At 43.9% G+C, this 72089-nt stretch overlaps 2 gene segments (V, D, J or C); both read left to right on the top strand.

Moving 5' to 3' along the window:
- Window positions 1-6522: 6522 nt before the first annotated feature.
- LOC124503330 (immunoglobulin kappa variable 6D-21-like) lies at window positions 6523-7146 on the top strand. The segment is given in 2 exon segments: window positions 6523-6608; window positions 6805-7146. Coding segments are annotated over 2 exon segments (372 nt in total).
- Window positions 7147-30193: 23047 nt separating this feature from the next.
- Window positions 30194-71032, top strand: LOC124503329 (Ig kappa chain V-III region MOPC 321-like). The segment is given in 4 exon segments: window positions 30194-30299; window positions 30655-30964; window positions 66271-66308; window positions 70502-71032. Coding segments are annotated over 4 exon segments (729 nt in total).
- Window positions 71033-72089: the final 1057 nt, after the last annotated feature.

Raw genomic sequence — 72089 nt, 5'->3', positions numbered from 1 at the left:
AGAGCACCAGGAAGAGGAGCAGTTGGGCTGTGGCGTCATCTTGCTGTTGGTCACCCGTCTGATGCACCCAGGCCCCATCCCCAGGAAACCCTATTAATAGAGCTCAGAGCATCCAGCCTAGGGCGTCAGGAGCCTATGCAAAGCATCAGAGAGTATGAAAGGGTCTGCTCGGTGACTTGTGAAGCACAGAATGGAAAGAAAGAGACAAAATACCACGACCGGAGGGAATGTGACCGTCTGCCACAAGAGGTCCAGAAATCACCTCAAACTATGATTCGCAGTGGTATCCAGCCAAATCCCCAAATGTAAATGCTTGTCAGCACCAACTGTTCTATTTCAAATCAGCTGAAGTCAGCCTAAAAACATAAATCACTCTTTGTAGTAAAATGTATGTTTATGAGTATACAATTTTCACAACCTAATGGAAACAATGTAAATACGATGTCAGGACATGGAATATACTCATGCTGTTGGATACGATGAAGATACAGCACACACGATACAGCACACACATTTATGTCTCTATCTCTGGCTCTCTTCCGAATTTTAAATACGTATTTGAAGTTGCTTTTGGACAACTCAAAGGCGCCTCGGTTCATCCAAAGCAGACCTCTTACGGGTCCCTCTGCACAAACACCATCCCAGAAACTGTGTCACCACATACTTATGAATCACCCCTGTCGCTGCTCCGCAGGTCAACCAGTGTCTGAAACAACATCTCAGATCCTCCCCACCCTCCATTCACTGACTGACCTATGGGGTCATCGCTCCTCTGGGGGCGGTAGGTGAAATAGCTTCAGCTCCCAGTTCTGTGGGGCAGTTTTCATTTATTCAGACTCCAAATCAACAATACTTCCAGAATTACATGAGGAACAGCATCAGGAACTCTCCTGGGCATAGAGCAGTTAAAACAAATCAAACAGAACCTCCGACCTCCTAGCTCTCTCCTTTCAGTGGGAGGGACAGATAACAAAGAAACAGATATCATGTCTGCTGCTGCCTCTCCTACCCTATGAGGTCCCTGCCCTGGAGCAGTGTCATCACTCAGGGTGAATGGGGCAGTGGATGTCCAAGTCCATTTGGTGTAACCTCATCCTTCAGCATGAACAGAGTCAGAAGAAGAGAGGACGCGTCTGTGCAAGCTAACACTTTTGTTCTGGAAAAATAAAGTCAACTGTAGTCTCACATATTGTCACGTATCTAAATCATCTCTTGATCACGGACAGTAGTCTTTCAATTCACCACTTCCCTACAGCCTGAAACTACCCCGGACACAGGCCAATGACAAAAATCAATACCTTAACACTGTATATAAAAATGAACTAGACCCAGTTTCATCAGAGCACTTGGTATGGTTAATACTCATTTCTAGCGAAGAGAACCACCTTTCATTTTCTCTTTTTCCATTTTTTCTTGAAACATGAACTTTATCTGCATAGAAGAGGTAAGCATTGATTCTTAATTTGCCTCAGATTATAGTGACTTCCCCTTTGAAGCGCTCACTGTTTCTTCCTATAATCCTTAACTCAGAGCACTGGGTACAGATGGAAGAGTGGACATTTGTATTCTTTCCTCCAAACCATCTAGCTTCTCTGCTCAAGACTCTCTGTTACTCTTTGGTAAACTTGGTTTGGGTAATGCTGATTCCAACCTAATTCCAAGGATGAAATGCAGGACAGTAGATTTTTCTTTCAGCAAGTTCTCCTCCTTGACTGCAGTGGTCTGTAGAAATCTGTCAAGAATGGTCATTACTGAAGCTTGACCATCTGGAGAGAATCTCAGAATTCCCGATAGGATGTGAGGAATGAATACTGTATGTACAAGGAGCATACAACACCAGAATCCGTTGGCATCCATGCTAAAGCTTCCCTTAGTATGGAACTAGCACCATGGCAGTGAACGTGGAATGGTAGGAGGGAACTGGTAGTGACATAAATAAGTGACAGGATCAAACCTTTCCTGAAGCCTTCCACTCTGGACTTTTCATTAGCTTAAGTGCCCAGATTCCCTTTACTATTTAATACAGTGCAATTTGAGGTTCCTGCTAATTGCAACTGAAAATTTGCCAAAAGATTTTGTACTCGGGACCAACCTAATAAGGTAATGAAATTGGAAATATCTCCATTTTATTTTTTGGCCCGCAAAGTGTCACCACAGAAAATACGAAAGAAGCATTGTTTCCAATGGTCTGTTCCTAACCCGGAAAACCATGAAAAATGCAAGCCAATATGGTGATATCAGGCTTTTCCAGGGAAAAGATCATTATTTTCTTTAGATTGTCAAAACTTGTTTTTTAAGCCATTAAAAATCCCTTACTTAAAGTATAAATTCAGTTATTTTTATCGTAGTTACAATCCTGAAAGACAGCATGATCTCCTTCAGGAATGAGCACAGCACACGGGAAGGATCGGACCATATACACACGTGCGCTCACCTGCACACACACATATCTACACGTTGTCATAAAATAATCATAGCCAACTTGATAGCAGGTATGGTTTATCCATTTGCACTAGCTGTATATGTCCACATGCATTCCATGAACTATTCCTCATCATAAATTATACCATCTTTAAATCAGTAATCAAAAACCTCCAAGCAAACAAAAGTCCAGGACCAGACAGATTCACTGGTAAATTCTACCAAACATTCAAAGATTTAAGATCTGTTCTTCGTAAGGCGCCTGGGTGGCTCAGTCAGTTAAGTGCCTGAATTTGGTTCAGGTCATGACCTCATGGTTTGTGAGTTCGAGCCCCGTGTCAGGCTCTGTGCTGAGAGCCTGGTGCCTGCTTCAGATTCTGTGTCTCCCTCTCTCACTCTCTGCCCCTCCTCTGCTCATGCTCTGTGTCTATATCTCTCTCAAAAATAAACATTTAATAAAATTTATCTATTCTCAAAATTCCAAAAAGTTGAAGAGGAAAAATGCTTCAAATTTGTTTTATGAAGCCAGCATCTCCCTGATACCAAAACCAGACAAGGATACCGCAAGAAAAAAAAAAATTACATGCCAATATCCTGGACGAACATAGATATAAAAAGTCTCAACAAAATAATAGCAAACCAGATTCAACAATACATTAAAATGATCATACACCACGATCAGGTAGGACTATTCCAGGGATGCAAGGATGGCTCACCAGCCATCAATCAATCAATCAATATGTTGTATCACATTAACAAAATTAAGAGTAAAAACATAGGATTGTCCCAATAGATGCAAAAAGAGCATTTGATAAAATTCAGTAGCCACTGATCAAAAAGACAAGAAATCACAAGCGTTAGAAAGGGAGGTGAGAATGTAAATTGGTGGGAATGTAAATGGGTGCAGCCACTATGGAAAACAGTATGGAGTTTCCTCAAAAACTTAAAAACAGAACTACCATATGACCCACCTATTCCATTTCTGGGTATTTATGTGAAGAAAACAAAAACAGTAATTCAAAAAGATATATGCATCACCGTGTCCGTTGCCACCTTATTTAAAATAGCCATGCTATGGAAACAACCTAAGCGTCCATCGATGGATAAATGGATAAAGGAGATGTGATACACACACATACACACACAATGAAATACTACTCAGCCACGAAAGGGAAGGAAATCTTGCCATTTGTGACAATGTGGATGAAACTTGATGGTAATATGCCAAGCGAACTAAGCAAGACAAAGACATTCCTGTATAATAATCACTTATTGATGTGGAATCTAAAAAAGCCAAGTACGTAGAGACAGAGAGTAGATTTGTGGTGGCCAGGGGCTGGCTGGTGAGATAAATGGGGAAGTTTAAGTGCTGATCAAAAAGTACAAACTTCCATATATAAAATAAATAATTTCTGAGGATCTAATGTACAGCATGGTGACTGTAGTTAATAGTATTGTATTGCACTTGAAGGTTACAAGAGGCTAACTGAACATGTTCTCACCACATGCACACACACACACACACACACAAAATTAAAAGGAAAATTATGTGAGGAGATGGTCGCATTAACTATCCTTATTGTGATAATCATTTCACAATGTAAACGTATATCAAATTATCACATTTGGTAAAACTTAAACTTACACAATGTATGTCAATTAAATCCAGAAAAAAAAAATGCCGCATCATTTCCTCCTGGCCTCTATGGTTTCTGAATTGAATTACTGTCATTCAACTGGTTTTCTCCTATGGCTAAGCGCGATCTCACTCCTTCCGACTTTCAGATTTTTTTCTTTTCCTTTGGTGCTCAGAAATTAAAATGTGATGTGTCTTCACATAGATTTCTTCGGGTTTATCTTGCCGAGGGCTCGCCAAATGTGGAAACCTTTCAGCGATTTTTGGTCAAAATATTTTTCATCTCCATCCTCTCTCCCCCCTCCTTCTGGGTGGGATTCCAGTGGCACAAATGTTAGATCTTCCGTTTGGTCCCGTATATCCCAGAGACTCTGTTCTTGTCTTGTCTCTTCTTTTCTTTTTGGCTTAGTTTCTCCTTTTCGTTTAGACCGGGTAGTTTCTTGTCTCTGATCTTTCCTCCTTTATCATTCCAGCCTTCTCCTTCCAGGCCCTTACTGGCCACCACCCAGTAGTGCGTGCACGTCCTTGAGGCCACTTCTCCAGCCCCATCACGTCGACGACTCTTCACACTCTTTGAGTATCTACTACGTCAGCATCTTACTTCACACTCTGTGGTTACGGCTCCAGTATGGGAACTGTCCGATTTTACATACACCAACGTATGATGCCAACCCGGACGGAGCCTGGAGTTCTTTCTCTGGCGTCAGCCGGTTGGGAAGCCCTATGTCTTTGACCAGATATTTTAAGAAACAAAGACAGGAAGGTTATTATAATGTAAGTAGTTTTTACTATACGCACAGAAACGGAACACATAGCAGGGTCCCAAGGCGACACGGCAGCACGGAGGTGAGAGGGGTGGGCAGAGAGAGGAACCGTAGGCCGTGTACTTTACTGTGTATTTCGTGAGAAGAAATAGGGACGCAAAGTAAGCAAGCCACTTAGGCCTAAGATTGGACAGTTTGAAAGTTGCAGCAGGCTGCACACCGCAGGAGTGTCCCCTGCAGCCGGGTACCTGGGGCGATTAGGGCAGGGGACACTTCACAGACCACAGGTCTGACTGAAAGGAGCCACGGAGGGATGTGGAGATTGTCCGGCCTGCGTATCAAAGGTGTGCGCTTGGGCAAGACTTTTACTGTTTGGGGGAATGCGCTAAGCTGGGGAGAGGCAGTTCCTTCATGGCCGAGGCACCAAGAATGCAGAAATACGAACATACATTTGATATAAACCTCCGTGAGGCTAAAACCATGAGCTGAGGCAGAGGTGTTGGGGCAAGAGTGGCAAGTACTGTAGAGAGCTGAGACTCCTGTCCTGTGAGTTGAGTGTGTCCACTGAACCGGCTTGGGTCCAAAACTAAAGACAGTGCTGTCGCCTTCCTGGGACTGACTGCTGCTGAGCTCCACCCAATCTTACCATTTGGGGTCTCTGACATTTCCAGTTTATGCTGGGCAGCTGAGACACACGGTCACTTGATGAACCACGGACATGTCCACCGGGGCCCGTGCCATTCTGGGAACCGCTTTGTGAACAGTGAAGAGTTGATTTTGCGAAGGGCCAAGTCCTGCTGTAGAACCCTTGACGTCTATGCTACGACTCTTTGTCTGGGCCGGCCAGAGCGTCCACATGGTGTCCTCATCTAACACAGATGCACGTGCCACCAGGCGATGGGCCCAAATGCTAGAGCCACCTGCATCGTTACCTAAACCTGACAGAGGTTCCCTCCCGGCTCTGCGCCCACTCTAACCTGGTGACCTCAAAGTTGGCTGACACGCGGAACGTTGTAGTTTCTCCAATGTGTTGCTTCAACACTCCAGAGATGCCTACAAAATATTGTGCTTCCTTCTCAGTGGCCGGAGGTACAAGATGCGATTTCTATTCCTTTACCTTGAAGAGGATGTGCCTGCCACGCTCAGACGTCTGGACCCCTGACACAGCCACCAGCGAGGCGGGCCCAGGGGTTTTTGTAGGATCTGCACCCCACTGTCGGAGCACATGTGTTTTTGCAGGATATCTACGTCCTCGCCGTTTCTTGGCCATCGGGTCTAATGACCATGATGTTATCAAAAGAGTGCGGTACGGTGGGACGCTTCACGTTGTGTTCACACAGCGCACTGTGACAGAGAGCAGAGAGTTCACATAGCCCCGGGCCAGGACTCAGGATGTGACCTGCTGCTCACCGCGGATGCATGGAGACTCCAACAGAGGACTGCGTTAGATGAGGTGTCATTACCCTGCTGGGGGATCTTGCATTTGGTCCAGCATGGGGTAAGCTCTTTCAAAACCCCCACAGGCCAGAAGAGGGAGCCTTGACCCAGCCAGAGAAGGGCAAGGGCTTCTGTGGACCCAACATAACTTTTGAGCCTTTGAACAATACAAAAGGCCCATAATTTGCATATACTCTTCCCCTTAGATCTGAAGTGTTTCTTCCTCTCGGCAGCTTATAAGAGAGAGAGTCTCTCTCTGGGTAAATGGCCCGAGCAAAGTAGACCCAGCGAAAACAGCAAGATGGTGTCTCCATCACAGCTTCTTGGGCTTCTGCTCCTCTGGGTTCCAGGTGAGAATATTCAGACCGAGGTAAAAGTGGGGGGATTATTTTCAATCACCGATTTTCTTTCTTCCTGAGACTCTTTCGACAACGAATGTGGCGTACTAAGTCTGAAAATTTTTAAAATAAATAGTATTCTTTCTCCTCCCTAACTAGAGAATGTGGGCTTCTAGGCTCTGCTAATGGTTTTCATGTGTGGTTTCAGCCTCCAGTGGTGAGGTTGTGCTGACCCAGTCCCCAGCCTTCCTGTCCAGGACTCTAAAAGAAAAAGCCACCATCACCTGCCGAGCCAATCAGGGCATCAGCACCAACTTGCACTGGTATCAGCAGAAACCAAATCAGGCTCCGAAGCTCCTTGTGAAGTATGCTTCCCAGTCCGTCTCGGGAGCGCCGTCGCGGTTCAGCGGCAGTGGGTCTGGGACAGATTTCACCCTCACCATCAGCAGCCTGGAGCCTGAAGATGCTGCCACTTACTATTGCCAGCAAAGTAACAATTTCCCTCGCACAGTGTTACAGACCAGACCATAAACCACCAGGGACGCAGATGTGAGAGGCCGGGCTGCCCCCGCCATTCCTCCTGTGCCTGTATCTGCTCAGAGAGTCTGTCAGACGCAGCCCCGCTCTGGGGGGGTCACTGGGAGGCTGGGGAGAAGGGCAGGGAGGCGCCTCGGGCCCCTGACTGCCCTTCCCCCTCCTCAGTCCAGCGGCACAGACACGACAATGTCTCTCCCGATGTAATCCAGACAGAGATGTGGGCAATGGCATCCATCAGGGTTCACGCAGCAAAAGAGAAGCCACTCTAGATATTCCAAGCAGGAATTGCTTAATATAGGGAAGTAATATCTAAACTTCACTCTCTCAAAGGCCTGGGTATATAATAATAAGGGAAGCAGATACTAAAAATAGGTGATTCCTCCGTGGTCCCCCATAAGCCAGAGAACATATGCCACTGCCTTATACACTGTATGAGGTGTAAGAGGCTGCCTAACTACGTGGTCCTCAGGACTGTCTAGGAAGGCCAGGGATGGGGGTGCTGATGCTGTAGTCTCTGCAGCACCCCCCAGGTGATTCTCCGACCCTCCCTTGTCCTCGCCTCTGCCTGCAGGTGCTGATGGACGGTCCTGAATCCTCCTCTGCTGACGTCCATCTAAGGTAGGGCCTCTCCGCGAGCAGCCCCGTAGGAAACCACGGAGGGAAGGGGCTGGCTCTGGGAAACGTGCTTCCGGAAGTGATGGCGGTGATGGGGGGTGGGGGGAGGGGTGGGGGGTGACAGCAGACAGCCTGGATGGCCGCCATTGTCACATCTCTCAGCATTCTCCCAGTCAGGGGAAGGCCCCAGATACATTGGGACATGCTTCTCGCTACCATCAGCAGGTGTGAATTCATAACAAGAAAACTTTGTCAAGCGGCCCAGAAAACAGAGAAAAGAGGAAATCGCATCACATGGTATAAGAATAATTTGACACACCGTGAAAGACTTTTTTGATTAAAAAGCAAACTAAATGTGGATGAAGCATTGTGTTTCCTTAATACGAAAATATCTCCTTGCTCAAAATTTTCCAGAAGCCAGAGCATCATGGACACCCCTGGAAGCCGTTACAGATGCAAACTAGCAGGCTCTGGCTGACGCTACTTACACGGAGCTTCATCTATCAAGATACAGGAGACGTGTATAAGGTGTAAGATGCCCCGCTTTAGAGCACATTTACTTCCGCTAAGCAGTCTTTTCTATTTTCATTTATGAAGTTTCTGTTTAAAACCACATGTTAGGGGCGCCTGGGTGGCTCAGAAGGTTGGGCGTCCGACTTCGGCTCGGGTCATGATCTCACCGTCCGTGAGTTCGAGCCCTGCGTCAGGCTCTGTGCTGACAGCTCAGAGCCTGGAGTCTGTTTCAGATTCTGTGTCTCCCTCTCTCTCTGACCTTCCCCCGTTCATGCTCTGTCTCTCTCTGTCTCAAAAATGAATAAACGTTAAAAAAATTTTTTTTTAAAAAACCACATGTTAACAACATATCCGATTTTATTTTCTAATTCACACAAAATTAAATCTCACACCTGTTTTTATTTTATTTTTTTAATGCTTATTTATTTTTGAGAGAGAGCAAGTATGCATAAGCAGGGGAAGGGGAGAGAGAAAGAGGGAGAGAGAGAATCTTAAGCTGGCTCCCTGCTTATTGCGGGGACCCACGTGGGACTCAATCTCACGACTGAAAGATCACGATCTGAGCTGATACCAAGAGTCGGAAGCTTGACCTACTGAGCCACCCAGGTGTCCCATAAGCTTCTATTTAGATCGTAAGCACTGAAACATATAATTATTTGGAAATAGCATGACCGTATGACTTAAAAATTAAATAGCATAACGTGTTTTAACTACTTAAAGAATTATGAAGACTTAAGAATAAATCAAAATTATATGCGATTGTGTTGGCCATGATTGGACTTAAATTTGCTGGGCTTGGGATTCTGTGCCTTCCTACAACTTGCCATGAGAATGATGTACCATGGGTAATCACCACACCCTCCGTCTTGGCCAGATCAAACACAATCTATAGGCTGAAGAAAAATTCGTCTGCCTGCAGAAGAACCACACACTGAGCCCTGTGTCCATCATCCAAACCACTGTTAACATGAACATCCATGACTGTAGAAACAAATGCTTAGTATTATAAGCCATTGAGTTTTTGGCTGATTTGTTAAAATCCTGTGTAAAATCCGACTAATACAATTTTTACGCATCTTTGCATGGAGATCAACAGGTTTTATTGAAACCAATGGCATAAAAATGAATACTTGTGAAACCCTTCATAAGAAGATATAAAAACATAAGGAAATATTTATAAAATTAAATATTTGAATTAAAAGGGTAAAATCTATCCCTTGGTAGAAACATCTAACTAAGGTTACATAGAGTAATAATAATGACAATTTTTATAGATCATTCAGACTTAAGTGATTAAGTCTAAATTTTATAAATAAAATTACATATGCAAACACGTGTCCATATGCATGTATGTGTAATTGTATATAATATACACACATGGGGGTACATATTTTTGATGTGTGTATACAGTTATCTTAGGAATCAAATGGGTTAATATGACTCCAGTAACTCCCCATCAAAAATTGGTGTCCAGGACTAGGTATAGTACCTAACCTGACTTAAACGAAATTTTGTGATCTTTGTTTCTAAATAATACACCAGTTGGCATACTTACCTGAATATATGTTTTCTAACTCTGTGGAGATCCGAGAGGTATGAATGGAGGCATTTTTTTCCTACTGTGAGAAAGTAAACATCACAGCCTATGAAAGTCCCATGGTCTCTATGTCCTCATTCATGCTATGAGTTCCAGGTACGAGATATTAACAAATCATTTTTTTCATTATGGCGAAATCTATTAATGCCCTCATGACATAGGTCACAGCTCCTGTAATTCACAGAGAGAATAACAATAAGCGACTGACTCTTGATTTTGGCTGAGGTCATGATCTCACCATTTGTGAGATCGAGCCCTGCGTCGGGGCTCTGCGCTGGTGACATGAAGACTGCTGGGATTCTCTCTCTCCCTCTCTCTCTCTCTCTCTCTCTGCCCCTCCCTCGTTTGCTCACCAGCTCCCTCTCTCTCCCAAAATAAATAAATAAACACAAAGAAAAGCATGAAATGGACACCTAAATTATGATCCTTGCAAATTTCCTTCTCCTCTCTGTACTTAATCCTATCAATAGTTTTGAAACCTGTGACCATTTCAATGCAGCCCAAATTATCAATCTTTTATGTGTGGTGCTCTTCAAGGTTTATCTGAAAAGCCGTTTCATACACCAAATTGATGAATACATTACTACTTATTTTTATATGAAGCTTTATTACTGTACTTTAGATTTATAATCTGGCTGGATTGTTTGATATGGTATAAAGTAGGGGGTCAGATTTCATTTTTCTTTCGGTATGAATACCCACTTGAGCCATCACACTACGTGAGGAAGAATGTTCTTTTGCCAGTTGCCTGAGGAGCCACGTTGATCGCAAATTAAGTATCTCAAGAGATATAAATCTGTGGACTATGTTTTATTCCCCTGGTCTCTTTGAATATCTTTGTGACAAGTATAGAGTCCTCATTACTGAGTCTTTAAATCAGTCTTAATAGTCACTAGAGTATTCTCCCCACATTCTTTCTTCCTCTTCAAAATTGCCTGGATTCTTTTTAGTTCTCTGAATTCCCTATACATTTTAGAATTTGCTTTACAGAATACATAATAACTGGGTTTTTATCGGGAATACATTGAAGCCACAGATCACTTTGTTGAGATAGATATACTGGGTCCTGAGATGCATGAATGTGTTTTATCTCTCTGTTCATTTAGGTCTCCTTTACTCTTTCTTAGCAAAGTTTTATTACCCTCAGGTCTGTATGGTGCCTGGTCCCTGGCACGTAAGAATGCATTTCCTCTCAATTGTACATTCAGCTTACAGTTTATTTCTAATTGCCAACATAATCAATTATCCTTGAAAACTTTTGCTTTGAATGTCCGTCTCCGTTACGAAAATTCAGTTTTCCATTTGGACAGGAACCTTGCAGCCTTGATAATCGCTGTGGCCTCAGGCCGTAAGAAAGTGTCTCCTTGTGAATATTAGGTGGTAGGTCGATATGTATTCTTCTAGTCTATGATTGACCGAATCACTAGACTTATTCAGGAAGCTCATTATGCTTTACTATCTTTCCTCTGTGACAGTAGTGTGAGGTCTTTGGATAAAGAAGGACTATAACCTCATTGATAAGGAAGGAATTCATCCCCCGATGCAAGACCAAGGAGGTCCCGCAGGAGAATGGCAGTCATACCTAGGAAGCTGGGACCCATGCATTATGCAGGAAACTGCTGTGCCCCGAAGCACTGCAGACTTTTGTTTATGAAGGTCACACTGTGGGATCCTGGCCACTCGTGACTGTCATAGGTAGCAGCATCAGCTGTCCCCACACTGCTGAGAGTGAGAGTAAAGGAGCTACTACCACTCAAGGGTGTTGGGACACCTGAGGCCCCCGTGGAAGTGTCATATAGCAGGACCTGAGGAATCCTGCCTCGTTTCTATGGGTACCAAGCAACCTTGCTTTTGTAATTGGGATGTGTAATTGGGCGGCTGGAGAATGCCTCATACTATTGCCTATTTTTAAAGCTGCAATTTCTAAGACATCCACAACTCAACACAAATACAGACCCTGACTTGGTCCATATGAATACGCGCATATATTTGAATTCTCAAAGGACACACTTTTAGCCGAAGGATCCGTTTCCGTGGAGAAAAATTCTCTCAGGCACATATCTAATGTGATGAGACCCTCCGGGACTCCCAATCCCGGCTCCCGTGGCGAGGATACTCAGAGTAACATTTCCGCTGTCCTCTTCCTCTTCTCAGCGGGGACACAGAGCAGCAGGAAATACAAGAGCAGGGACAGAGATGCCATCTGGCTCTGAGATCTGACGGACTCCGGCTGTCTCCTCCCTCGGGGATCCATTAATAGCAGCTCAGCAAGATGAGAACTCAGGGTGACTGTGCAGATAGACTCAGAGCAGAAACCGCAGTCACTACGCAGAGATGCTCTTTTCCCATTCTTACACGTCAGCCATAGTATTGGAGGTGGTTGAAAACACATGTAGTGGTGCCCTGTGCAGGGACTACCGAGGCCAACCTGAGCGGGACACGGACACGATGCCTCCCCTGCACTATTCGTGCTGCACACGAAGCCACAGCTGTCCTAGGGGCCAGAGGGGGAAAACCCTAGAGGTGTGAGGGCACAGTGAACAAGGAACATCCCTAAAGAGGCGTCAGAACACAAGATTCACGCAGCATCTCGTGCCTTGTGCCTCATTTGAAAGAAATGAGAGTGTAAAGCGTGAGTGAAGGAGTGTGAATCTCATCGTTTGAACCTGAACACAGCCCACTTCTTTCTTCTGGCACCTGTCATGTAGGGCGTTCGGAACAAGCCGTGTTTCCCCGAGGCACGCCTCGCTTCCACTCCTGAAGGCCACTTTGTGGTCCCAGATGCTTTCTCCCTCAAAGGTTACCTCAGTTATGATTTTTCCTGTTGAACTACATGTTCTAATGATTTTCTTTACAGAACACTTTCTCATTCCCTTATTCCCTTTTTTGTCAACAAATGGCCTATGCCTTGCATCAGAAATGTGAATCACGAGGGGCGCCTGGGTGGCTCAGTCAGTTAAGCAGTCCACTCGGCTCAGGTCATGATCTCACAGTTTGCGAGTTCGAGCCCCGCATCGGGCTCTGTGCTGACAGCTCAGAGCCTGGAGCCTGCTTCGGATTCTGTGTCTCCTCCTGTCTCTGCCCCTCCCATGCTCATGCTCTGTCTCGTCTGTGTCTCTCAATAATAAACATTTTTTTAAAAATTAAAAAAAAAAGAAATGTAAATCATGACACTCTTTAAATAGAATTCCAAATAAAACAAAGAAACTTAGATATTTTGCAACTCTGTTGATTACAGGTTTGTCATCAATATGAGGAAATTCAGGTTGGCCTTTTGAAACCATCGATATACTAACCACTGTTAGCTGTTTGGAAATTCCTGCAATCTCTGCCTCAGTTAGAAACCACTGCATGAATTTCTGGAACAGCAGAGAAACCTGGATCTAGGCATTTCTCATAAGGAATCGTGGGTCACTATGGGATTAGCTGGGTTTTCTCATGAGGGTTAAAAAAACTCTACTGGCGACAATTTTCCAGCTTTAAGTGTTGGGCGTCCTGGTTCCACCACTGGATTCAGAGTTTCGTAGGTGTATGTAACCTGTGACCAGAATATTTACCCGTGAGTTTATCCTCTAGTGGGTGACAATTTGCAATTACTTAGAAAGGTTGAACAGTTTCAATCATTGATCCCAACAATCTACTCAATAGACCTAAAGTTGGGGAAGCTCCCTCTGCTGGATGGCTTGATCTCAGTTCTCATGCAGGAAAGCTCACCTTTTATCAGAAAGACCTTGCATTTGGGCTCAGTCAGGACACAGGCTTCTGTGTGTCTCTCATCCTGGCCAAAGCAGAATGAGTTTGAGCCATTCAGGCTGATAAAATTTATAGGTCAAAGTCTACAGGATGTATACCAGCCTCACACACTCACCCCTCGCACTCTGGCTCCCGGATAATGGACTCACACACTTTCACTAAAAAGACCTCTTCCCACGTAACACAAATCACACCTTGGCTTCCAGTTTCACGGATCCCAATGAACAGCCTGTGAGACAGAAGCAAGACTGCGATAAAAGTCACCTGCCTGAGTCCTTGGTCTCAGTAGATGGTCATCAAGATTAGAGATGCCTGGAGTCCTGCTCCCTACTTGGATCTCATGGAAGTTCTTACACCGCTCACGAATGTTTATTATTTGAGTGTAATGTGCAGCAACCCGCTTTGATGGCATCCATTTTATTGTCCAGGGTACAACAGAGTTTGTAAACACGCAGGAGAGAAGGGTTCTTTTTTGGAATTAGGAGCCCTCTTCTTCAGTCTACAGGTAGTGTAGGAAAATTACAAAGCCTTTTCCTGATCAAGAAAGAATTTTTAAAAGATCATATATTTCCTGGATGTGTTCAGGCAAGAAAATTAGAGATAAGCCACAACACAGGAGACTTTTAAACTTTTCATGTTAAGTTTCATAGGCAATAGTAATACTCTTTGAAAAATCAAGCATTCTTGGGGCGCCTGGGTGGCTCAGTCGGTTAAGCATCCGACTTCAGCTCAGGTCATGATCTCACAGTCTGTGAGCTCGAGCCCCACGTCGGGCTCTGTGCTGACAGCTTGGAGCCTGGAGCCTGCTTCAGATTCTGTGTCTCCCTCTCTCTGACCCTCCCCCATTCATGCTCTGTCTTTCTCTGTCTCAAAAATAAATAAACATTAAAAAAAAAGAAAAATCAAGCATTCTGAAGAATACTTTGTAAAAATAACATTTCCAAATGGATACATAGTAAAAGAAACTCGACAGATGAATAATTCTCAGCCATATTTCCACACTTGGAGGTTTCACACACAATAATGTGGAGTGTGATTTTTCTCTCGGTATAGTTGACACACTGTTCTATAATGTGACTCGTAATCTAACATCTGTACTGGCTAGTTCTTCCAACTCAGCTAGGATGTCTAAGATGGTCTTGTATCTTTCCTCTCTGTTTTTGGCCTTGTTTTTTTTCCATTTTCAACTGCATAACTTTCTGAACGAATTCACTATCAGGATTCTTTAGGAGTTCTAGAACTGCCAAGAATAAAATTCAGCGTGCCTTGGCTAGGGCTGTAAATAAGATCAAGGAAGGAAACACACAAAAGGGTAAAAAAAATGTCAACCAGCAAAATATGGAACATGGGATATTATACTCTTATTTCTATCACAATATGTCATCAGCAACCAACTCCCTCCACAGAGTTTACTTTTTTTGTGTGTGGAGAGAAGAGAGAGAGGCAGAGAGAGAGAGAGAGAGAGAGAGAGAGAGAAATGACAAAGCACACTCAACAAGGGGAGAGCAGGAGGACAGAGAATCCTAAGCAGGCTTCACACTCAGCACGGAACTAGACATGGGACTCAATCCCATGACCCTGGGATCATGACTTGAGCCCAATTCAAGACTCCAACACTTAATGGACTGAGCCACCCATGTGTCCCAGGGTTCACTCTCCATATCACTTTTACACAATATCTCTCAAACCTTGTTACAAAATCTTTTTCCTGGAGGATTTCTGGAAGATATTCACACTGACCTTATTTCTGTAATCATGCCTACAATTGTATGTATTTGTGTTTTTTTCAGTTCAGTATGACTTTAAGTTTAAATTACCTGTGATCTAATAAAACAACAAATCTATTCTTCCTGTAAGTTCCAGCATTTTGGTCATAGGACAGTGACTCTCATTGTGAGGTCACTTGAAGCTGACACAATTGTCATGATTCAATATGACATACGTCAGGCTGACACAGGAAGAATCATCAGGTCGTGTCCCTATTTAATGAAGGATGGTTGGTAAACCGATGCCCCCCAGCAGCTCTGAACATGCACCCGATTCCACAGTGACTGTCCTTAAATGAGGATCCAGGAAATGTCAGTCATAGATACAGGTGACACCCGGACATCAAATAGTTATCCCAGGCTTTGCTATTCTCACATACACAATCTCTTTTTGAACTCATTGACTCACGGTTTTTGCTGCCTAACATACCAGTGTGAGACTTAGCTTCTCAGACAGCGCTAACAAGAAACCAGAGCCTCTGACAGAAACTGCTAATGTGTGATGAGAAGCCTCCATATAGGAAGGGATTTTCTAAGCATAAAATGAAGAAAATGATACATTACAAAACAAAACATTGTTCATTCTGTCCAATCTACTTAGATTTTGCTTCCCTTAAGAAATCTCTTTGAGGGGCGCCTGGGTGGCTCAGTCGGTTAAGCGTCCGACTTCGGCTCAGGTCATCATCTCGCAGTTCATGGGCTCAATCCCCATGTCAGGCTCTGTGCTGACAGCTCAGAGCCTGGAGCCTGTTTCAGATTCTGTGTCTCCCTCTCTCTCTGACCCTCTCCCATTCATGCTCTGTCTCTCTCTGTCTCAAAAATAAATAAATGTTAAAAAACATTTTTTTAAATAAAAGAAATCTCTTTGATTTGGGGTTTGTGTGTTTCTGTGTGTGTATCCATATCTCACATATACCATATGGTGTGTGTGTTGTCAGTCTGTCTATCTATCTATCTACCTACCTACCTACCTACCTACCGAAATATCTAGGGGGAAAGAGAGAAGAATGACAGGATACACACCATGTTGTAACAAATGGTTATCACAAATTGCATACTCACTGCCTGAAGCATAAAATTTGTTCTCCTTTCCTATTCTCCAAAGCAGGGCTATTAGTTCCCTACCTGTGAGTGAGAGATTCTTTTCAGTCAAGGTCTTTTTACTTTCATCTTCTCAAAAGGTCCCAGGGTGAGTTTAAATCATTATTTAATCATGATTAAATTATCTTAAACCATCAACCTGGAAACAGCAGATACCAGAGGCTCTAGAACTCTCTCCAGCTCATCCTGTGGTTTGGAGATACTCTGCCAATCAGCTGGATTGGGGTGACACTGTTTTGTCCCGGACATTAGCTGAGAGGAATCCAAGCAGGACGGCCATTCGCCTGCCAGCAACTGCCTCTGGACACTCAAGTCTACATCTTCAGGGTATCTGGAGCTTTCTCAGAACCGTGGGGCTATGGGCACCGTGTCCTCCCAGAGATCCTGACCTTCACAGTTAGAGCCTTCTGCCCGCTCAGGCAGTAAGGAATTTGTCTGTTGGTTTTCCTCCCAACACAGAAGACATTCGAAGTTATTTTGCTCACCGGAGAGGCACCTGTGCCCCCTGCCTTTGGCTCTTTCCACTCTGCCACACCCACCAGGGAATTTGCATCTTGTCCCCTGGGGAGGACCTTCCCTCTGACATAAAGGCCAGCTCTGACCTTCTCTTTACCTGTTAGGACTCACCAGTTCAGCTTCTCAAAATGAGGTTCCCTGCTCAGCTGCTGGGGCTGCTGATGCTCTGGATTCCAGGTGAGGGCAGAGGGGGGATGAGAAAGGACAGCGGGGTGTGGAGGGAGAGCTCTGGGGGCGCTACTGCTCCCCACGTGTGTTCTGCCCACGGGTGGGACTGCCCTCCGGCAGGGGAATTTAATTTGGGGGCCTGGGAAATCAAGAAGAAACTGAAAGGAACAAAGAACAGTGCTTTAGTGAGATGCTGGAAAGGAAGAGGCCACTTTGTGCCTGCAATTCTTTGGAAACTGGATACATTTAGAGGATGAATCAAATCACAAAATACGATTTAGCCTTAAATACAAAAACATTTTAAATCATAAAAGTGGCTTCTAAGGTTTCTGCATAACGTTGTGCTTCTCTCTCATTATTTTAGGGTCCAGTGGGGATGTCGTGATGACGCAGACCCCTCTGTCCCTGCCCGTCACCCCTGGAGAGCCGGCCTCAATCTCCTGCAGGGCCAGTCAGAGCCTCCTGCACAGTAATGGAAACACCTATTTAAGTTGGTACCTGCAGAAGCCAGGCCAGTCTCCACGGCGCTTGATCTATAAGGTTTCCAACCGGGACTCTGGGGTCCCAGACAGGTTCAGTGGCAGCGGGTCAGGGACAGATTTCACCCTGAGAATCAGCAGGGTGGAGGCTGACGACTTTGGAGTTTATTACTGCTACCAAGGTACACATGCTCCTCGCACAGTGGTTCAGCCCCGAACACAAACCTTCTGTCTGGCGCGTCACCTCCCTCCACATGTGTGGCCTGAGTGGGGAACAGACACAGCAGAGGCTCTCAGTGGCCCTACGAGGCAGATGCTGAAGAAGTCAGGGCATAATGTGCAGCTGCGGGCTCTGGACCATGCCGTGGCCCCTCAGCTGCGACAGCCCAGCGCGGCATGACCCGCACGGGAACGGAGGTGATCACAGTGCCCTCTGAGCAGTAAGACGAAAGGGAGAGCAGACCTGCACCCCGTCCAGACGCTCCCCGCTGTGTGCCTGCGTCAAGTACATTTCGTCACTGAAGGGTCAGCAATGGAGGCATATTGGTGACAACGCAAGGTGAATACATTTTGGAGCTAACAAATTTTGCTGTTTTTCAATACGGTAATATTTGGTACCGTGTAGAAATTATTTTTTGTTTTTGTACTTTCTGAACTTCTGCATTACCAGTTACACTAATCCCTCTTGTACAATATTCTCCAGATGGCATTACATACGCCCTACCCCCACAGCAAATATGATTGAGAAGAATTCTTAAAAGTGTCTGGGGTTCAAGCACCAAATAGACTTTTGTAAATTCACAGCACATATGAGCTTCTAATCCTGTAAAGAAGATGTGGTCTACATATACAATGGAATTTTACTCAGCCATTGAAGAGAAGGAAATATTGCCATTTGCAACAACACGGGTGAACCGTGATGGTATTGTGTAGGTGAAATAAGTCAGACGCAGAAAGACCAAGACCATATGATGAGGATTTCATTTATGTATGGAACCTGAAACACAAAACAAACAACAAACAACAAAAGCATAAACAGACACGTGAATGCAGAGAACAAACTGATGGTCACCAGACAGGAGGTGGCCAAAGGGGATGGAAAAAACAGGCGAAGAGGAATGAGAGGGACAGGTTCCCAGTTATGGAACGAATAAGTCACTGTGATGAAAGCATAGGGAATACAGTCAGTGCTCTTGTCATGGTGTCTGTGGGGACAGACGGGAGCTACTCTTGTGGTGACCACAGCGTAGCGTACAGACTTGTCTAGTCTCTATGTCGTACACCGGAAACCAATGTAGCATTGTGTATCTCCATACTTGAATAAAACAACAACAACAACAACACGCACATGCACGCACGCCTGTGCGCACACACAGAAGAACCTATTCTAAAAGAGTGTATTTGTCTCAATGACCTTTCTCTGAGAGAAAAAGGGAGTTCTTGGAATTCCAAAGTAAGTTCTGAGAAAACAAAACAAGCGGGAAGATGTAGAGCAGAGAATGTCCCTCGTATACCACAGGAAGTGTACAGAATGATACGAACTTTGTTTCCCAAAAGGGACCATTTTAAGATCACCTAGCCTAAATATTATTTTGGAGGTGACAAATTTGGTACGATATTGCCAAAAAAGATTTCGTGCAATAGATAAATACATTAGTTTTCCAGAACATGGTCTTACCCAAAAATGAACCCGTATTGTATGTTCCATTGAAAAAAATATATAAATTATATGCTTTGAGTAGATCTCAATTAAAACAGTGCTCAAAAATTCTATCTCACCTAAGTTGGGCTCCTGTCAATTTCCTGTCATAGCACGGTGCACTAGAAGTAAAAGAACGATTAAATCACCACAATAATATGATCCTGATTCTGGGTGAGTAAATAAAGCTTCTCTATTGCCTATAACTGCCTATTCCAAGATACTGGACTCCATGGCCTATGTAATTAACACTCAGGGATTCGCACAGACTCCCTGCCTCCACACATGCACAGCCCCACCACCATCAATATCCCTTTCCAGAGTGACACATTCGTTACTGTCAATGAAGCTACACTGACACATCATTATCACCTCAAATGTACAGTTCCCATTAGAGTTCACTCTTGATGTTGACAATTCGAAGGGTTTGGACAAATGTACCATGTTGTGTATCCAATACAGTATCACACAGAATAATCTCACTGCCCTAAAACTCCGCTGTACTCTGCTTATTCACCCCTCTCTCCCCTCTAAGCTTTGGCAACCGCTGAACTTTTTACTGTTTCCATGGACAGCAGATTATGCCTTTTCAGCTGAATCACGTTTCATTGCTTAACGCACCATAGTTTATTTATCCATTCACCTTTGGAAAGACACCTTGGTTGCATACGAGTTTTGGAATTATGACCGAATCTCCTATATACATCGGTGTACGGGTTTTTCTGTGGCCATAAGTGTTCAGCTCCTTTGGGTAAATACCAAAAAATTTGACTGCCGAATTGTTTGGTAAGAGTACGTTTACTTCTGTAAGAACCTGCCAAACTGTGTTCCAAAATGGCTCTTCCATTTGTGCATTTCCACCAGCAATGAACGCTAGTCTGCTTCTCCTCATCCTCACCAGCATTTGGAGCTGTCTGTGTTCTAGATTTTGGATATTTAAATAGGCGTATAGTCTTGTTGGGATGAGCACTGGGTATTGTGTGTAAGTGATGAATCGCAAGAATCTCCTCCTGAAGCCAAGACTCCATTGTATGTTAGCTAACTTGACAATAAATTATTTAAAATATATATGCAAACAAAAATAAATGGGTGCATAGTAGCGTCTCTAATTACATTTCCTAATGACACATAATGTTGGTTATCTTTCCGATTTCGGTTTGATATCTGTATATCTTTTTGCGTGAGGTATGTGTTCAGACCTTTTCCCCCTTTTTGAATTGGATTGTTTCTTTTTGTTGTTTTAAGTATTCTTTGTAAATTGAGATAACAATCCTTTGCCAGATGTGTTTTTGCAAGTATATTCTCCCAGTCTGTGACTTGTTTCCTTATACTCTGGAGAATGCCTTTTACAGAGTAATTTTTCTTATTGCAACTGGACCTTGTTATTTCATACATTGATAAAGCATATATCACTATATTGCTAATTTTTGAAACATTTTGATATCAGTATTTAAATATAATTAGTTTCCTTGTAATCTTATGCGTTTTTTTTTTCGTTTTGGTTTGTTTTTGCTTTTAAAAGCATTTCTGTGAAGGGCACCGATGTGACTAGGTTGGTTAAGGATGCAACTCTTGATTTCAGCTCAGGTCATGATCGTGTGGTCTGTGAGATCGGTTCCAAATTGGGCTCTGTGCTAATGGGGGTGGAGCCTACTTGGGATTCTCTATCTTGCTGTTTCTCTCTCTGCCCCCCCTCACCTTTGTCTCTCTCTCTCTCTGTCTCAAAATACATAAGCATTTTTTTTTTAACCTTTTGTGTGTGTGTGAGTAGGCATCATAGATTAAATCTGACTACACAGAGGGAGATCTCACTTCGTATGTGACTAAATAGTGAAGAGAAGACACTCTCCCAAAAAGGTTGGGACACATGAAAAACAGAAGGTTGCTGGCTGGATCACCTGACAGAAGTCACTTCTATAAAACCCTAGTGTGTTGCAGATTGCTGCCTCTTCTCCTTGGCTATTGTCAGTAAACACAGCAATTCATTGAAATGCCATTTCCTTAGAGGTTATTTATTTACTTATTTTTAACGTTTATTCATTTATTTATTTTGAGAGCGACAGAGACAGTGTGAGTGGGGAAGGAACAGAGACAGAGAGGGAGAGAGAGAGAGAGAGAGAGAGAGAGAGAGAGAGAGAGAGAATCCCAAGAGGCTCTGTGCTGGTAGTTCAGACGTGACGTGGGGCTCGAACTCACAAAACCCTGAGATCATGACCTGAGCCGAAACCGAGGCTGAGGCCTGATCGACTGAGCCACCCAAGAGCCCCAAGGTTATTTATTTTTGATGGAGGTGATCAACTAAGTCTTTCATTTGCCAACACATTGAATAGTTGAGTTCTTCTCCATTTCTCTCAACCTATCTGGGTACATTGTATCATTACCTTCCCCCAAGCACCACCCAGAATGGAGCCTAAGTTTGCTCATAGCTTGTGATTCATGAGTCTTTTATCCAACTTACTTGCTGGAACAGGAGTGGAAGGGAGAGCTGGGCTGCGGACCCTTGAAGGTGCTCCAGTTTGTCTCCATTTGACTCCATTCCATCTGGAATTCCCTTAATGATCAGTCACCTACATTACCTAGTAAAGATTACAAACTCTTTCCGCCAATCACCTCTCTGTCCCTTCCACCTCTGTTTGTTTTCCTGCTCCCTCCAGCTTCAGGTGGGGATGCTCCAACATTTCACACGGGAAAAAAATATCTGGGGTTCAGAGAATGCCTTGCCATGGGTCATTAGGTAAAAGCAACGGAAACTGGAGTAAAAGGACAAAATCTTCTAAATGATTGTTGTTGTTTTCAGTTGAACCCCATAAAAGCAGAAACCCGTGTAAAGTTTCCCTGCTCTCCCACCAAAGAGAACATACAAATAACTTTTGATCCTCCCTTTTCTCTCTCTTAATTGGACTTCATAAGCAGAAGTTTTAGAGGGAAAGGGGACTTGGAGTTCTCTTCCAAGCAGAACTCATTCCTTTCCTAACGAGAACCTTTTTTGTTTACTTAGCATACTTTCTTTTAGATACAATACCTGTATTCCATATTTCATTTTTTTAATACACAAATACATCTGTGCTACCAAAAAGCGCTCCAAGTGAGGAAAGGACCTCAGGCAGCGCTGTCCCTCCAGGCAGTGCACAAGGAAGGAGGGCTAAAGAACCACAGTCCAGATCTCTGCTCTGGTGCCCTGGAGACTGTGGTAGAGCAGCCAGGCGAGGCCACCCGACCTCTGAAATGACGGTGACCTTACAGAATTCCTGACTTATGCCTGAGAGATAATGGAACATACGTGTATTTGTCTCTGTGCCCCATCCCTGGCACAGAGGTCCTAACCCCCTTCTAATTTCCTAAGTGATAAGGGCACTAGGAGCAGGTCTTATTCTGGGAAGATGACCCTGAGTGGGCTCCTAGATGGGTGCTGCTCATCAGAAACACCGAGCCATGATTAGAAGCATGGAATTTACAGCACCCTCCCCCATCCTCCAGAGAGAAGAGAGGGGCTGGACACAGAGATAATAACGGATCCTGTCAATGTGAGCAAAGCCTCCATAAAATCCCAACAGTGCGGGGCTCCAAGAGCTCCCAGGTTGGTGACCGCGTCCACCCTGGAGGGTGATGTACCCAAACCATGGGGACAGAAGCTGCTGCCCGCAGGACCTGCCTAGAGCTCACCTGTGTGTCTCTCCATCTAGCTGTTCATCTGTAACCTTTCTCATATCCTTTACTAAACTTGGAAACATAGGTAGGTGTTCTCTGAGTTCCGTGAGCTGCTCTAGCAAATTAATCACCTCAGGGAGAGATGGTGCAACCGCCCCCGCCCCCATCCACGGCTGGTGAGCGGCAGGAGTTTCTTCTTCACCTACTGGTAGACGCTGAGACTCCTTATGGGCTGGTCCTTCTCAAGCTGGGTCTCCAACCCGCCTTGAGGAGCCACAGGCAGCTGCTGTAGCGGGTGAAGTGCGGACACACAAGCCGCCCAAGAGCAGACCCGGACCCAGGAGGCTGTGCTCCTTGCGAGACTTCATCATGTACGTGCTTGGTGTCGTCTACACAGCAGGTCACACACAGCCACCTGGCTTTTATGGACTGGAGCGTCTCCACCACCGGGTGGTTATCGGTGCCCTGTGTCTGTGAGTTGTGACACCTTCCCCACAATGTGCAGGGGGCACTCTGCCTCCTCCCTAAATATTCACATAGGATGGACCTGGAACCAAATTTGAGGTCTTCCCTGAAACCAAGTTGAAAGTCATTTTTCTTTCCCATCACAAAGTTCAAAACTTGCCCTAATATATAAACGAAATGCTAGAGTGACGGCAAAAATAATATTATAAACTCTTCTTGCCTTCCATAAAAAGCAAAAATAAAAGTGAAAATGAGGCAACCTGAGAGGAAATTAGGAACCAATATTAAAGGGCCTGCTTCTCTGACAAGTGGATCAAAGAGGCATAAAAAAGGTACAGGATGAAGAGGAAGAGGTGATACCACAGACAAGGGTCTGGCCCATGGGTTCCAATTCGCGTCAACTCTGGAGAGCCGTCATAGCTCTGCACCTGCCTGTGGAGACGGCTTCGGCTTTTGTCCGCCTGCATCACAGCCCAACTTCCTCCTCTCCCCAGTCCTCCTTCCTCCCTCCGGAGATGTTCATCCCAAGAATATTCCCCAATCAGCGTCCCATGTGCTAAATTCGATGTGAGTCTGCTGTCCAGGGAATAATGCCCGTGACCAAGGACGTCAGAGAGTGACACAGGCCAGATTGTCATAATGACCTTCATACACAAAAGGTGTTCATTTTCCAAAATGAGCAGGGGCAGAATATGGCAGAAATAGGGATCTGTGGCAATAGACAATTGATCCCATATCGGAGGATATTAAATCAATGTGCAGACACTTAGAGAATTTTGTCTCTCTCACTGGAAAACTCTAGGTCAGGTGGGCTGAAGCCTAAAAAGTCACTGCTTCTGACTCAGGTCCTCGACCTCAGCCAGTTCAACGTCTCAAGCTCACCGATTGAGGGCAAGGCCAGGTCTTGGAAGAAGGACCCTGAAGTGTTGCCAGAGATATATTGAGCAAGTTTTGCTTCCTTATTTTCTCTAAGGAACTATGAGCTCAGGGCTGAGCTCAGAATGTTCTTTCTCTGCACTGATGAGGAAGCTCTCTGCTCGGAGGAGACAAGGGGGAAGGCCATGCTCCAGTGGGTGGAGAAGGAAACATTTCTCTGTGCTTAGTGTTTAGTGTTTAGTGTTTGAGAAATTAGAAGGGACAAAACTGACGGTTCTAATGTAAATAGTTGTCTTAATGGTGCCAGAATTTTCTTCTGGAGTGTTGCATTGACAGGATATGCTACTGCTGTGGAAATCTGCACTCAAATCATACCTCTCTTATTGACAGAATAGACAGTTTCAATAAATCACATAAAGATCAAACAGATTAGTGTCCTCTACAAGTATTCTTTCCTCTCTCTCGCTCATACTCTCTCAGTTGAATCAAACTTTCCTGGAGACAAAAAGCGAGCATACAAATAAAAAACAATCTATCTATCTCACATTCAAACAGTGGAAGATGGCACCAAAACAGACACATAGACCAATGGAATAGAATAGAAACCCCAGAACTAGACCCACAAATGTATGGCCAACCAATCTTTGACAAAGCAGGAAAGAAGACAGTCTTTTCCAATGGAAAAAAGACAGTCTCTTTCACAAATGGTGCTGGGAGAACTGGACAGCAACGTGCAGAAGGTTGAAACTAGACCACTTTCTCACACCGTTCACAAAAATAAACTCAAAATGGATAAAGGACCTGAATGTGAGACAGGAAACCATCCAAACCCTAGAGGAGAAAGCAGGAAAAGACCTCTCTGACCTCAGTCGTAGCAATCTCTTACTTGACACATCCCCAAAGGCAAGGGAATTAAAAGCAAAAATGAACTACTGGGACCTCACGAAGATAAAAAGCTACTGCACAGCAAAGGAAACAACCAACAAAACTAAAAGGCAACCAATGGAATGGGAAAAGATATTTGCAAATGACATATCGGACAAAGGGCTAGTATCCAAAATCTAGAAAGAGCTCACCAAACTCCACACCCGAAAAACAAAGAATCCAGTGAAGAAATGGGCAGAAGACATAAATAGACACTTCTCTAAAGAAGACATCCAGATGGCCAACAGGCACATGAAAAGATGCTCAACGTCGCTCCTCATCAGGGAAATACAAATCAAAACCACACTCAGATATCACCTCACGCCAGTCAGAGTGGCCAAAATGAGCAAATCAGGAGACTATAGATTCTGGAGAGGATGTGGAGAAACGGGAACCCTCTTGCACTGTTGGTGGGAATGCAAATTGGTGCAGCCACTCTGGAAAACAGTGTGGAGGTTCCTCAAAAAATTAAAATAGACCTACCCTATGACCCAGCAGTAGCACTGCTAGGAATTTACCCAAGGGATACAGGAGTACTGATGCATAGGGGCACTTGTACCCTAATGTTTACAGCCAACAATAGCCAAATTATGGAAAGAGCCTAAATGTCCATCAACTGATGAATGGATACAGAAATTGTGGTTTATATACACAATGCGATACTACGTGGCAATGAGAAAGAATGAAATATGGCCCTTTGTAGCAACGAGGATGGAACTGGAGAGTGTGATGCTAAGTGAAATAAGCCATACAGAGAAAGACAGATACCATATGGTTTCACTCTTATGTGGATCCTGAGAAACTTAACAGGAACCCATGGGGGAGGGGAAGAAAAAAAAAAAAGAGGTAATAGTGGGAGAGAGCCAAAGCATAAGAGACTGTTAAAAACTGAGAACAAACTGAGGGTTGATGGGGGTGGGAGGGAGGGGAGGGTGGGTGATCGGTATTGAGGAGGGCACCTTTTGGGATGAGCACTCGGTGTTGGATGGAAACCAATTTGACAATAAATTTTATATGTTGAAAAAAAAAAAACCAGTGGAAGAATATTTTTTAAATGACAAGAAAGTTGTGGGATTTCATCAGACTTCTCAGAGCAGAAGTTCCAGCCCTCACGGGAGAGGCTTTGGGGTCCAGAATAAAAATTCCTACAGAGAGTAAAGAGTTCATAAAAGTAGAGAGATGACGAGGTGGCATGTGGCCAAAGGAAACTTCTGTCTCACTTTTCCCTATTAGACTGTGGTGATTTGGGCCTCCCCAGGGAGTAGCATCCTTATAAGAATAACCTTCACAGGCGACGTAAGACATTGCAACCATTTCTCCACAGGACTCAGATGAATCTCAGGTATCTCGACAACATGTATTTCCTTATTTATTTATTCCACGGAAAGAGAAAAAAAAGAAATTACCATATTGGGAAGTAATTCAGATTACGCAGGCAGAGCCAGGGATGTGAAGGTTCTAGGTCACTGAAGCTCATAAGTGACCTGCTTCACATGGCCGAGACGTCACGTATAAAGTCAGAAGATCGACGCATTCGTAGGTGTATGTGAGCTGCCTGTGACCAGAATATTTATCCGTGAGTTTGTCCTCTGGTGGGTGACAATTTGCAGTTACTTAGAAAAGGTGACCAGTTTCACGCACGTCCCAGGAACCTACTCAACAGGCCTGAAACTGCAGAGGCTCCCTCTGCTGGATGGCTTGCATCAGTTCTCAGGCAAGAAAGCTCCCCTTTTATCAGAAAGAACTTGCACTGGAACTCAGAACACAGGCTTCTGTCTCTCATCTTAGCCAAGGCAGGAGGGGTTTGAGCTGTTCGGGTAGATAAAATGTATAGATCCAAGTCGACAGGACGTACAACAGCATCACACTCCCCACCCCGCACACTCTGGCCCCGGGATAATGAACGCACATGGTTACACCCACAAGACATCTTCCCGAGGTACACAAATCCCACCCCGGCTTCCAGTGTCACGGGTCCCAGTGAACACCCTGAGGCACAGAAACAAAACTGCAGTGAAAGCCACCTGGGTAAGTCCTTGCTCGTTTGGTGGACGGTGGCCAAGACTGAGACGCCTGGAGCCCTGTTCCCTACCCGGACCCCACGGAGATTCTTCTTACACCACTTACAAATGCTTCTTCTTTGCACGAATGTGCGGTGACAAGCTTTGATGGGGTCCGTTTTATTGCCCAGGGTACGACGTAGTTTATAAACACACGGGACAGAAAGATTCTTCGTTGGAATTAGGAGCCCTCTTCCCTCAGTCTACAGGTAGTATAGGAAAATTTCAAAGCCTTTCCCTGATCAAGAAAGAATTTTTATCAGATTTCACATTTCCTGGGTATTTTCAGGCAAGACATTTTGAGATAACCAAAACCAAACGGGAAAGGAAACCTTTAAAGTTTTCATGTTCAGTTTTGTAGGAAATAGTGATACTCTTTGAAATTCAAGCATTCTAAAGACTACTTTGTAAAACAAACATTTTCAAAACTGAAACACACAAAAAAGAAACATGATACGTGAATAAGTTTCAGCGATTTTCCACACTTTGAGGTTTCATATATGATAATGTGTAATGTGATTCTTTTTTTTTTGTATATTGACAGTGTTATATAATGTGATTCATAATCTAACACCCATAATGAGTAGTTCTTCAAACTCATCTTAAGGTTTATAATCTTGTGTTGTAATTTTCCTTTTTTTTTTGTCTTTATTCTTTTCATTTTCAATTGCTTAGCTTTCTAATTCATTCACTAGCAGGATTGATTAAGAGGGCTGGAATTGTCAAGAAGAAAATTCAGGATTGCATTGGGTACCACTGTAAAGATCAATGAAGAAAACACACAAAAGGGTAAATAAAATGTCAACTAGTATAATATGGGACACGGTCTATTATACTCTTACTTCTATCACAATATGTCATCAGCAACTGGGTCCCTCCACAGAGTTCAGGCTTTCCTTTTTTTTTTTTTTTTTTTTTTGAGAGAGAGAGAGAGAGAGAGCACACGCGAGTGGAGGAGAGGCATAAGGAGAGATAGGAAATCCCAAGCAGGATCCACACTCAGTGCAGAGCCCGCCGCAGGACTCAAGCCCACAACCCTGGGATCATGACCTGAGCCAAAGTCAAGACTCCAGCACTTAACTGACTGCATCACCCAAGGGCCCCAGGGTTCACTCTGAATATCACTGTTACACAGTATCTCTTCAAACCTTGATTTGAAAATCTTATTCCTGGAGGATTTCTAGAAGGTATTCACACTGACCTACGTTGTGTAATCATGTCCACAATTGTACGTATTCAGCTTTTTTTTTTTCAGTTCAGTATGATTTGGGGTTAATTTGCCTGAGATCTAATAAAACCACAAACTCTCTACTTTCAGTTTCTCCAGGATTTTGTTTATAGGACAGTGACTTTTGTTGTCAGATCATTTGAGGCTGACACAGTTCTCACAAACGAGTCAATATGCCATACGTCAGGCTGACACAGTTAGAATCATCAGATCATGTCCCTATTTAACGAAGGATGGTTGGTAAACTGATGCCCCCCAGTGGCTCTGAACCGTGCCCGATTCCACTGTGACTGTCCTGAAATGAAGATTCAAGAAAATGTCAGTCATGGATACACGTTATACCCAGACATTAAATAATTATCCCACGTTTTGCTATTCTCACATACAGAATCTCTTTTTGAACTCATTGACTCATGGTTGTTGCTGCCTGACATAAACCAGTGCGAGACTTAGCTTCTCAGACAGCACTAACAAGAGACCAGAGCCTCTGACAGCAACTGGTTATACATGATGAGAAAGTCTCTGTATAGGAAGGGATTTTATAAGCATCAAAACGAAAATGAAGGGGTGCCTGGGTGGCTCAGTTGGTTAAGCGTCTGACTTCAGCTCAGGTCATGATCTTGCCATTCCCAAGTTCGAACCCCACGTCGGGCTCTGTGCTGAGAGCTCACAGCCTGGAGTCTGCTTCGGATTCCGTATCTCTTTCTCTCTCACTCTCTCTCTCTCTCTCTCTCTCTCTCAAAAGTAGATACATATTTTTAAAAAAGAAAATGACAATAAAGTAAAATATTTCAAAACGAAACATTGTTCACGCTGTCCAATCTACTTAGAAAGTGCTTACCTTAAGAAATCTCTTTGATTTGGGGTGTATATATTTCATATATACCATATGGTTTGTGTGTTATCTGTCTATACTATCTGTCTACTTAAATATCTAGGGGGAGACAGAGAAGTATGAAAGGATACACGCCACATAGTAACAAATGGTTACCACAAATTGCATACTCACTGCCTGAAGTATAAAATTCTTTCTCCTTTCCTAGTCTCCTAGGTAGGGCTATTAGTTTTCGACCTGTGAGTGAGAGATTCTTTTCTATATGTCAAGTTCTTTTTACTTTCGTCTTCTCATACAGTATAATTCCCGAGGTCCCAGGGTGAGTTAATTCATTATTTAATCATGATTAAATTATCTTAAACCATCAACCTGGAAACAGCAGATACCAGAGGCTCTAGAACTCTCTCCAGCTCATCCTGTGGTTTGGAGATACTCTGCCAATCAGCTGGATTGGGGTGACACTGTTTTGTCCCGGACATTAGCTGAGAGGAATCCAAGCAGGACGGCCATTCGCCTGCCAGCAACTGCCTCTGGACACTCAAGTCTACATCTTCAGGGTATCTGGAGCTTTCTCAGAACCGTGGGGCTATGGGCACCGTGTCCTCCCAGAGATCCTGACCTTCACAGTTAGAGCCTTCTGCCCGCTCAGGCAGTAAGGAATTTGTCTGTTGGTTTTCCTCCCAACACAGAAGACATCTGAAGTTATTTTGCTCACCGGAGAGGCACCTGTGCCCCCTGCCTTTGGCTCTTTCCACTCTGCCACACCCACCAGGGAATTTGCATCTTGTCCCCTGGGGAGGACCTTCCCTCTGACATAAAGGCCAGCTCTGACCTTCTCTTTACCTGTTAGGACTCACCAGTTCAGCTTCTCAAAATGAGGTTCCCTGCTCAGCTGCTGGGGCTGCTGATGCTCTGGATTCCAGGTGAGGGCAGAGGGGGGATGAGAAAGGACAGCGGGGTGTGGAGGGAGAGCTCTGGGGGCGCTACTGCTCCCCACGTGTGTTCTGCCCACGGGTGGGACTGCCCTCTGGCAGGGGAATTTAATTTGGGGGCCTGGGAAATCAAGAAGAAACTGAAAGGAACAAAGAACAGTGCTTTAGTGAGATGCTGGAAAGGAAGAGGCCACTTTGTGCCTGCAATTCTTTGGAAACTGGATACATTTAGAGGATGAATCAAATCACAAAATACGATTTAGCCTTAAATACAAAAACATGTTAAATCATAAAAGTGGCTTCTAAGGTTTCTGCATAACGTTGTGCTTCTCTCTCATTATTTTAGGGTCCAGTGGGGATGTCGTGATGACGCAGACCCCTCTGTCCCTGCCCGTCACCCCTGGAGAGCCGGCCTCAATCTCCTGCAGGGCCAGTCAGAGCCTCCTGCACAGTAATGGAAACACCTATTTAAGTTGGTACCTGCAGAAGCCAGGCCAGTCTCCACGGCTCCTGATCTATAGGGTTTCCAACCGGGCCTCTGGGGTCCCAGACAGGTTCAGTGGCAGCGGGTCAGGGACAGATTTCACCCTGAGAATCAGCAGGGTGGAGGCTGACGACTTTGGAGTTTATTACTGCTACCAAAGTACACATGCTCCTCGCACAGTGGTTCAGCCCCGAACACAAACCTTCTGTCTGGCGCGTCACCTCCCTCCACATGTGTGGCCTGAGTGGGAGGCAGACACAGCAGAGGCTCTCAGTGGCCCTACGAGGCAGATGCTGAAGAAGTCAGGGCATAATGTGCAGCTGCGGGCTCTGGACCATGCCGTGGCCCCTCAGCTGCGACAGCCCAGCGCGGTATGACCCGCACGGGAACGGAGGTGATCACAGAGCCCTCTGAGCAGTAAGACGAAAGGGAGAACAGACCTGCACCCCGTCCAGACGCTCCCCGCTGTGTGCCTGGGTCAAGTACATTTCGTCACTGAAGGGTCAGCAATGGAGGCATATTGGTGACAACGCAAGTTGAATACATTTTGGAGATAATAAATTTTGCCATATTTGGATATATTAGGATACAATAATATTCGGTATTGTTCAGCATTATTATTTTTATTTTCCCACTTTCTGAACTTCTACTTTACAAGTTACACTAACCCCTCTTTTACTGTGTTCTTTAGACAACATTACATACACACCATCCCCACAGCAAACGTGGCTGAGAATGATTAATAAAAGGATTTGAGGGGCACCTGCGTGGCTCAGTCGGTTAAGCCTCCGACTTCAGCTCAGGTCACGATCTCACGGTCCGTGAGTTCGAGCCCCATGTCGGGCTCTGGGCTGATGGCTCAGAGCCTGGAGCCTGCTTCCGATTCTGTGTCTCCCTCTCTCTCTCTGACCCTCCCCCATTCATGCTCTGTCTCTGTCTCAAAAATAAATAAACGTTAAAAAAAAATTAAAAAAAAAAAAAGGATTTGATGTTCAAGCATCAAAATAGACTTTTGTAAACTCCTAGCACATATACGCCCCTAATCCGATAAACAAGATGCGGTCTGTGTATACAATGGGATTTTACTAAGCAACAAAGAATGGAATCTTGCCGTCTGTGACAGCATGGATGGACCACGAGGGTTTTATGCGATGTGAAATAAGCCAGACAGAGACTAACAAACACCATGGGATTTCATTTATATGTGACATCTAAAAAACAAAGCCCACAAACCAACCAAACAAAAGCGGAACCGACCCATGAATACAGAGAACAATCTGGTCGTTGCCACAGGGGAAGGAGACAGGAGGGAAGGGCAAAATGGCCAAATGGGAGTGGAAGGTACAGGCTTCCAATCATGGGATGAATAAGTTTCACAGAGAATATAGTCATTGATATCGTAATAGCAGTGTAGGGAAACAGACGGTAGCTACACTCGGGGTGAGCTTAGCGTTGCATATGGACTTGTCACATCTCTATGTTGTACACCAGAAACCACTAGAACATTGAGTATCAACTATACTGCAGTAAAACAACAACTACACACACACACACACACACACACACACACACACACACGCATGGGCTCACACACAAAAGAACCTAATCCTAGAAGTTTTTATTTGTGTCTCAATTCCCTTTTTCCGAGAGAAAAATGGAGTTCTTGGAATTTCAGAGTGGGTTCTGAGCATTCAAATAACCTAAAAGAGGCAGAGCAGAGAATGTACTTCATATAGCACAGGAAGGATGCAAAATGATACAAAATTTTTTTCCCAAAAGGTAACATTTTAAGACCATTTAGCCTAAATATTATTTTTGAAGCAACAAATTTGGTACTATAATGCCAACAAAGGTTTCATGCAATAGACAATGGCATTAGTTTTATAGGACATGGTCTTATCTGAAAATGAATCTGAATTGTATATTCCGTTGAAAATGTATAGATCAGGACGCCTGGGTGGCACATTCGGTTAACCATCTGACTGTTGGTTGGGGCTCAGGTCATGACCTCAGGGTTCAGGAGATTGAGCCCTGCATCAGGCTCTGTGCTGACCTTTGGAGACTGCTTGGGAATCTCCCTCTCTCCCTCTCTCTCTGTCCCTCCCCTGCTCTCTCTCTCTCTCAAAATAAATAAACATTAAAAATTTTTTTAATTAAACTCAGATTTACACAAAACTATTTGTGTGAAGAGCTAAATCATTTTTAAACATGGTTCTATAAGCATCATCAGGTCTAGATATATTAAAATTTATATTTCAAAATGATTCATCAGAAATGTATTGTAATGTTGTCATAAACTATAAAGTATTCCTCAAAGTTCAAGTGACAGTTGCAACAGCAAAAAATATTCCCTATCAGAATTAAAAATGATCAAAAGACAATTGTGGTCTTGTATTTGCCAAGAAAGACTCATGTCATTTTCAATCATATATGGAAATTGAATTTGCTAAAAGTACAAATTTTGATGCCATAATAAATGAAATTGCAGAAAAACAATCCAGAAAAATCTTATAACCAGTCAAGATGTCACATTAATCAAGTATTATCACCTATTATATGTACATATTTGTTGTATTTATAAAATTATAACACACAAATATTATTTTTGCAAGTTTATCTGTAAACTTACTGCAGGTTTATTGCAATATTTGCAAGTTTATTCCCAGTATTATTTTGCAAGTTGTAACACACAAATATTATTTTTGCTAATATTTATTTGTCTTTGTTTGCTGCAGTCCTGTATGTCCTCGCTGGCCACCAGAGCCAGGAGATCAAGGGGCACATCCCCTGGATGACAGCTGTATAAACAGAGGCGCCAGACAAGTGCAGAGGCTCTTTCCAGGGAGACCCCAGGCACCTGGAGCTGGGCAGAGAGAGAATGGGGAGACAGTGCAAACAAGGGTTTCCCTGATTTCCAGCGAGGAATGCAGTCAGCCCCTAGATGTGTTCTATATTAGAAAGCCTAACCTTCGGGCAGCAGCTTTGAAGATACGAAAACAGGCTTCTCTGAGGGTAAAGCTGGCAGGTGGGCGTTTCTGTCCGCTCCCTCTGTGCTGAGCCCTGAGATCGGTTTCTTTGTTTACTGTTGTCTTGTGGGTCTTCTGCAAGCCCCGCTGGCTTCCAGATCACAGTGTTTTTGGTGGTGTGTGGGGGAAGGGGGTTTCCTCAGGTAGAAGTCTTACAAATTGGGGACCTAGACGTTGGGTCCAAACTCTTCACTCTTCAGGGAAAAGCAGGGAGTTACAAGTCCCCTCCCGATCGTATGTTATTGTATTGAGGGTGGAGTTTATGGCAAGAATGTGTCCCAGCTTTGTGCACCTGTTTCAATCTGGGTGTTTCCTGCTTAACCCCATGTGTAGGAGTCCCTCCGCTCGTTTCTGGATTTCTTGCAGTGGGAGTTGTCCCACGTGTAGCTGTAGATTCCCGGTGTCCCTGAGAGAAGGTGAGTTCAGGAGCCTCCTACCCCACTGTCTTGGACTAGAACTTCTTTCTCTTTGCATGTTCAAGGTAGAAGTTTGGATCATTGATATTCAATGTTTCCTCTTTTTTATTTGAGCATACGTGATGCACAATGTTATACTATTTCAGGTGTACAACATACTGATTCAACAAGCTTATACATTATGCTATGCTCACAGCTGTCACCATACAATGCTATTACAGTATCACTGACTATATGCTTTATGCTGCAAAAATATTAAATAAGTAAGTATAAGTAAATAAACATTTCCTGTTTCTGAATACAGGAATTTAGTGCTATTAATTTCCTTCTAGGTATTGTTTAACAACATCCCACAAATTTTGATATGCTGTGCTTTTCTCATCATTTAGGGATACTTAGTATTATCTAATACTCACTCACCATTATTACAATTTATGATTTTACACATAAGTGATATAGAAAGGTATTGCTTCATATTTGAGGATTTTCTGAATAATTTATTGCAACTGCTTCTAACTTAATTATTTTGTTGCCAAAGAACATTTTCTGTCTGCTCTCCACACTTTTACGTTTACTTAGTTTTTCATCTTGGTGCACGCTCCATGCACTCTACACCAGGATACACATTTTTCCACTTGTGCTAGACCGTTCTTTAGCAATGATTTCAAGTTGGTTGGTAATGTTGCTTACATCTTCTCTTCCCTAATAGTTTTAGTCTTGTTCTATCATGAGCTGAAAGAAGTGTGTTAGGTATTTGACTACTTTTATGGAAATTGGCAAATACTACAAACCAGAATTTTATTTTTCTGGAGATCTGGTTGTCAGGCATTCACGAGCACAATAATGGTACAATGTAGGCTATAATTGTTTCGTAATCGTTCTCTTTTTTCTGTTTCTACCACTGCTTTCTCATTGTTGGTGGCCCTGGGTCCTCTATCACATATAGTGACTCAAAATGACGCATAGAGCTGTCTGAATCACATGCTTTCTGGCAGCCTTCCCTTAGATTCAGGCACCTCTTGCCAAGGAAAGTGAAAATCGCTCAGAGGGGACACTCGTATTCAGGCCTTGTGCCTAGAAAAGACGCCAGGGACAGCCAGGCCTTAATTAGACCAAACCAAAGGGTCCACAGTCCAGGATACTACCCCACCTGCTATCAATGAGTTTTATCATCTCAGGAGAGGAAGTAGGAAGAGAATACCAGGCACGGTATTGTAAGAAATTTGTCTGGGTGACTCAGTGGGTTAAGGGCCCAACTCTTGGTTTCCGCTCAGGTCATGACCTCCTGGTTCATGAGTTCGAGCACCGAGCCTGCTTGGGATGCTCTCTCTCTCTCACGCTCTCTCTGCCCCTCCCCTACTCACTCTCTCTCTCAAAATAGATAAATAAACTTAAAAAAAAAAAAAAAAAAAGAAGGGCATCTCCAAAGCATTGTATGTTTAAGCAGGACGATGATCCTGGAGCTCCAGTGAGCCCAGATGATTTGTCAATGTAATTGAACACAATAATGAGTTACAGAAAAAACTAATTCAATCATATGGATAAATGATCGGAAGATAGCTGATAAACTTTCACATATATTTCTAATTTTTAATTACGAAGTCTCTTAGTATACTAGGAATAGCAAGAGTTAGAATGCACATACCTTTTCAAACGGACTCATTTATGAAAATAAAGAGAAGATGCTCCGGATGAGAACTCTGGAGCTGTATCAGGCAAAAAAGAAGACACAATTACCTCAGCCATGATTATGCAAAGAGAGAAAGTTAATACACAAAATGAGAAAAAGGTAATATACGAAATAAATTCACCTCCACACTAAAGAATGATAGCGTCCATGGAAATAGGTGCTAGGAGGCTGGGAGCCTGCTTCACTGTGCAGGCCTCCAGAGGCAGAGCCCAGGCTTCCTCCAAACACGTCAGCTGTCTCCCTTCTTCTTTTCCCCCATAGCTCATAGTATCTATTCTAGGGAACGTATCGAACCAGAACTGGGATTTCACACCCATCTCCAGAAGATGGTTTTACTATGTTCATATTAAAGCTTAAAACTTAGAATGGCCATCTAACTTTTCTTCTCATTCTTGGAAGGTGCATCCTTGAAAGTGGGTGATGGATGGGCACTGAGGAGGGCACTTGTTGGGATGTGCACTGGGTGTTGTGTCTAAGCGATGAATCACGGGAATCTACCCCCAAAACCAAGAGCACACCATATACATTGTATGTGAGCCAGCTTGACAAGAAATTATATTAAAAAAAAAAAAAAAAAAAAGGTGCCTCCTCGCTTCCAGTTACAAACTCTTAAACCTTGTGGACAAAAGAGGATCAGAAAAATTAGAGATGCTTTCTTCTTACAAACACGCTGGAGGAACTCCTCTGGGCCTGGATGTGAATCCTGCGTCCCATGAGAAACCCCAGTTGGCACTGGGCCCTACAGGGGCCCTGGTTCTGCGGCTGCAGCCAGACCCGCCCAACCCCTCTCTGATTTGCATGTTTCCCCCAGAGAATCCACATTTCTGCTCTTCAGGATCCCCATAAATAGGCTGCTCAGTGATTCGGGGCAAAAAAAGAACCTGAGGCAGGCCCTGGATTGAACATGGGGGTCCTGACCCGGCTCCTCTGCCTTCTGCTGGCCTGCCTCCCAGGTGAGGAGGGCGGCGCAGGGGACATCCCCGAGATGGTGGCCGTTCTCTCCTCCTGACTGGGGGTCTCCCCAGGGCTCCGTGGATCTCTGACCGGGGTCTCCCCTCCCCTCAGAGACCCAGGTGTTCTCAGCTTAGGAGACCAGGACGCCAGAACCTTCTGGGAGGAAAGGGAGTGGGATCTCGTAAATAACTGTGACTTTGTGTTTTGTTTCCTTCCCAGCTGCCGGCGGGACCGCTGAGTTGACCCAGTCTCCCACCCATCTCTCTGTGTCCCTGAGAGACAGCGTGTCCCTCATCTGCAGGGCCAATGAGAGCGTTAGTGATTACTTAAGCTGGTATCAGCAGAAACCAGGCCAGCCTCCCAAGCTTATCATCTATGATGCCGATAACCTAGAGTCTGGCGTCTCAGACCGCTTCTCTGGTATTCAGTCTGGCACAGAATTCATCCTCAAAATCAGCACAGTCGAGGCTGATGACGCCGCCGCTTATTACTGCCAGCAGGGTTATGCGCTTCCTCCCACGGTGCTGCAGCCCCGAACATAAACCCTCCTCCCGGGCTGGGGCTGCTCCTGCGGCAACGGTTGTCAGGTGGCCGGGGTTCCAGCAGCTGCACTGTGCCCTGTGGTCTGTTGGTCGGGGCGGGGCGTGCTCTGGGGAAGGGCTTGTGGGGCTCAAGGGTGATGGCCTGCAAGGGACTTTGTCCTTCCAAAGCTTTCTTTCTTGATACCTCCAAACCCTCAAACCTTCAATTAATCTAATATTGAGATCTCTAGGGGAGCCTGCAAAGAAATTTGTCCATGGTCCATGGTCTTAGAACCCCATCTCTGAGATCCACTCTGAGAACTAGGGGCGGGGGCGGGGAGGGGAAGGGAGCCTATATCCAAGAAAATGCTACTACCACTACTAAACAGCAATAACTACACAGTCTATTGCCATTTACCAAAGTCTCGAAGACCTGCTACGCGTTCAACGATGCACTAAGGCCTTACCCATCTCGAATAATCAGTCGCACAATAATCCTCTAGAGATGAGAAATCAGAGGGGCTCAGGGCTCAGGGCTCAGGTACCAGTGCTTGTAGGGAAGAAGATGGAAAAAACAATCTGATCCTTGAGTCTGTAATGCCTACTCATTGGTGAATTCATTCATTTAAAAAATAAAGTGCATTTGCTGTGTATAACGTGAGTTTAAAGCATACACCTGGATGAACGTGACCATATGCATCCCCCCTCGCACGAGGACTCAGACAGAGACGGTCTCCAGCGTCACACTCTTCCCTCATGCTCCGTCCGGTCAATTCCATGCTCCGTTCCCCCCTCCCCCCCGCCACCAGAGGCCACCACCACCTTTCTGTTTCCTAACCGTGTAGAGCAGACTTTCCCTGTTCTTGTACTTCATACAAATGGAATCATAAGGTATGTCCTTTCTGGTGCCTTGCTTCGTTGGCCCCAACACGTTCTTTGAACTTCCTCTATGTTGTCAGCGGGGCAGTAACTTGTTCCTTCTCACTGCAGAATAGTCTGTTGTTACAAGAATACGTCACGACGGCTGCATTTTTCAATGAATGAATTGTTTCAGATTTCAATGGGTTATCAATACAGTTGTGAAGAACACTCTTTCAAAGTCTGGTGGATTTATGCACTCACTTCCCATGGGTGTGTTCCTAGGCATGGAAGCGCTGAGTCACAGCGTTAGCCTAAGGTTGGTTTTGGTAGATACTATGAAACAACTTTCTGAAACGGGAAACGTCTTTACGCTCCACTGACCATGTATAACATTTCCACTTGCTGCAGATCCTTTCCCAATAGTTGCTATTGTCAGACTTTTTATTATACCCATATTGGTGGATCCTGAAGGAGTATTGTTAAAATTTACATCTCCTTGATGACTAATGATTTTAAGTAACTTACCATATTTACTACTGAGTTGCTATTTAGACAGTTTGTTTCTTGGGCAGTGCCTGTTCTAGTCAGACACAGACATAGTTGGGTCTTTTTTGGAGAGTACTTTGTATTCTGAAAATGAATCTTTTGTCAGAAATGTGCACGAGAATATCTTCTCCCATCTTACGGTTTCTCTATTTACTTCCTTAATGATACATTTGAAAAGCAATTATTAACTCTAATGAGACCTAATCTTTTCTCATTTCTTTCTTCTGCCATTTGGTGTGGGGGCAGGTGGGTCTGTGTAACAGATCTGATGTCTATTTTGCTCCCTCTTGTTAGTAAGCGACTTCATGTGTGGCTCAGAACATCTGAAATTTGCTTGCGCTGTTTTCTGGTCATCAGATTGAGGGGAGGTAGCTTATCCTCACCAACATACCTCTCGGTGCCTATGGATATAACCACAAATGATAATAATTTCTTAGTTGTGCACGTCTGGATTGACATTGGTCCATTTACCCAGGGGATATTGGCATGAGATGCCTCCAATGACATGTGTTCACTGATTTAATGGGAATGGATAGAGAGGCGGGCCTGTGGTGAGCTGCTTAGAATCCCCCTTCATGATAAAGGATTCCTGCAGGTGCTGTGAGGGCTTCCTGCAAGCCACCCTCCATTGTTCGCCCTCCAAGGAGATCACCTTGGCTGAAGAAGACCGCCTAGCCCAAGGTAACACTTCTTTTCCAGGAAAGACAATAACTACTCGATGCAAGGGTACAAAGGCCCAGCCCTCTTACGCCAATCCAAATCAATTCTGTAGAGCCACTGCCTCTCTAGACCTCCCTATGGTGTTGGCCGTGGCTTTTCTCGAGACTCACAGCTCAATTTCTCTCTGTCCAATCCTGCTTCCTGTCTCTCCAGGGATGCTCATCTCAAAAACACTCTTTAATAAACAGTCTAAACTCTCTCAGAGTTGGTTTCTCAGGGAATCTTGGGATTCCTATGGGGAATGGATTTCCCATTGTCGCCCTGTGACAAATGGAATCAGGGAGCAGCACAGGCCAGGTTGTAGTGATAACCTTCACAGGGAACATGTGTATAATTACCAAAAGGGACAGCAGGTGCCGAGTGACATCAGAAATAGGGATCTGTAGCAGTGACTAATCGACCATGGGTTACTAGGGATTAAATTGATGTGTAGACCCTTGGAGAATTTCATGCATATGACTGGAAAACTCTAGGTCAGGTGAGCTGAAGCCCGCACTCACATCTTCTGACTCAGTCCCTGGATCTAAGGCAGTTCATGTGCCAGAGAGCACTGCTTGAAGCTGAGGCCACATCCTCTTGAGAAACGACCCTGAAATTTAGCCACAGATGTTTGGAGAACATTTGCTTCAATATTTTCTGAGAGGAACTCAGGGCAATTTCCTCAAAGCAAATGTGAACTAGAGAAAGGAAAATACCCACATTTTCCCAGCCATGTAAGGTCTCCAAGTTTGTCTAATATTTAAGTGTCAATATGAATTTTCATAAAAGCCAGTTGGTTATCAGAGGGACACCTGGGTGGCCCAGGTGGTTAAGTGTTGACTTCGGCTCAGGTCATAATCTCACGGTCCATGAGCTTGGGCCCTGCATCGGGCTCTGTGCTGACAGCTCGGAGCCTGGAGCCTGATTCGGATTGTCTCCCTCCCTCCCTGCCCCTCTCCTGCTCGCACTCTGTCTCTCTCTCTTAAAATTAAGTAAAAACTTTTAAAAAATTATAAAAAATATTACATCTTCATAAGAAACTGATTTGCCTGGGGTGCCTGGGTTGCTCTGATGGTTGAGTGTCCAACTCTTGATCTCAGGTCAGGTCATGATTCTAAGTTGTGGGATTGAGCCCCTGTCCAGCTCCATGCTGAGCATGAAGGCTGCTTGGGATTCTCTCTCCCTTTCTCTTTTTCTCTTTCCCTTTTTCTTCCTCTCTCTCTCTCTCTCTCTCCCTCCCTCCCTCCTTCCCTCCCTCCCTCCCTCCCTTCCTCCCTCCCTCCCCACCTTCTCCCCCACTCATGCACTCTCTCTCTCTCCAAAAAAATAATAATTCAAAAAAAGAAAGAAACTGATTTTTGTCATTCTCTCCAAGCATGATGCTTTCAGTGTATCTTTCTTATTTTCTTCCCTAAACGGACATCAGGGCAGACACAATACTCACACAGTCTCCAACAACTTTTTTTAGTTAGTTTGTTTATTTTTGAAAGAGAGAGAGAGCACAAGTGGAGGGGAGGGCAGAAAGAGAGAGAGAGAGAGAGAGAGAGAGAGAGAGAGAATATCCCAAGCAGGCTTCATGCTCAGCATGGAGCTGGACACAGGGCTCAATCGACCTGAGCCGAAATCAAGAATCACACGCTTCACCGACTGAGCCACCCAGGTGCCCCGTGGTCTCCCACGTTTGTCAATGGCTCCAGGAAACAGAGTCACCATCAACGGCAAAGCCGGCCGAGCCAAAACATTGATGATGACGTACACGGGCATCAACACAAACCAGGACAAGCTCCTACACTTATTCTTAAATGTGTTTCCACTCTTATCTCTGGGATTTCATCCTGGTTCAGTGGCAGTGGGTGTAGAACAGACTTATCCTGAGAGCTGATAAGGCGAAATCTGAAGATGCTGCATATTATTTCTGTCAACGAGATGATCACGCACCTCTCACGGTGATATACTCTGTTACAAAAACCTCCGAAGCCATCAGTGGGACGGCCTTGGCTGCCAGTGAGAATGTTCAGTATGTGGAACTCTGTGACCCATTGGTACCTGCAAAGTTCCGGTATGCGAATGCACATTCGCCTCCTTTCTCTGTTTGCCAGGCTGGACCTGACACACTTGATAAGGGAGAGACTATTACAACTTTCCACGACATTGTCCAGCTGAGCCAATGATCTCATGTTGAAGCAGAGACAAATTCACGTGGCTGTGTCCCTGTCTTCTGCCACACCTATCGTTTCCACCCCCCAAGAAGTCAAAGGCACCAATCGATCCAGGTTAGGTTCCGAATTGCGGCAGTGAATGCAATCTTCCCTCTCTCTCTAAGCACACTCACACTCATCCACATGCCCATTTAAACTCTTCCCTAACGGGCGCCTGGGTTGCCAGTCGGTTGAGCGTCCAGCTTCCGCTCAGGTCATGATCTCATAGTTGGTGAGTTTGAGCCCCTCATCGCACTCTCTGCTGTCAGTGCAGAGCCTGCTTCAGATCTTCTGTCTCCCTCTCTCTGCCCCTTACCTCTCTCTCTCTCTCTCTCTCTCTCTCTCGGTTTGCTCTTGCTATGATGACCACTAGAATATCAATTATTATTATTTCTTAGATCTTTGTTCCTTTTGGAAACAGTTCAGTTCCATAATTCCAAGATTGAACAGCTATCCCCTACATCCTCCCCGAATACTATCATCTGCTGACTTTGGGCTTAACGCCTTTGTGCCGCTGCCTAAATTTCATCTGAAATCCCAAATACTTTTCCAAACCTGAAGGCTACATACATAAACATCAAAGAGATTACCTTAAATTTGTGAACTCCGAGTACCTGGGAGCCACAGATCTGTGTACCTTCTCCCTCTAGCATGGGGACAATGCTATTTCGTCGAGTATCGGTTGCTTAAAGGCACTTCGCTTGGATCTGATGAGAAAGCAATAATGGCACCAAAGTAATACCCATGTGTTGACCCCATCATTCCCAGCCTATGGCGGCTTTCATGCTATCGTACCATTACAGGCCACTACCAGGAAAAGCTTCGCGTGTGACTATAAAAGCTTGTGGCTCCTCATGGAGCTCATGGACGCTCAACCGACCGAGCCACCCAGGCGCCCCAGTTAGGGAAGAGTTTAAATGAGCGTGTGGCTAAGTGTGAGTGTGCTTTGAGAGAGAGGGGAGATTGCGTTTACTGCTGGACTTTATACTGCTGAAGTTACACCCGACTCTGCGACTGTTTACTGAGTACTCGGCTTAGTAGTTCATAACCACCAAACAAGGAAAGCAGTGGCGGCAACAATACTGCCAAGGAAGGAACTCGTTAGATGATAACGATGATTTCGTTTATGTTCGTGGTGTGCTGAAGGCCAGCAAGAGCCACTGTACCCAGTAATGATGTGCTCCATAATAAGCTCCAAAGTAAAAGCACATTCCTAAATTAACCACCATTCAATGGGGCTGAAATCCTGGAGGCCAACAGTAGAGGGATGATCTCATGAGGGACGATCTCACGATTCGTGAGTTCGAGCCCTGCATCGGGCTTTGCACTGACAGTATGGAGCCTGCTTGGGATTCTCATTCATTCTCTCTCTCTCTCTCTCTCTCTCTCTCTGCCCCTCCCCCACTCTCATGCTCCTGCACATGCTCTCTCTCTCAAAATAAATGAAACTTGGGGCCCCTGGGTGGCTCAGTCTGATGAGCGACCAACTTTAGCTCAGGTCATGATCTCATGGTTCACCAGTTCAAGCCCCACGTTGGGCTCTGTGCTAGCAGCTCAGAGCCTAGAGCCTGCTTTGGATTCTGTGTTTCCCTCTCTCTCTGCCCCTCCCCTGCTCATTCTCTCTCTCTCTCTCAAAAATAAACATTAAAAAAAAATTTAATAAAACTTTCCAAAAAAAAAAAAAAGAAAGAAAGAAATGTTTCCTTTTTTTTTTTTTTTTTTTTTTTTTAAAGAGCAGAAACCAAAAAACCCAAGTTGGGATCTCATTTTCTCTGACAGCTCTTTTCTACAGTAATTTCTCATCCTCTTCTGAAGACATTCATTGATAACAGCAGTCAACACAATATAAAGGTGACATAAATATTAATTTCTACCCTTGAGGAGTAAGTAGAAACATTGGTGTTTGTCAGTTTTTAGAAATGACTTAAGCCTCTCTTGCCTAAAGTAATCTTTCTTCCTCTTTCTGGAATTAACATCAATAAGACCAATAAATAGTATGGTTCATCTCAAAGGTGGTATATATATAAACTGTACATATATCTATATACATATATACAAATACACATGTCAGGGGGGGGATTATGAAGTATTTAGATCAAAAGAAAACTACCAATTTTTGTGAGTCTGTGCTCCCGTATACATGTGCTCACACAGGGGACACATAAGTGCATTTCTACCTCAGGGGAATGCATAGGAAACCTTGGTTAGTGTTTCTTTATATAGATTCATCTAGTGCATGCCTGCAAGCTGTCTCCTCACTGAATCACTGCCTTGCACCATATATGCAACCACCAGTGGTTTCTGATGAGAGGTAGCTATTAAAGTAGATAGCACAGATGAGGTTGTTTATGTGGGCAAGTGTATGCATCTGTCGGACATCCCCTGGGTCTCCCACACTGTTACTACAGTAGCATTATACGAATAGCAGCCAGGGGCACCTGGGTGGCCCAGTCGGTTAAGCATGCGACTTTGGCTCAGGTCATGATCTTGTGGTCCGTGAGTTTGAGCCCTGCATTGGGCTCTGTGCTGACAGCTCAGAGCCCGGAGTCTGTTTCAGATCTGTATCTCCCTCTCTTTCTGCCCCTCCCCTACTCACGTTCTCTCTCTCTCTATCTCTCTCTCTCTCTCTCTCAAAAATAAAAACATTTTTGGGGGTGCCTGGGTGGCTCAGTTGGTTAAGCGTCCAACTTCAGCTCAGGTCATGATCTCACAGTTCGTGGGTTCAAGCCTCGCGTTGGGCTCTGTGCTGACAGCTCAGAGCCTGGAGCCTGCTTTGGAATCTGTGTCTCCCTCTCTGTCTTCCCCTCCCCACTCATGCTCTGTCTCTCTGTCTTAAAAGTAAATAAAACATTAAAAAATGCTTTTAATAAAAATAAAAATAAAAACGTTTTTAAAAAATTAAAAAAAAAAGAATAGCATCTAGCTAGCTACCTATCCACCTAATCTACTGCACCTCATTACTAAGGATAGTAAAAAATGCTCAGAGGGGACACTTGTATTCTAGTCTTATGCTTAAAGAACACACTGGAGACAGACAGTCAGATCTTGATTAGACCAAACCAAAGGGTCCATAGTCCATGAATGTTACCCCACTCGCTATCACTGGATTTTATCATCTCAGAAGGAGGCATGAAAAATAAACCAGACATAATATTATAAGAAATTCGTTAGTCTGGACATTTTGTAACATCATAATTTTCTGTCTAACTCTGTCAGATACTACAGGAGTTAGGATTTAATCAAGTATTCCAACAATAATTTCAATATGACATTCATAATAGGAGAAGAAGAAGAGGCATTGGTTTTCATTCATTAATCCTTCATAGGTGAACACATCATTCCAATCAAATAACACAAAAGATCCAGGACCTGTGTTCTGCCTGCCCCCAATCATATTCCTTTAATGGGAAGGATGCTGTGCAGTCAATTACACCCATTTGTATTTAATTACAAATAATTAAAAAATAATAATAATTAAAAAAAATAATCTACCCCCAAATTAATGCTCTAACACTGTTGGTGGGAATACAAATGGGCACAACCACTATGGAAAACAGTATGTAGTTTCCTCAAAAAAAGATTAAAAATCCAAATACTATATGGTCCAATAATTCCACAAATAAATTCTATTTATTCCAAAGAAACAAAAACTAATTTTAAAAGATATATACACCCCTATGTTTACTGCAGCATTATTTACAATAGCCAAGATAGGCAAAAAACCTAAATGTCCATTGATAGATGAATGAATAAGGAAGATGTAGAGTGTGTGTGTGTGTGTGTGTGTGTGTGTGTGTGTGTGTATGCAGCTTTCATGCTCTAGCCAGCAGGAGCCCAAAGACACCGAAAGCATCATGGCCACAGTAAGTTTGCCCAACATTTCTCCATGTGCCCCTTCTCACCTGGAACCCAGAACTGCAGGATGAAGATCAGGGGAGCCCCGGACCCCGTCTCTGACAGCTGGACTAGAGGCTGCTCCTCAAGGGCCCTGACCAGCTCTGCCTTTAAAGATGTCGAGAGCAGCCTGGAGCTTTGTCTACTGACACAACATGCAAATCAGCTCAGAAGACCTTGAGGTTGTGCTCAAGGGGGACACCTGCTCTCACAGCACCCTGTGGGACTTGGGGTCACCAGAAATTTCCAAGTGGAGCTCAAGCATGTCCCAAGGGACTTTGTGACCAGTTTCCTGAATCTCTGTCTTCTAGTCTGTCTGAGAAACAGACCCTGTGTGGGAGTGACCTGCGGCTGTCTTAACGTTAGGATAGAAGTTGTTTCTCTTAATCCCTACAATTAAAACTTCATATAAGCACAATGATGTATTTCAAGTTGTGATTATTATCAGGAAGAGGAAGCTGTGGGATTATAAAAGATGGAAACAGGGGGGCCTTGTTCAGATGGGGAGGGGAAGTCCGCTCCACTGAGTAGATGGCTTTGAAACCAAGTCCTGAAATGTCATGAGGACCTGGAAGGGTGGGAGGGGTGAGCATGGAAGCTTGGTGAAGGCTAGAGACCTACACTAATCAGTGAACTTGCCTCCGTTGGGTAAGACTGGGGCTCTCCAGTTGCTCAGTCCTGAAAACCAATGTCATGTCCCCCCCAAGCCCTCACAGATGGACGGGTCACTCCTACTCAGAGTGGAGAACAACCAGTCCCCAACTTCCCGTTCACCCTGTATCTAACATTAATGTGTCATGTACAGGCACTGGGACCAAGCACAGAAGAAAAACCCATGTGAACTCAAGCTCACAGGTCAAGAGGACAGGCTTTACCTACCACCTAAATGCTTTCTCTCCCATGGGCTAATTCTTTGTCTTCTGCAAGATGCCCTCCCAAGTACCTTCCCCCAAACAGGAGCGGGCTCAACCACACGTGATTCATCATCTCCTAACCCATAATTCTAGTTGCTTGTCATCTGTCAGGGGTTGGGCCAGGCGAGGGCAGGCAGCCCAGGGGAGGGGCTGGAAGGCAGCAGCACAGGGGCCACCACAAGCCTTGACTCTGGTAGCTCCACCTCTCTACCTTCGTCCTCCGTGGGGATTTGCATCAACCTCGGCCCAAATGCCTCTGCCACAGGTCCGGCCCTGTAGCCAGATGCTGATAAATGGGTCTTTTCCAGGGACAGGGTCTGAGCAGCCTGGGGAAGGTGAGAGGTAGCAAGGTGGTGCCACCATCCCAGACCCTCAGGCCCCTGCTCCTGCATTCCAGGTGAAAGAACGTCCCCAAGTGGAGAGTTCCCTCGGGGCAGGTCCTTGTGCTCCTGAAGAAGAGTGGTTGTTGGTTTTTTCTTTTATTTATTTACTTAGAGAGACCGAGTATGTGCTCAAAAGTGGGAGAGAGGGAGAGTGGGAGAGAGAATGCCTAGCAGGTTCCACCACGCTGTCAGCACGGAGCCTGACATGGGGCTCGATCTCATGAGCCGTGAGATCATGACCTGAGCCGAGATCAAGAGTTGGACGCTTAACCAACTGAGCCACCAGGACTTGATCCTTTAAAACCTTCTCCCAACTCACACCCTCTGAACCGCTGACATGCTCCGTAGCCTCGGTCTCTTCTAAAAGCTCCCTCAGCTTTTGTGCTTCCTCGGCAGACGTCTCAGGAGCTCCTATTGCCCCCTTCATTTGCCACTTCTAGACCTCCTACCCAAAAAGTGAAAACACAGTCTTTGAAATCAATATAGGTAGACTATGTCACCCAGTATCACTCCTTAGTGCACGCAAACACCAGGCCCAAAGTCTGTCTTCACTTCTGCGGTGTTTTAGTTCCTGGCTCATAGACCCTGTCACGTGCCTGCTGGTTTCAATACATTCGTGTATGAGCCTTCCATTATCCTGCTCTCTCAGTTGTTTGACTGATTCTCCTCCAATTGGCTCTTCCCCACCCAATCTTGATCACTCACTCTCATGGCCCCACCTCAGACACATCGTTAGAAAACAACAGCAGCTTCTCCATCATTAAAATGTTAAGCATCTCAGGCTTGCCCACTTCTAAGGGCTCTGCAGCTCACTCCACCTGGCATGGCCATAGCCAATAATTTCTCGCTTTCATTAGACTGAGACCTGACATCTCTAGGAAAACATATGTTTTCTTTCCATGGAAAATTCGGCGTGTCTGTGGTGTACCTGTCCGGATTATCAGATCCTACCCCTATTCATTGTCTTTGAGCTATCCTGCAACTCTTTATAAACTGTTGGTAACTGATAGATGAATGATTCTGTCCTGTCTAGTAGTAATTTCATTGACTTCTTACCTCACCTTGGAAAACCAGTTTGCCTCCACTTTTCCTTTGACCCAGTTAGAACATCTTCGTAGTTCCACATTCATCATGTGAGTAAAATAATTTAACATGCGTTCATTAATATTGTATCTCCGTGAGAGTCATAATTTTACTGTTCTCTGAAAATTATCTTTTAACATATCTATTGACCTTTCTACATTTTCTCTATCCCTACGTCCCTCATATTCTCATTTCCCTCTTTACTCAGCTTAAATTCCACGATCCTTCTTTATAACGACTCCCTTATACACAAGAACTTCCTCAGCCTTCCATTCTTTCACTTTGGGCAACAAAATCCCACATGCCTGCTGGAGAAAAACACACAGCAATTCTCACTTCTGCCAACTTCAGATTCATGACCAATCACTTCCTGAGGGCCCTTAATCCTGCCCCACAATCATATCTCATTTCCCTGATCTATTCGGTCTCCACTCTTTCTCTTTCCTTCTTTCTTCAAGTCCTAACAGCTCCTCCCCCATCCTTAAAGCCAAATACCCCATTTCCTATTTCCTAGGTCAAGAGAGGGGATCCGAGGAGAACATCCATGGGCTGCCCGTCCATCTTCTGACCCGCTGGTTTGGGTGTTGCCACACTCCGCCTTTCTTCCCAGCACTGTGGGGAGGCAGACAGCCCTCCCATCTGAGGCCACTCCCTCAGAACCCACATCCCTTGCCTCCTCAACTGAATTGCTTGGCACTTCTCCTTCTTTCCTGAATTATCAGCATTCTCCCCTCTCTGGCATCATTCCCATCAGTATGTGAACATCTTTTAAAAAACTCTCTGGGGGGCGCCTAGGTGGCACAGTCGGTTAAGCATCTGACTTCGGCTCAGGTCATGATCTCACAGTTCGTGAGTTCGAGCCCCGCGTCGGGCTCTGTGCTGACAGCTCGGAGCCTGGAGCCTGCTTCACATTCTGTGTCTCCCTCTCGCTCTGCCCCTTCCTTGCTCATGCTCTGTCTCTCTCTGCCTCAAAAATAAATAAACATTAAAAAACAAAAAACAAAAAAAACCTCTCTGACATCACATCTCCCTCCAGTTATGGCCTATTTCACTCTTCTCCTTCACTATAAAGCTCACTGATGGAGCTATCTACAGCCGCCGTCCCCAAATGTTCTACCCTCATTCTTGCCCGAGCTTTCTACATTCAAGTTCTTACTTCCACCATCTCATCAAAACTTCTCAAGGTCCCCAGTGACCTCCATATTGCCAAGTCCAATGGCCGCATGCCAGTCCTCGTCTCGCTAGACCCATCAGCAGCATTTAACACACTGACAACACCTTCCTCTTTGATATGCCTTTTGCTCTGGACTCCAGAGCATTGCACCATCTTGCTGGGCCTCTGATCTAGGCAACGCTCATGCCATTGCTTATCATATTCCAAGCTCTGGTCCGATTCTCTCCCTGAACTCTAGACTCGTATATCCAATGGATACTTGACAGTTGCATGTGGAGATCTAATACGCATCTCAAACTTAAAATGTCCAACACCAAATTCCTGATCTCCTTCCCCAAATCCACTCTCCCACAGTCTTCTCTATTGGAACAGATGGCAACGCCCTCCTACTAGTACTCAGAGAAAAACTCTGGAGTCACCCTGAGAGCTCTCTTTCTCTCACACTCCCTGTCAAAACATCAGCATATTGTTATCTCTGTCTTCAAAATATACCACTTCTCACCTCCTCCACTGCCACTGCCACAGACCCGAGCTATCATCCTCTCCAGCTTGGAAGATCTCAATGGCCTCCCAACTGTTATCTTTCCAGTCTTGCCTCCCAGAGAGATCCTGTTAAACTATGTACCAAAGTATGCCCTGCTCTATTCAAAACTCTCCCACTTACCACATCATTCAAAATAAAAGCCAAATCCTTAGAGGAGCCTACAAAGACCTGTATCAGGTGGCCTCCTTGTGATTTCTTGGATCTCATTTCTACTCCTCTCCCCCTTGTACACTCCACTTTGGCAACATTGGTTTCCTTCTACTTCCCCAACATGCTGATCACATTCCTGCCTCAGAAATGTGCTGTTTCCTCTACTTAGAACCAACTACAACTCTACTGCCTGGAGTATTCCTATGGTTCCTTTCCTCACCACATTGAAACATTGATTAAGTTACACCTTCTCAGTGCAGCCTTCTATGACCGTCTATAGTAGATTGACTGCAAATACAGATCCCCCACTCTCTACCCCTCCCTCTACCCATGCTTTTTGCAGTATAACTTTGCAGCTCCTCCTATCAAGAGCTGGGGTCTATTCACCTTCTTCTTCAACAGGATCAACTGTATCGACCTTTAGAACGCATCAGACAGGGAATTGTGTCAGCACTAAGGTTAGGCATCAAGATGCCTCGTGTACTTTTACTTCCTCACTTCAGACCCTGCCACCTGCCACAGAAAGTTGGGATTAATCTGCCGCATGATGAGAGACATGACGCCCAGTCGCCCAGACAGCCGCAGCTGATAGCCAACCACGGCAATGTGAAAGACAGGAAAGAAATGTGAGCCTTTCTATAACCGGAGCACCTAGTTGACCTGTCAGCTAACTTTAAACACACGAGCAAGCCAGCCAAGACCTATCGGGATCAATCAGGCCTGGCCCATAGCAACAGAACTACTCAGCCAACCAGTAAACATGCCGGCAATAAAAATGCTACCATTTTAAGTCACTACATTTTGGGGGTGATTTATTACACGAGAATAGCTAACCGATACATCATCTGATTTTAAATTTCTACTCGCTTTTACCCCAGCAAGCTTTGATCCCCTTCATTTTTCTTTATAGCACTTCCAAAACAACATAGTAAGTGTTCACTGATGCAGGTTATTCATTGTCTGTCTCCGCTGGCTGGGGTAAAAGCAAATATCTCTGCTCTTGACACATAGTAAGCACTCAGAAAACATACCTGGGGGAGGGGGCACCTGGGGGGCTCAGTCGGTTAGGCGTCCGACTTCAGCTCAGGTCATGATCTCACAGTTCTTGTGTTCGAGCCCCAGGTCGGGTTCCGTGCTGACAGCTCAGAGCCCGGAGCCTGCTTCGGATTCTGTGCCTCCCTCTCTCTCTCTGCCCCTCCCCCATTCACACTCTGATTCTCCCCCAAAAACAAACATTAAAAAAATTTTTTTTTAAAAAATAAAACACGTCTGGAATGAATTATATGGATTCCTTAATATGGGTACTTTAACAATATTTCTAATCATTATGAGAAGCTGTTCTGTAGGTAAGAGTGTTCAGAGCACCCTGATCAGGTTTGTTGTGGTCTTTTCCTGAACCCATGCATCTCAGAAGGAGGTAAAGAAATCATACTTAAAAGGCTTGGGATTTTTTCTGTTTTTACAATGAAATGGGCATGTCAATTAAATGTTTTCCAAGGGACTCAGGTTATGCAACACTTAGAGCCATGATTTCCTTCAGTCACAAGGTTCCTGAATGCCTAAGGGACGACTTTAAAGAAAGAGGTGACAAATGATGAGAACGAGGTGCTAAGGGACACTAGCTCATATTTCTAGAGTGATGGGGTGAAAGAATTAGAGAATTGCCTTTGTGAGAAAGAGCACACCTGGAAGAAATGGAGAGGAGAGAAGGGAGGTACGGAAGGAGACAGAGCAGAAACAAACGTCAGGGCCATTGCTCAGGAAAGCTGGAAAATAGGGTCCGTGGAAGGAAAAAGTGAGAGAGGGATGCTACCTTCCACGTAGGAGGTTCTGAATGGGAGAGGTCAAAGGTTTAATATTGGGAAGGTCCTGAGTTGGAAGGTGATTGCGGGTGAAGAAAGGAGACCAAGAGAATAAGGAAATAAAAGAGAAATGTTCCAGAGTCAAGGAGGCACAGGGAAGAAAGAATTCATCCATCAGGGTGTAAAATCCACCGGACCCTTCCCCAAAGGGTAGAGACAACCTTACTGGGTCAATTATGCCGTCCGTCTGTGAAAAACGCACAGGTTCCTGCGACACAAAAACTCCTGACAGCTTCTCTGAGACATCTTTACGGCATTTGTCTTCACTAATCTCCCCACAAAAGGGATCCAGAAAAAGCCAACCCCCTCAATTTTCCCCTGGGCCCTGAACAACCCTCCAAGGAATAAGTCGGGAGAGGTGGCTTCTCAGGCAGATATAGGAATGTGCATGTTCAGGGCCGAGCAGGGAGGAAGCAGCAGGTGCAGCCAAGCCTCCCTGACCCTCGGCCCCAGGAGAAGAGGTTTGTGTGCGAGGCTGAAGCACTGTGGGAGGAGAGCTAGAATACTGCTGACAGTAGTAACTCGCCACGTCTTCAGCCTGGAGGTTGCTGATGGTGAGGGTGAAATCCGTCCCGGACCCACTGCCACTGAATCGGTCGGGGACTCCAGATGCCCGTGTGGAAGCTGAGTAGATGAGCAGCTTAGGATGCTGCCCTGGTTTCTGCTGGTACCAGGCTAAGTAGCTGCTAACACTCTGACTGGCCCTGCAGTTCATGGTGACCTGCTGACCTGGAGACCCAGCCAGGGAGCCTGGAGACTGCGTCATCGTGATCGCCCCACGGGCACCTGCAAGCACGAGTAGATAATGATGATACATACGCACTTTATCGTGACACTGAAATACGTCGTCTGAAAAGCGTTGTACCTGTCAGTGCATAATTGGGTCTATTTTGGAAATCGCCAGTATTTCTCATTATACCTTAAAAAAATGTTTCTAACTCTAAACTGATACTACTCCAAAAGGATTGTGGCAAATTTTAAATTTCTCACCTGAGACCCACAGCAACAAGGATATGAGGACCTGCCTCTGGGTCACCATCGTGCTGTCCCTGCCTGCCCGATGCAGCTGAGCTCACATGGCAAAGGCCCCTTTTATCAAACCTGAGCAGCTGGTCTGGGCCTGGAGGGGCCTATGCAAAGCAGCTGGTGAGTTAAGAAGCAAACTGCATGAGCAGTGGGTCATGAAAGTATCCAATGTAGATCTAAAGAGCCAAAAATATCACCAAAAATATAGTTGTAGGACTAGAGACACAGAAGTCAACTTAGAAGCTCTTAGAACAACTCAGAAGTTCTAAAATGACAAACTGCTACAAGATCTAATGATGAGTTTCTATTTTATTTTATGTTTTAAATTTTAATGCTTATTTATTTTTGAGAGAAAGGGAGAGACAGTGTGTGAGCTGGGGAGGGTCAGAGAGAGAGGGAGACACAGAATCCAAAGCAGGTTCCAGGCTCTGAGCTGTCAGCACAGAGCCCGATGTGGGGCTTGAACTAGTGAACCGCAAGATCATGACCTGAGCCGAAGCCAAATGCCAAACCAACTGAGCCACCCAGGCGCCCTGAGCTTCTATTTTAAATTCAAGAATGTTTTTAAATGGGTTGAGTTTCCAGAAATGATGAGCTAGGCTCTTCATATCAATAATCCTGGTAAAATTATAAAATATGCTGGGAAACGAAGGAAGGAAGGAACGAAGGAAGGAAGGAAGGAAGGAGGGAGGGAAGAAGAGAGGGAGGAAGAGAGGAAGGGAGGGAGGGAAGGAGAGAGGGAGGAAGAAAGGAAGGAAGGGAGGGAGGGAGGGAGGGAAGAAGGGAGGAAGGGAGGCAGGGAGAGAGGGAGGAAGGAAGGGAGGGAGGGAAGAAGGGAGGAAGGGAGGCAGGTAGAGAGGGAGGAAGGAAGGGAGGGAGGGAGAAAGGAATGGAAGGCACAAGAAGGAAATGGAGAACTTTGGGACCAACTTTTTATAAAATCTCTGACCAAAGAAGTTGGGACTCTAAAGCCATTTTTATGCTGCAGATCTGTAAGAATGCCACAAACCCCTGAGCTCGGTTTTGGGGCTGTACAAAGGGCCAGAGAGATGGGAAGACAGGATCAGAACTTACTCACGTAAGGAGAAAAGCAGGACCCTAATTTGAGCTAAGGGAAGTCTGAATCCTGAATTTTAGTTATTCTATTTTTTCAATTCAATATTTCCATTTTGCGTTAAATTAGCGAATTAATGAAATCTAGGTTCTTTCAAGAAAATTTAGTTCCAGGGTGCCTGGGTGGCTCAGTCAGTTGAGCATCTGACTTTGGCTCAGATCATGATGCTGCAGTTCATGAGTTCCAGCCCCGTATCTGTCTCCAGCCCCACAGTGGGCTTGCTGCTGTCAGCACAGGGCCTGCTTTGGATCCTCTCTCCTCCTCTCTCTCTGCCCCTACCAGGTTCTCACTCTGTCTGTCTCTCTGTCTCTGTCTCTCTTTCAAAAATAAATAAACATTGGAAAGGAAAGGAAAGGAAAGGAAAGGAAAGGAAAGGAAAGGAAAGGAAAGGAAAGGAAAAAGAGAAAAGAAAAGAAAAGAAAAGAAAAGAAAAGAAAAGAAAAGAAAAGAAAAGAAAAGAAAAATTTAGTTCCATCCAATGGTTTCAGAAGTCAGCTCAGGGTTGCCTGTTCCTGGTCCTGCTGTTGATTCCCCAGCAGAGGGAAGAGTGGGGGTGGGGGGTGTGCAATTCCCTTAAGAAACTGAGCGTGCATCCCCATAAGGACGGCATAGGTTTCTGTGGCTTCAGGTATCCAGCTACTGAAACTCTTCCAATCTTGTCTCTGAGTGCGGCAGATGCCTGGTGCTCACTCCGTGAGGTGGTCCGTTGGCTGTTCTGTGGGCATCCACGTGGCCTCTGCACTGCTCCTTGACGTGAGAAATTTCCTAAGACCCAGCTATACTCTGTATCAAGTAGATCCAAGCTGGGGATCCATACCTCACCCTGACAAAGGGTCAATTCTCCCATCATTCAGCCCCCCAATCCGCCCCTAGCGATGGTTGATTTTACGTGTCAACTTAGCTAGGCTATGGTGCCCAGTTGTTTGGTTAATTGCCAGTTTAGATGTGGTCCTGAAGGTAGCTTTTTTTTTTTTTCAATATATGAAATTTATTGTCAAATTGGTTTCCATACAACACCCAGTGCTCATCCCAAAAGGTGCCCTCCTCAATGCCCATCACCCACCCTCCCCTCCCTCCCACCCCCCATCAACCCTCAGTTTGTTCTCAGTTTTTAAGAGTCTCTTATGCTTTGGCTCTCTCCCACTCTTACCTCTTTTTTTTTTCCTACCCCTCCCCCATGGGTTTCTGTTAAGTTTCTCAGCATCCACATAAGAGTGAAACCATACGGTATCTGTCTGTCTCAGTATGGCTTATTTCACTTAGCACCACACTCTCCAGTTCCATCCATGTTGCTACAAAGGGTCGTATTTCATTCTTTCTCACTGAAGGTAGCTTTTGGTGTGATTAACATTTAAATTAGTAGACCTTGCATAACACAGATCACTCTCCGTAATGAGGGTGGGGGCCTCATCCAATCAGTTGAAGGCTCTAAGAAGCAAGACTGAAGTTTCCCAAAGGAGAAGTGATTCTGCCTTAAGATGCAACATAGAAACTCAGCCTGAGTTTCCTGCCTACAGATTTCCAACTCAAGGCTGCAAGATCAACACTGACCTGAATTTCCAGGCTGCCAGCCTGCTCTACAGATTCTGGACTCACCAACCCCCACACTCTCAATTCTCAAAATCTCTCTCTCCATGGATATCTTATTGGTTCCGTTTCTCTGGAGAACCCTGACTGATAACACTCTTCACATCCCTCAGGTCCCACCTGTAAGAATGCCAGGCATAGCATTCGTTCCTGCCTCCCCACTGCTCTTTCCATAGACCATTCTTATTCCTTCTCTTACTTGACAAAGCTCTCACGGGGTAGGACTCATCTGCTGGGCTGTATATATGGGAAATCCAGGCAAGACAGTGTGGGACATGTCTGTACTCTCCAATTCTCTCCCCCTGGGGGGAAAATTTTTAAGGGAAAATCCAATTGTATTTCTTTTCTTTTAAGTTTATTTATTTATTTTGAGAGAGAGCACAAGCCAGGGAGGGGCAGAGAGAGAGAGAGAGAGAGAGAGAGGGAGGGAGAGGGAGAATACCAAGCAGGCTCCACACTGTCAGTATAGAGCCTGATGGGGGGCTCAAACCCAGGAATCCTGAGATCATGACCTGAGCCTAAGTCAGATGCTTAACCTACTGAGCCACCCAGGTGCCCCCTGATGTTCTGGAATTACAAGCTTTATGACTGCCTCTCACACTCGCTGACCACACCTAGTGGCAGAATAAACAAAATGGGTATCTTCTAGGATTCTGAGGACTTACCCTAAAGCTTTCTGAGGAAACATTCCTTCGGTTCTTTTTTTTTTTTTTATTTCTTTTAAACCTTCAGAGAAATTTTGCATTCTTTCCCATGATTGGTCCATTTGCGTTTTACTATAAAATATTCTCATCACAAATGTTATACCTCTGAAAATCCCTGTCACCCTAGCTTGAGACACAATGCCCAAGAAAGGGCACAGAATCAAATTCTCTCAAGTATACTACAGCCACAAATTAAACAGTCCCCACTGATACTTCTGTAAGTGGGGCTGACCACTGAAAATCAATATACACTAAGAAACAGAGCTGGAGGTAGAGAGACAGAAAGAGGGGACAGGGGTGGACCAAATGTTTATACAGGGGTAGTAAGTTTACAGGGGGTTTTATTTTACTATCCTACCTAAATTCTCAGTAAGACTTATACATCACTTATTTTAAAAATAATTTAAGATTGCTCTATACCTGCTTTTTTTTTTCTCTCTTCAATTATTTCCATGACTTTTTGTCTAAAAACAATAAAATCTGACCTGGCTTGTAATAGTTTTGTTACCCAGAAACCTCAATCATCCCGTTAGACCTATGTAGGTTTGTTGGCTTATACAACACTGCCATCTACTGGCATAACTTCACAACTGCACCCTGACTAGTGTGTGGTGAGTCGCTCTAGGAAATGTGACACTGTTTCTTTTTATTTTCATTTTTATTTTAAAAAAAAATTTTTTTTTCAACATTTATTTATTTTTGGGACAGAGAGAGACAGAGCATGAACGGGGGAGGGGCAGAGAGAGAGGGAGCACAGAATCGGAAACAGGCTCCAGGCTCTGAGCCATCAGCCCAGAGCCCGACGCGGGGCTCGAACTCACGGACCGCAAGATCGTGACCTGGCTGAAGTCGGACGCTTAACCGACTGCGCCACTCAGGCGCCCCATTATTTTCATTTTTAATGTTTACAGCAATGGCCAATCATATACAAAGATAGATCATATACATGTCCACACGCGCGCGCGCACACACGCACACACACACACACACACACACACACACACACACTGGAGTATTTTGAAGCTGATCCGTTAAGAATTTTAGTACATTGCTCACCGAAAAGGACTTTAAAAAAATTAAGTGCTATGCTACTATGGTACATAATTCTCTAATATTATCTAATTCCCAGTTTTTATTCAAACCACCTTGATCATCTCTACACACTGTTGTTTCAGTAAGTTTGTTTGAATCATGGTCCAGGTCCAGGTAAATGTATGGTTAATTAAGTTTTACCAAAACCTAAAAAAAAAAAAACAAACCCCTCTATTTTACAAAACCTGTCCAGGAAATAGTAAAAGAGTGTGGACCACCATTATTTAGAAATATAAATCATGTCACGGGACGAGGATAGCCTTGAGACCAAAATCTTTACCCCTCCCTCTACCCATGCTTTTTGCAATATAACTTTGCAGCTCTTTCCAGTTTTAAAAACTGTTTGGTATCCTGAGTCCTACAGCAGCCGACATGCTGAAGAAAGACACATACGTTCATGTTGCTCAGGGTCATTTTTCATTCTTTCACTGGATTTCAGAAAGTGCATTAAAAATGCCCCGTCAGACTTGGACCAGATGGCAACTGTGCAGAGAATTTTCCTGGTCTGCAAATATTTTTCCAAGTGCCTCAGGAAATGTAATAGAAGTGCTTTAACTGGGAGGCAAAACATCTGGTTCTTCCCCCATCCCAGTCCTTCCCTACCTGTGTAGCCTTGAGTGAATCACTTCCTCTCTTAGACACCTAGCCTCCTCCTGTTTGTTACCAATGGGGAGAGACACAGTTTGTCTCTGCCAGTTCAAACAGTCCACAAACCTACAAAACCCCTCCAAGGAGGCACCCAGTCTATTTTCTATTCAGTCTAACATGGTTTCTGGGTCTGCTGTCATGAAGACAATCCTGGTTTAAGGCACCACTGTCCAGTTTCCAGGGCTTCAGAAACTACCAAAGACAAACACCAGAGGGGACCATAGCAAACAAAGAGAAAACAACAAGGATTTCCCGTGACTCCTCAACAATACTTGTTCATTTCATTCATTTATTCAATAAATACGTATTGGGCACCAACTGGAGGCCAGACACTTGTTAGTCACTGAAAGCACAATGGTGAGTAAGAACTCTTATCTATCATCAAAATACCATAATTCACAGACTTTGGGTTCAAAATACATAGAAGGAACAGAGAACTATGGACGTTCCATTTCCTAACTGCATCCCTACATTTTCTAAGAACACACTGACCTCACCTTTTAAGGAATTTCTCCTTTCTGATTGGATACATTTTTTTTTTTTTTTTTTTTTTTTGGAAAGAGAGTGTGAGCGAGGAAGAACAGAGAGAGAGGGAGACAAGAGACAGGGAATCCCAAGCAGGCTCACACTGGCAGCACAGCCCGATGTGGGCTCAGACTCATGAACCATGAGATCGTTAAGATCACGAGATCATGACCTGAGCTGAAACCAAGAGTCAGATGCTTTTGTCTCCCCAGACAAAAATAATTTATCATTTTCATGATATCAGTTTTCTCTAGGTTAACATGCAACTCTTTGAAATTTAGTTTTTAATTAGGTATAATTAGAAATTTTTAAAAACTTCATTTCTCTAGCAAGTCAAATGACCTTGAAAGGACACATAGTGTTAAAGAAACAATTACTCAAGACATTTGTTGAAGAAAAGTAAGGCAGACGTAGGATCATCAAGATAATGTGTAGGAAACACTGCACAGTGGGAAGGAGAGATTGGGCCCCACTCCATCTACAAGGAAAAGTGGGAGTTTATAGCCAAGGAGCAGAGTGGGGGGCAGCGGATGGAAAAAATGACTAAGAGAAAACATCCAGTTCAAGGGAGGATCTGGTAAAATCGACCTAACAACACTCTTGCTGAAGGCACGCCAGAGTGATCAGACATCGCCTGGGAACAGTGAAGACGAGGAGCCCATCAGATGTTGATGGTGATCGATTGGGTTTTGGAGTGTTGGTGGGGTTCGGAGCCTACGGCCAATTAAGAATTCTTGAAGACATCTTTTAGTGTAAAAAGATGATTTTGTTAAAGCACGGGGACAGGACCAGTGGGCAGAAAGAGCTGCACTGGGGTTGTGAAGAGTGACTGCTTATACACAGTGGAGTTGGGGGAGATAAAGTCAAGAGGAAGTTTCTTGAAGGGATTTCCATATGCTGAAGAAGATTCAGGATTACTGGAGGCCTAGCTATTGTCAAGCTAAAGTGGTTTTCCCTCTAGCAAAGCATTATCATTAAACCAGTAGGGAGTTCCTGGAGATTAGGCCCTCGGGGATGAGATATTTGTAAACTGATGGAGACTCTATCCTTTAACCATTTGTTTTCTGTCCTTTCCTTTGTTGATGGGCAGCCAGGGGCCAGGGTACCTGAGGAATATCACACATATCCTACCTGGGGTGGGGGGGGGGGGAGGGCAGGGTTGGGGGGGTGTTGTAAGCTTGTGCTTTGTCCTCAGCTTGCCTTATGCTCCCTCATCAGTGATCAGATATCAAGGAGGCGGGTTCTGGTTAAACTGACTTAACAGGGTTCTTGCTAAAACTGGACAATGCAAAGATGAACACAGAAGCCCAAAATTCGGGGTCCACTTGAGAAGAGAGCTCAGAGGAGCCAGAGTACAGTTTGGTCAAGGAAAGAGTCTTCACTGACAGTCATCTTTGTGCCTCATTTTCAAGTTTTGAATAACTTAACAGCATTTATTACAGTTTATGACTGTTCTGTTTGGACTTAGTCTCTCCATCTTATTTTGTAATTCTATTTATCTAACATTTTTCTCTTGATTTTTTTATTTCCTTTTCCTGAATTTTGCCAGACTGGTTTAATTTGCTTTGTCCATTTTTTGTTTCTTCTAGTGGCCTGGAAGATTTTTATCCCATTGCTTTTGAATGCCTGTAACTTGGCCTCTTTTTCTTCCTATCACTATCACCATAGCCTGAAGGGTGGGTGAGTGCAAACTCAATGGGGGCAGCCCAGGTGTTATTCCCATCTCACACACAGGCCCAGTCCCTAATAACTCTGAGGTGCGTGTTTTCCACGGTTTTCTGAGGAAAAATCAGTACTGGCTACTCAAAGACCCCTTCTATTTTTGCAATGGAATGGAAGATTCTAGATTTCAGTTTCTCCATCAATTGAATCACAAAATTTAAATCTTTGTGATTTTCCACAACTTTGTTTCTGCTAATGGGATCCTGCATGATTCTCCAATCACAAAATAGCTTTATTTTCATTTTTATATTTCTTCTGTCATTGCAAGGGGGATTTTTGAACGAGTGGTGGACAGGTCCATTATACTCAACTTAAAAGTCCAAATCAGGAGCACCTGTGTGGCTCAGTTGGTTAAGCATCTGACTCTTGTTTTGGCTCAGGTCATGATCTCAAGGTTTGTGAGATTGTCTCAAGATTCGTGAGATTGAGCGCCACCATATTGGGCTCTGCCCTGACAATGCAGAGCCTGCCTGCGTAGGATTCTCTCTCCCCCTTTCCCTCCTCTCCTCCCCAACTCCCTCTCAAAATAAATAAATAAACTTTTTTTTTTTTAAGTCCAAATTATTCCTTGTTTCAATCTGTTGGGTTTCGGTTTTGCTTTTGTGTGTAAGTGCATTCGTTTTCCTGTAGGCCTGCCCTCTTCCCATCCTTCTGCCTTGTTTGTAACTCTGTGTTATCAGCCAGGATAATCAGGATACTTGGGGTGTTGGGGGGGGGGGGTGGCAGTGATGGAGGAAGGAGTAATCTGTGCTTCCTCTTTCACCAACAATAGACTAATAGCCCTAGAATGTGTATGCTGATTAGGATGGGAGAGAGAGCCAGGACCTGGCCTAGTAACCCCATTTAGAACTCAAAGGAGTCAATTAAGAGAGGATCCAGGTTAAGATAATGGATTAAACACATACATTCCATCACAATACCTGCTTGTTAAAAACAAACAAACAAGGGCACCTGGGTGGCTCGGTCAGTTGGGCTTCTGACAGACTTTGGTTCCGGTCATGATCTCACAGTTCCTGAGTTCGAGCCCTGTGTCAGGCTCTGTGCTGTCAGTTCGGAGCCTGGAGCCTGATTGGGATTCTGTGTCTCCCTCTCTCTGCCCCTACCCCACTCACACTGTCTCTCTCTATCAAAAAATGAATAAACATTAAAAAATTAAAAAAAAAACACCCTAAAATACAAAAAAAAAGATTTTTAAGAATATTATTTTAAAGAAATAAACCCACAAGAACAGGAAGAATAGGGCAAGAGGCAAAAACAATACAATATTAGGTCAAATGGTAACCAAGACACACAGAGCTGAAAAGAAAAGCTAATGGGAACAGAAAGCAGTGAGAGATCAGAATCCTTCTGCATGGGATCAGGATTATACACGTTGAAGGTATAAGGCAGTTTGGGACTGTGGGCAGAAAAGATCCAGAGCCCAGGTCCTTACCCAAGATGAGCAAGACTAGGTGGGGGGTGGAGGGCACTCAGGGCTGGGTCCTGAGCCAGCAGGGAGCAAAGCAGAGTGCCCATGAGGGACCTGAAGATCTGACAGTGGGGAAGAAAACAAGTATGAAGAATCAAGCCTGAAATCATCAATTTCACAACTGCATCCAGAGCTAGCCCAATCAAAGTAGTTGTCCATGATAGGTTTCTCAGTAGTAGGATAAAAGAGGACACAGGGCTAGGGCTAGATGCCAAGGGGACAAACAAAGGGGGGCAGGGAACTCCAGAGCAGAGTTCGAGGGACTCATCGCTTGTGTATAACCAACCAGAAACCACAACACTTGACATGTAAATCTGGGTGGCAAGCCTCTCCAAGGGTAATAAACCCTGCACTGTTACTGCTGTTTTCTTTTTCACTCTAGGAAGTCAGAAAATACCCTTAATGTCTTCTTGGAAACATGATGAACATCTACATTTTCCAGAGCAGGTCCAAAATCTTGGGTCATGTTTACGGCACAAGCATGTGCACATGTTAGAACAAAGGATTTTGCTTCTTTCAGCACCTCTTCCTTCAGAGATGAGTGGAAACAGATACAGCTCCAAAGGACTAAGGAAGCAGCAATTTCTCAAGTAACCTCCTCTGCCTCCCTTCTTCTCACTATGGGGCCACCTTGCCCTTAGGAATTCAGGATAGGTGTCAATTTGTGGCACTCTAGCTGGAAGACCACCCATTGATCAAGTTCTAGGCATCAGTGAATGTGGACTCAAGAATTTCATCCTTACCTTATGGGATATCAACTTGAATCAAGTATAAATGATAGCCATTACAATCCTAAGGAGGAGTAAAGCTGATGTAAAAAGAAGCACCTATCTTGGACTCCACTGTGATTGATGAGCTAGAAAAAAATACTGAACCACAGACTTCAAGATGGATTATCAGACACAAATATTCCAGAGCCAGGTAAGGAAACCACCATCCTCAAACCTTGCAAAAAGCAAAACTATGCCATAGTGTCCCGGACAAGTTAGCTGATTTACTGTATGTTACCGGTGTGAGTGAAGTGGATGTCTCCAAATAGCCTGGTCAATTACGCCAACTAAAGGGCAAAAGTAGTGTTTCTTGAAACGGTAGATGTGAAAAACATTGATTAGACAGTTTAGCAATAGTTTTCAGGATGACTTACAGGTGGGCATTTGGTCTCTCTTGTTTCACTCTCTTTCCCTTGCTTTCTCTCTCTCTTCCACAAGCAGTTTAGAATTTATTCTAAGAATCTAACTTTGCTGGGGGTCAAATGGGAAACAGCTTCAGTGATGAGTTTGTTGGAATGCTCTCCCCAAATTTTTATTTCCATCACTCTTATACACAAATCCAAGAACCTGTCAGACTAGTGTACTGACAGTGTGCCTTTCCTCAGTAAATCAGTATTATCAAGGTCCATCATGGGCGTTTTGTAGAATGGTAGACCCTGGCAGAACCTCACAGATGCTTTGAAGACAACCTTTACCTTCAAATGATGAACCATACACATATTAAGGATCTCAACCATTTCTCAGTGATCCGTGTTATGTAATTACAACATCACAGCAGCCATTCTTATTGATCACGACTATATGGGATTGGTAAAATAGTTTCTGTCACAATAGTTCTTATGATAAGCAAATACTGTAGCAAATGCTATATTAGTACAATAATTTAGACGCACTCTTCACAGTAGATCCCAACTTCACATTAGTTCCCAATTTCACATTATTCACTGAGGAACATAATCCCCAGTAGAGCCATATCATCTTTATCATTCCCACTTTCCAGCCCCTACATCACGCCCACGTATCCTACATTTGTATCTCCTATACAGAACCAGATTAATTCTTGATTTAAAGACTACAGAAAAACACTAATTGACCAAAAAAACCCTCATGCACGTGTATATATCATTTAAAATTATATTTATACATTGTACATGAATATTGAGAATCCTAGTAGGCAATGTCAGAGTTTACTTTTTATCAAAATTGCTGCAGCCTTATTGTTTCTGAACACCACGAAATGAATGTATTCACCTAATTTTTTAAAATCAGATAATCTACAACATACAGAAGGGGGAAAAGGAAGTGTCATTGCTCTCCTCTTCCCAAACAACATACCTCTGTAAGCCCAGGAGATAACTACTGAGTAAAACTTGTTGTATTTCTTTCAGGAATTATCCTGTATTTATATCCATATATATCCATTAAAATGGAATCAATATCACACAAAACATATCATTCCATGGCCTGTATTTTCACAAACACCTTCCTTGTGACTATATAGAAACCGACCTCATCCTCTTATTGGTTGCTTAGTGCACCATTGCAAAGTTCTATCATAATCCATTTAACCAAATTCCTATTGGTGAAAATTTCAGTTATTTTCCATTTCTTCAACTTCTAAACATTTCAATGATCAGTCTTGTATATACATTTGAGCACAGTCATCTACTCATTTCCATCCCTAGGACAGTCTAAGGAGATCCCTTTTCCTTCTCCCACCCCAATGTCATCGGCCATCCATGCTGCTTCCATTGGGTGTTTCTACTCCCAGGGCCAATTAAGTGCATGAGCTCCCAGCGCTGCCACTCACTATTAGGGTGAAGTTAGTTAACATCTCTGAACTCAATTTTCCTCATCTATAGAACAGGGATAATATCAGTTTCTTGTTCCTAGATTCTGGGGAATAATTAAATGTGGATGATTCATGTAAAATGTCTGACACTTTGTAAGTGCTCAATAAATGTCAAGTAATATGGCTAGTATTGCTTGTATCTCTGCAGAGAAAAATCACTGTCCTCTTTAGGATCTATGTTGACTATGTCCTCAGTCAACTCTTTTGCACACTAAATGTCCACTGGCCAGTTTCTCTCTTCTGTCTACCTCCATGATTCCTCTCTTTCCTCATCTTCTGGTGAGATCCACTGCTGATTTTGCTATTAAAGACAATGGCAAAGCTCTTGCTGACAGAATCAAGGAAACCTACCCTTACCTTTCAGAATTACAGTTACAATTTCTCTTATGAAACTTACTATCTCTTTAATTTTTTTAACATTTATTTATTTTTGAGAGACAGAGACAGAGTGTGAGAGAGGGAAGGGGAGGGGTAGAGAAAGAAGAAGATACAGAATCTGAAGCAGGCTCCGGGGGCTCTGAGCTGTCAGCACAGAGCCTGATGTGGGGCTGGAACTCGTGAAACATGGGATCAGGACCTGATCCAAAATTGGACACTTAACTGACTGAGCCAGCCGGGAGCTCCAAATATTTTCTTTTTTTTTTTTTTTTTTTTTTTTATTGTTTAGTTACTTTTGAGAGACAGAGTGCAAGCGGGGGAGGGGCAGAGAGGGGAGGGGGAGACACAGAATCCGAAACAGGCTCCAGGCTCTGAGCTGCCAGCACAGAGCCCCACGTGGGGCTCGAACCCATGAACCTTGAGATCATGACCTGAGCTAAAGTCAGACGCTTAACCAACTGAGCCACCCAGGTGCCCCTGAAACACACTATTTCAGTGGTTAGTATTAGTCTTTGGTTTATTATAATTTATTAGCTCTGGTTCATTATTGATTTTCAACTCTTCATTGTGGAATGTCTTTTTTTTTTTTTCATTCATTCATTCTGCAAATGTTTGTTGAACATTTGCCAAGTGAAGGTACTAGACTGGGCCTTCCAAATACAAGACAATGAAACATCAAACAATTTACAATCCAGTAGGGTAGAAAGAATCTGACAGCAGATAAGAACAACTAGGTGTTCTAGATCTGTCTCTGTACTCTGCAAAGCAGAGTCACTTGGCTGGGGGATAATCCAAGAGAAGGTCTCTCTTGAACTGAGTTTTGAAAAAATTCATTGGGCTCTGCACTGACAGTACAGAGCCTGCTTGGAATTCTCTCTCTCCCTCTCTCTCTCTGCCCCTCCCTCACGCTGTCTCTCAAAATCACACACACACACACACACACACACACACACACACACACACACACACTTTGATGGGGTTACCACGGAAACACCATAGCATGGCACGATTCCCCGGCAGCTCCAAAGACATTCTGTACATGGTTCATCTCATTAAACATGGTGGGTACCCCTCTGACAACAGATGATCAACTAAGTAAAGTCTACTTTCTACTCTATTGATCTTTGATCTTTGTTTTGGGCTCAGATGTCCTCTACAGCTTGATGCCAAAATATGTTTCAAAGTCAAACATGGGCCTTGATCTGATCTGATATACATTTAGTCTACCTTTTTTGAAACATCATGGCAAAGGGGAGGTCAAATACAAAGACACTCTTTAATTATCCTTAACTGAGAGAAACTAGAGTCCCATAATTATACTGAATGAGGTTTATCATTTGCAAAAGCCCCCTGCCCCAGGAGAAGGTATAAAAGAGTGAAAATTTTAAAACTTATTTGTTTTCTTTGTCATTTCCATTCAGCCTGCCTTCAAATAAATACATAGGCAGTCCAGATAGGGTAGATGGCTAAAGAAAGGGATCATCAGCCCGTAGACATAAATATATCCTCTTCCAAGATGTTAGATCTTACCTAAAAAACATTCTCTATCAGGGAAGCCCTGAGGGTTCGACACCTGCTGGAAAACAGAGTAAAGATTCAGCAGCTGACCCAGGGCCTCTGGTCCCCTTCAGTGAGAAGGGTTTTTGTACATTGACACAATGGAGAGCTATCACTGTGGTGGACGTTTGGCCAAGGAACCAAGCTGGAAATCAAACGTGAGTAAAACCCAAACCTTCCTTCTTCAGTTGTTTGTGTCTTGTGATTCCCGGGTCTATGAAGCGATCTGTATAAGCTGACGTTTTGCAACCAGGATCTGACATCCTCTAAGGCAAAGAAAAAGTCTATAAACAAACTCAAAAGTGGATTACACATTCTCTGTGAGGAACGGGATTCAGTCACTGGGTGAGAATAACTTGTCTAAGTGATAGTTTCAGAAATCTATGGGGGAGCATAATTATATGTTCTACACAGAGCCTTGCTCAGTTGTCAGAAAAGGAAATTCAGTTTTCGTATAGGAAGGAGATTAGGAGGAACTACTGTGTGTACAATTTCGGCCAGGGGACGAAGCTGGAGATAAAACGTAAGTATTTTTTTCAACTGATTCTTCACTGTTTTTGTCTAATTGGTTTGCTTTTTCTCCCCCCGCCCCCCTGCCTTTTCACGTGTTCTAATTAATTACATGTCAGGGATAAAACAAATCTCATTCCCAGACCAGGTACAGAGGAGGGAAAATCATTCCACTGGAGGCTAGCTGACCGCTGATTTTTAAGATTTCCAAATCAAAATAGGGTCACTGGGGAGAGAGACTACCGTTTCAGGGTGGGTTTTCATAGAGGTGGAGGTTAAGGGAAATCACTGTGGTTCACTTTCGGCCAGGGGACCAAACTGGAGATGAAACGTAAGTACCTTTTTGTTCAATTATGTGTGAGGTTTTCGTCCTGTTGTAATATTTGTTCAAGTTTGTGACATTTTGGTAAAATGAGCCACTCCTGGTGCCCCAAAAGAAAATAGCAGAAAATGAGAAAATAGCCAACTTTTCAGCTAAGCAAACAAATCGTTGAGTTTGTGATGAGAGTAGGCTTTGTGGGGAGAAGGGGAAAGACAGCTGGATTTTTCTCGGAATTGGACTTTCTTATATGATCAGCGTCAGAAGGAGGTTTTTGTTGAGGGCTGAAGTGTCAAAGCCCTCAGTGTGGCTCACTTTCAGCCCAGGTACCAAGCTGGAGATCAAACGTGAGTACACTTTTCTAGTCCTTTTTCTGGTAGCGTTGTGAAATTTGGGGGTTTTCATGTGTGGAGTGTGAGTTGAGGTCAATTCTGAAGAGCACGGGATTCTTCTGAAAATCAGATGAGTAAGGGACTGAAAATCAATTTGTCTCAAGGAAGAGCAAAGAGACAGTTAGTTGACATGGCATCTAAATTGCCAGATTTTCTCTGTATCCATCAATCTAATGAGCTTAGCAGCAAAAAGAGGTTTTTGTTGAGGGAAAAGTAATCAAGTTAATACAGTGGACCACCTTTGGCCAAGGGACACATCTGGAGATTAAACGTAAGTAATTTTTCTCTGTTGCCTGTTGAAATTTGGGTCTAAATATCAGTGATGACTTTCAGAGACTGAAGTATGAATTTTGTGCGGACGGGTACATGAGGCCATTTCAGATGTGTCTTCAATTTCAAAAGTTAAACTCAGCTCCAAAAATGGATTTCTAGACAAAAAGATTAATTTAATCTAAATTTCATTGTTCAAAAGGAAAAAAAAAAATTAGTGTAGATGAAAAGGAATCTTTGAAGCTCGAGAGAAAAAGTGAACTAATTTTCGCTGAGTTTTACCAGATGTTATAGCGAGTTTTGCTTGTTCTGTGTGATACAGAAATTTATTTCTTAGTCTGTTTTCTCTCCTGATAAATAATTTTATAAGATAACAATTAAAATCCATAGAATGCATGAAAAATTGGTAAGAAGTTAGAAAAGCGTAGTTGTTTGCCATGTAAAACCTGCAGCTTAATTGAGAATCAGCTGCAATGCTATCTTTGGAGCCTAAGACGAGTGATAAACTGTTAATATTCAAAAATTCTACAGAAGTTCTATATCCTGATAGCTACCTTCTTTGTAAAAATCCAATTTCTATATTAGACTAAACGTGAGATGATTTCTTATTGTAATGGTGAAAAGATGGTTATCGCGAAAATCTCAGTTTTGAAAACATTCGTTTAAATTAAGCAAAATAAAATAATTGCATGTTTGAATGCCCATGGACTTGTAGAAAAATAGTAAATATTTTAGTGAGTGTGTTCTTTTCTTTCCCTCCGTTATTACTTGGCCACTTTATATCGTCAAGGAAGCCATGGCACATCTTGCGTGGTCTATAGACCTCATGGCGGTCTTTTGTCATGACTGAATAACTTTCGTGATCAGGCCACAGCACTCGTGTGGCAGTGCGCCTAGCCACTAAAGGCCACGGCCATTCCACGTTTGTTCGCCTGTTCAACTCTACTGTGGTGGCTCTCCCGACACAGTGATACGAATAATGGCACTAACGAAAAAGAATAGAAATGTAGTGGGCACTGAGCTAACATAGAAGAAACAGGGAGAAGTCTGATTTATTAGAAATTTCAGAAATAAAATTCAGTCATTGTTATATGAAAATTTCCATTAGAGGACTATAAAAAAGTTACAGCTACTTTTGTTTTCAGTGACATGTAATGATTTCAATATCCTCTCATCAAATATATTTAAATAATAAAAGTACAATCCTAAAGAAAGAAATATATATCATTCTTTCCGAGTAAAATCCTTACCAGCAAAAACTGAATTTAAGGCCATCTGGCCATTCCAGTTTTAATCAATTAACTTTTACTGAGTTCACATTAAATACCATCAGATAAAAAAATAAATTTGTGACATGTTTTTAATTTTCAAAAAATTAATGGCTTGGGAAGGACTATTTTTCAGTTGTATGAAATATCAAATCATAGACAAATGCCATTAATAAAAACTTGATATAAATATATTTTCCAATACTTTCATTCTGTGGTAGAAAATTTTTAATCTGAGTATTTTAATTCCATACCCTCTAAAATAGTTTAATTTTTTGTTGTTTACTTCAGCTGATTTCAAAAGTGATGCTTATGAAAGATTATTTTTGGTCTGCAACAGTTTTATAGGACTATTTTAGAGCTGTTTTAAAACTCTGAGAACTATTTTAGAACTATTTAAACTATGTAGCTTTTTAAAACTATTTTAGGGCCTTTTAAAAACCTATTTTAGAAGTTTAAACTCCATTAAAAGCTAATAAAATGTCTTGTAAGACTTTCCATATCAATGTGCTAATCGTTTAATATTTGAATGCAGGATGGATATTTTAAAGGCATCAAGGAGTCTTTCTAGAATACTTCCCTTCCTTTTTTTCTAAAATTCACACTATTTTGCGGCCAATGCTATTTTATAAAACTCTCAGAAAAAAAATTAGTAATGAAGGTGAAAAGAGAAAAAAAAATCAAAACATAGAAAGTTCAGTATCTTACTTTGAAATGCTTAGTTAATGGAGGTTAGCTTTATAAAAACCTGTTCACTTATCTGCAGTCTTCTTCCAGCAAAGGATTCTTGATTTGTTATTTTAGCCCTTGCTCTCTGACCAGACAGCTTGAATGCCCACAGGGGGGGATTTCCCAGACGCCATCTGGCAGCTGCTCATGGTCAGAACCGAAGCTAGCTAGTTCCTTGTAGGCAGGTGGCCAAAATTACAGTTGACCCCCATTGTCTGGTCTGTTATCGCCCCATATCATGACAGCTGTCAGACGAGGGCTCAGTCTTCCTTCAAGGCCTTTGTAAGGAGGTGGGAGAGTTGCTAGCCTGATCACAGAAGGTAACAGGGCTGTGCCTCAGCCCAGGCACAGACTCGGGGCTCAAAGTCACTCTATAGGGTGGGTCTGGCTCTAACACATTCAAAGAAAACCCTGGAAGGAAAAAGCAGCCCGATATTGCTACACAGTTCTGGGAGAGGCATGGAGGAATGATCTCTGTAAGGGAGTCCAAGACCTGTTTTCTCTTCTAAACTTTGAGGGAGTCAGACTAAATGGCCTTTGTTTCTTTGCCTAAAGTACTGGGTGTATGGCAGGGGGCAGGGAACACAGCTGAAGGAAAGAAGGTGAGGTCAGAAAAGCAAAAAAGCCCTTAAAATGGCTGCAAAGAGTTCAAACAAAACAGTGTAAAACTTTCTTAAGAGATAGGGGCTAGAGAAACACTCAAAATCATGGAGATTATAAATCTGCTTCCTGGTCTCCCTCATTGCTACACAGAATAAATTGCTCTGTCTCCCTTACGGGCTCCGGGATTGCCCACAAACAATACGCCCAAATGGAGAACTTCCCTGTTACTTAACAACCATTCTCTGTGCTTCCTTCCTCAGGGAGTGATGCTCAGCCATCTGTCTTTCTCTTCCAACCATCTCTGGACGAGTTACATACAGGAAGTGCCTCTATCGTGTGCATATTGAATGACTTCTACCCCAAAGAGGTCAACGTCAAGTGGAAAGTGGATGGCGTTGTCCAAAACAAAGGCATCCAGGAGAGCACCACAGAGCAGAACAGCAAGGACAGCACCTACAGCCTCAGCAGCACCCTGACGATGTCCAGTACGGAATACCAAAGTCATGAAAAGTTCTCCTGCGAGGTCACTCACAAGAGCCTGGCCTCCACCCTCGTCAAGAGCTTCAACAGGAGCGAGTGTCAGAGAGAGTAGCCTAGCAGGCCTCATCACCTGCGCCTCAGTCCCAGACTCTCTGTCTCCCTCCTCAGGCCTCCGGACCTTTCCCCATCGGAGACCCACACCTATTGCAGGCCCTTGTCCCCACCTTACTGCCTCCCCCTCTTTGGCTTTAATCATGCTAATAATATTTGGGGGGAAATGAATTAAATAAAGTGAATCTTTGCACCAGTGATTTCCCTCTTCCTCCTCTGTTAATGGTTGGTATAGTTTTTGTTTTTTTTTTTTCCAATTACCCAGTTTATCTTCTAAGGAACTAAACACCCAGTTGCTATAAAATCACCACCACGTATAAAAATCATCATCCCGCATTCTACCTGACCTTCCTGTCCTCTACGAGACACTCCATGAAAGCCATAAGCGACCTGTCTTCATATCCTGCCCACCCCCCAGGGCCATGGTGTAAGAGGCTTGCTTCCTCATTTTCCCCTCCTCAGCAGACCCTCAGAGTCCTTTTAAGGGTGACAGTTTCTACAGTCACGTATCTTCTGATCCAGTTGAACTTACCTAAGAATTTACTCAAAGCAAATTTTTCAAAAGAAAGAAACATCTATAAAGAGTCATTCACTGTGACATTACATAAAATAACAAGACAATGAAAATGATCTAAATGAACGCGCAATAGGGAAATGGTAAAGTCCATTATGGCACTTTAACTTAATGGAATGTGATCTCTCGATCTGCCAAAAACCATACTGAGTGCTTTCCACAACCTAATTTAAACCTTATTTTACTGCAAGGTTAAAAATGTTCATTAAAATGTTGGGCAAGTTCTAAGGTGCACCTGGCTGGCTCAATCGGTTGGGCATTCCATTCTTGGGTTTGGGCTGAGGGCACGATCTCATGGTTTTGTGGGTTCGAGCCACGCATCAGGCACTGTGCTGACAGCACAGAGCCTGCTTGGGATTCTCTCTCTCTCCCTGTCTCTCTGCCCCTCCCCAACTCATGCTGTCTCTGTCTCTCTCAAAAACACATAAACTTTGAAAACTTGATTAAAAAATAAAAATAAAAAATTTTAAATGTTGGGCAAGTTCTAGAAAGCAGAGAGAGATTCATACAGTATAACCTAGCAATCCCACTCCAAATGACTGTGTCTCTGTCCACCGGAAGACCTGGGCACATTTTCAGAGCTGCTTCATTTATAAAAGCCCAAAACCGGAAATAATCCAAATGCCCACCAACAATAGAATGGGTCACTAAGTTGTAGTATGTTTACACACTGAAATTCTATT

Source organism: Lynx rufus, unplaced genomic scaffold (genome assembly GCF_022079265.1).
Source record: "Lynx rufus isolate CCGP_SWC_20201006 ecotype Redwood Valley unplaced genomic scaffold, mLynRuf1.p SCAF_8, whole genome shotgun sequence".
NCBI lineage: Eukaryota > Metazoa > Chordata > Mammalia > Carnivora > Felidae > Lynx > Lynx rufus.
Note: the sequence above shows the minus strand (reverse complement) of the source record. Positions and strands in the feature narration are given on the sequence as shown.